Raw genomic sequence first — 72089 nt, 5'->3', positions numbered from 1 at the left:
TGTGTTGCAAACATAAGCAGGAGGGTGGAGGGAGCACTCAAGCAGACAAATTGAAAATATATTGAAAGTGAACACTGCTCCTTACTATGCTTTCACTACTTTCAAATTCCAATCCAACAAAGCTTTTGGAAGTTGAGAGCTGGGTTGTTGTTGTTGTTTTTTTTTTTTAATTTTATTTTTTATTTGAAAGTCCATATGATTTTTGAATCATTAGTTTTTCACAATATTATCCTTTTTGGCCATGAGGTTTTCATGATATTAACATCTTTTTCCCTTCTCCCATCCTGCTTGTGAGGTTGACATATTGAATGTCATCTTAAAATAGCTCTAATACTGCTATAAATATTACTAAAGCAGACCTTTTGCATGCAGTTGCCTGTATCAACCCACATAAAACATCACTGTAAAATCAGTCTTAAAGACTTTGAGGTAGCGGGAACTAAATTTTCACTGTACTTTTGTAGAGTTTGTGTGTTGGATTTGTAACAACTAGAGGTGTGACACTGACATTAAAGGAAATGTCAAATACCTTCTAAATCATAGCAATGATAATATTGAGCAGCATTTCTCATTGAGGTAGACAGAGTGGAACCTTTCCTTGGTGCCATCGATACTTTAAGCTTTCTCTTTTGAACTCGAAAACATGAATCTTATACAAATCAATACCATGGTTTCAGCTGAAATTAAAAGTTCATTTGCAATATTTTTATCTCAGAGATACAGCCTATCTTACAAAACGCTTCAGCAATAAGCACTAAAAAAATATTTGGGACAAGAAAAGCTAGATCTTAAAGAAAATTAGATAATATTTTGGATAGGAACCAATAAAAGGGGGCAATCAAGGTACAAAACAAGTACTGGTATCTAAAGGTTGATTCTGACACTTCTTCATTTTCACATACTAAAGTTAAGAGAACATTTAATGAAAACAAAACCTTAGACCGTTCTGGTCGTTCCTTTCACTTCTTGAATTTTACAGGAAGACTCTTTAGCAAGCTCAATGAAAGCTATATTAACTTTTTTCTGATGTTAGGACAATTTTTTTATTAATCTGAAACTGAAATAGTCCACAGATATAACATTTGACTCTCAAATATAAAAGCTGTTCATGTACACAGTTGGGTAAATAGGTCTTGACACTGTTTTGGGGTTTGGGAGAATTTCTTGAGTTAGATTATGTTCGCACTAAAATAGCTGGCTAAGATTTTAAATCACGGAAGATAACCCAGTATCCCACAGTACATTGTCACATGGTCATATTCACCATCAACTACCATATTGTATGGGTCTCATTGAGTCTAAGTGGGCAGACTCCCCACTGGCCCAGGAAAAACGAATTTAAGAAATGCTGGGTCAAATACCACCTGCAAGCCATACTACAAGAGCAGAGTAAATGCTCTTCTGGTCCATCTTCCAAGACCTTCCTTCACAGATTCCCAGACATCATCAGGCTTGGTGAACATATCTGTAGGTTCCTTGACAAAGTAATTTACTGCTTGTGGTGCACCTGAGGATGAACACATAGACAGCAAATGTGTGTAGGTCAGTAGGCAGCACCACAGGGGAGGACATCAAAAGACCTTGCATAATCATTTCATGATGGCCAAATGTCCCATAAAATGTACAGCTCAAAAAGATTTCTACAGTGGAAACGGAACTTTCAAAAACAAAATGCCACAAAAAGTGCTTTGCTCCCAAGATACGTCCTCCTCAGGGAAGGCAGCGTTTCACCGACAAACACGAGTTTTGCGAGTCTTGTGAGTGCTACTGGAATGTCCTTGGACTGTATGCATCTGAGGTTCCAGCACTCTGAGGTTAAATTTAAGTAGGACTAAAGGGAAAGATGGACACAAAAAAAATTGCATGTCCTTTTCGGCTGCAACAGTATTGTTACCAAAAAAAAAACCCAAACGTTTTCTCCACTCTTTTTTTGACATGGTTCTGGTAAGGCTGCAGGATAAAGCATCCAAGTGGTGGGAGATTTACAAAGTTTATCATCTTATGTCACATATACATGTTGTATTAATAACAACAAAGTACAATTACAACTTTTCAATGTTGAAAGGAAATTTTTGCCCAAGTAGTAAAAACCCATTTAGAAGCACTGAGTTTTATTCTATCACTTATAGTGGATAAATTCAGAAGATTTGGCTGGAGCACTTTTTCAGTCTTCTGAGAAAGCATTAATAATTTCCTCCTATTAATCATCATTAATTAATTGCTGCTTAATTAAAACAGCTTATATTTTCATGGAGAATATGTATCCTTAGAATTCTCCAAGGGTTGTTGAAATCTTACAAAACTTATTAAACCCAATAGTCTGAGAAGTGGGGTAAATAAGTTTAGCATTTAAAATAGACAATTAAGTTATAAAGTCATTTAATTCTTTGGCATTCAGAAAGTTTTCCTAAAAAGCACTGCTAAGTGAAAAATTAAGACTATTCTACACTAATAAAAAAGGCATAACTGACAAAATTTATAGACCTTATACAGATGGTGGCAAGGACAAGCATCCTGAAATATTATCTGATGAAAATAATTGATATTTCATCATAATGAGAATTCAGGTAATTGTCCATCTCCACATATCTATCTGTGTTTACAGTTCCATTAATAACTTGCAAAAAGGTGTTTCTTCTATGTAAGTTACTTGAACACTGAAGTTTAAAGTGAACTGCTACTGAATACAGACCATCTAAAGGGGTCTGCAATGGTAAACAAATCATAAGAGCAAGGTAAAAAATTTAAAAAGCAAAAATTTCCTATTACTTCCTTAAAATCTCTTTCTTTGAATGTACAGAATACCACCATGTCCTCCTAGCTGGGAGATAGCATCTCATTTTAAATACAGTCCAATATTTTTTTGTAACAGTTCCTTTTTTCTGAAATGTTTGAAAAGAATTCAGAAGAATTGTATTATATACGCTTCAAAACAATTACCTGCCTCAAATACAAAACAAGTGTTTTCATGTAAATTTTTAACTAGAGGGTTCTTTTCCTTTCCATAAAATAAATTTACATTTATTAATTACATTAGTAAGTAAATTGGTGACCGCTGTGTATTAAATGCCTTGCCAAAGCAAATTTCCCCACAGACCTGTCAGCAGTTATTTTTAAATCCAGGAAATGGTGTTCTAAAGCTAGGAAATACATGACACTTGAGTACATAAGGTATTTTGCAGTCCTGTGGCTCTCCAGGAACCAACTCGTCAGGGCAAATATTATCACACAGTTTTCTCAACAGATTGGTTTGCCATCCAAAAAGACAAACTTCATCTCTTCTTAGGGTCAGGAAGGTTCCTTTTGACCTGAGTTTGTCACAATACAAACAAGTACCCTTCCTTTGCCTCCTTACTTGGACAGGTACTAAGGGGTAAATATTTTAACAAGCTGGGTTTTTTTAGACTGGTAAAAATAAATTTCTAGAATAAACATTAACAGAAGAAAGAAAAAAAACAAACAGTGAATTATGCTATTTCCTAAGCTGTGGTGCTCAGTACAAAGTGTAATTTTTTTCAGAGGTAATAACAAAAATAAAGGAAACACCATACTGTGATACATACAAGATAAGCCATTGCACTTTTTATAGTACCATATCACAGCTTAAACTTCCTTCCTTGAATTTCCTTTAGCTCTGTTTTATGACATCATTTTTACAACTGTTACTGAAATTATAACTCAGTCTTCAATGCACTTTCCCATCAACAGAAATCATTACATCTGAGTTAGAGGACCATTACCGTAGTTTGAAAATTATGGTTAAAAATAGTTAAATAATATTAAAACCACTAGAACTATCTATTAGCCAGCAAAAATACTGGATAGAACTGGATGAAAACCAATAACTTCAATGAAACATGAAGATACGAGTCACCTGAGTCATTTCTTTGTTCCTATAAGACGTATTACCTTCAGGAAACAAACAACAAAACGTGGGAAGGTACAGGAAGCAGAATATCAAGATCAAAATCTTAAGGCTTTCCTTTCCTATGAAAGCATCAGAAGTTTAGCCTTGTGTTCACTACTGTTCTGCTTTTGTTCGTGTCTATGCACACCATCTGCATTTCTCTTTGCTTTCAGGATTCAGCTGAACTGCAGTCTGCTTGGTTTCATACAGTTTTAAACTAAATAACGACTCCCTGCTGAGAAGCACCATGACATGGGAGTGCCATATCGACTCTGACCCAAGCTGCAGAAACTTTGGAAAAATCTGTAAAAGAAACTGGGATGCAACTGGCAGAGTAATTGAGAGGTTTACAAGCTCAATTGCTTTTGCTTGAGGTCAGGGTGTAATCAACTAAAGACGAATTGATAACATGCACTTGAAAAGCACAGTGAGGGAGTCCAATTTATGAAAGCATGCTGCTGAAAACACATATTTCTTCCATGATCTTACTTGCAAATTAACAGTCTGAAAATTTAAAATGTCCATTTCTTTGCACCACATAGTAGTAATTCTACTCAGCAATTAAAGACCCTAACTGAGAAATTCACTCAGCGGCAGAAAGCAAAATCTCAAAGACGCAATTAAATCAGAGTAGGGCAAAAAGAAGACATTCCTGAAGGCATACCCTTTCCATTGAAAAAAAGAAACTTCTGAGGATCGTCAACACTTCATACCAAAAATACCTATTTCAAAATACTCTGTGTAATTCCTTTTTGTGAAGCAAGATTTACTCCACAACTTCATACTTACTTGAAAAATAATGCAAGAAATTCTCTCCCTAAACCTCCAAATTCCCAGCAGTTACAAAACAAACAATCTCTATTTTACTTCTAGCGTTTCCTTTGAGAAATACAGGCCCATGAAATGCATTTACACCACATTTAATGCCTGCAGTAATTCAAGAAATAATTTTAAATACTGAGTCCCAAGATATATTAGACAGTTTCAGACAATTCAAATGCCTCCTTTTGTGTTATTTCCAACCATTTCATCACTCATTGCAAAGCATTAGAAGAAATAATGACAATTTCCAAATGACAAAGACACTGCCTGAGGGCTTTTATGTGGGTTTGACTTTATTGACAATAATTTCTCCATCAGTTACAAAGAGAGTAAATAAAGGTGATAACAAAAAAAAAGGGAAAGAAACATCTTACTGTGATACATACGAGATATGCTATTGCACTTTTTATAGTGTAAACTGATTCTTTTTTAGTGATTGTAGCTGCCATAACTGCTTTGGTATGGTGAATAAACTAGACCCAACATTTATTCTTTTATTAAATATGTTTAATACCTCAACAGTACATAGAAATGTCTTCATAGAATTTACAACCAGATATGCATTTCTCATGCATAAACGCAGCTAGGAGTCAAGCTAAATGAATCAATATATTCTAGCAAGAAGAAGCTTCAAGATGTCTTCCTAAAGACACATGGCAAAAGACAACTGGCAAAAGGTCATTGAAAATTCAGTCACATCAGACAGTGAATTCTGGATATGAATAGTAAATATGGATGTGAGAGAGAGAGGGATTAACAGACTCAGGATGTTGCTGAGAATTCAGAAGGTCCTCCCAAATGCCCTCCTCAATATCCCATAGCAGCTGCAATCAGCACCAAGTTTGTTTCACTAATCTTTCCTGCTCTTCTGCTAACCAGAAAATGCAAGGGAAGCTTTTGCATATGCAGAGAAGTTATCTGTTTGTTGAAGTAGCGAATATAAGAAAGATCTTTCGGTATCTTTCAATTTTTATCCTGTGCAATTTAACGTGATGAGTGATTACATATTACATCTGCTGATGTCATTTATTTGCATGGATGGAAGTTACATGGCCTGATAATTTGTTTCATTTGTACTAAGAACACTTACATTCATTGCTCTTTCTGCTATGAAACCAAGCAGCTCATCCAAATAGATTTACATTTTATGATGTAAATAGATTTACATTTTATGATGTAAACAAAAAAACCCTACCTTACAGATCCTTTTATTCCTCTGTTCAATTCCAGCAAGTTGCAATCAGAAGGTGATAATCCAGGGCAAATTTTTACTGATCAGTAATTTCACTCTCTGCTGCAGTCAAGTGTGTCACTCTCTGCTGTGTCAAGTGTGAAATATACGGAAACACAAGAGTACAGTGGAAATGAAGAAAAGCACTGTCAACAATTAGACATTTGCACTACATCTTTTACTGTTCAAAAGAACAGTAAGTTGAAAGTGAAATTTGTAAGAATTTTTTTTTATTATAGGCAGTCCATTTAAATACAAAAAAATATATATATTTGCTGTCTTTTTCAGTTTTTAAGATTGTCAAAACTGTTTCTGTCTATGTGTTAGTGAAACACAGGTAATAGTAAAGCAGCTCAAGCTGACCTTTCCTCTCTGTAAGCCATCTTCTTATTGAATCGACAAAACAATGTTCTATGTCAAGTCTAAACGTTGTTATTACAGTTGGCTTTCTGACCTGTTGATTATAGGCTCTCACAATCTGTTACAGCATTATTTCTCTGTTCCCAGAATATTCCCAAAACAATGGAGGTTCAAGACAAAACCATACCTTAAACCAGCAATGAACGGGTTTCATTATCACGTACTTCCAGAAGCCCAAGCTGAATTTGACTGGTTTTTTTCATTCTGTTTTGAGAAAAAAGCGTTATTGCAATTCATTCTTTTCTCCCTCAAAAGACGAAACATTTAAAAAAAAAAAATAAATCAGATAAGGGAGTGAAAAAAACAGAGAAAAAGAAATCATTCAACTTGATTATATGTATTCACCTGTTCCAGCTGCTATCATCCTCCTATAAAAATATTGCATGTGTGTAAATATTGTTCTGTAGCTGCAAAAACTGTAATAACTTAGAGTTTTCTAGCTGAAACAAGAAGTTGGGGCACAATTTGTTTGTTGTTTGTTTGGAAGCATATTAATGCATGAGAAAAGATTAGTCTTCTGAGTGCTACAGACCGAAGTACACAATTAAAAAAGTTTGCCTTCTAAAAAAAGGTTTGAGGAAGAAGGAACATAAAAGAAGCTAATTGATTTGAAGAATATTGTCTGTATTCTCTTGGGTATTTTATATTGATGCCTAACACTCTTAGAATTTTAGTGAGAACTAGATATTTAAATACCCCTGAGAAACGGGGCTCAAGTGCCTTCTTCCCTCCCTGTTAACATCTTTGTTTACCCAGCAATTTACTATCTTTTTCTACTTTTCATTTTTAAATAAGAACAGTAGAGAACTGACCTACTTCTTTTAGTCTTTTTTTAGAGCAGTATCTCCAATGATTTTTAGTTCTCCACTATGGAAAGCAGCAACTGTCATTTCAATATATACAATTTATTAAGCTCAAATGGTGGTCGAATAACTTCCCTCCACAGTTAAATGCTTGGGGCACATCTCTGAAGAGATGATCTAACTATTTACCCGAGCCAGACTTCAAAGTCTACATGCTAGACACTTACCCTTGCACATTGTTTAGGACTGAATGCCATGATTGTTCATTAATAGCTCCAGCTCCTGAAAAAACTTGGGAACCCCTGAGAGCACTTGTCGGCCTATCTTTAGGCCAACTGCTCCTCCTTCCCCTAGGACAGCATGGCTGCTTGTGCCTTCCCTTTGCCCAGGAAACCTCCCAGCCACCTCCAGGACCTTGAGTAAGATGCCATCTTCCTTCTGCTCTTACTTGCTCATGACTGGAAGCAAGTTGGCAGAACTTAAACAATGAGGATGCTCAGAATGGAGAGGTGGTATTAGAGGAATACAGAAAAATTATTCTGTTTGATCTCTCCTATTCTACAGCAGGTTAAGTCAGCACCTGCCTTAAGGTGAAACAAAGATCTTTATTTAGGTAGAATGTAAAGACTTTGAGTCGACAGAAGTTTGTTGTAATTGTCTTATTTCTGAAGTTAGTTGTAACTGTCTTCTTTCCAAGTCCTACATAACTGGACCTTGGGTAAAGCCTTAATTGCGCAGTAAGGTCTTTCATGTCCTTAAGACACATGTACACAGAGTGAAGGTTTATAAAGATCTTACAGTTTTCTTAACAGCAAAGCAATATCTTTCTTCCTTCATCATATCATTAAATATGGACAGTTATTTGACGTATCTTTCTTGGTGTAAAACACGTGGCTTTGCACGCACTGATCAAAACTTAAAACACAACATCATTTAATTTACAATATCTATGGACAGATGAAAATATTTTCTGGATTACTACTTTTATTAGGAAAAAAAATCATCCTTTTGTATTACAGTCAAGGAAACATACTGCTGCACCGCATTCCAGTTTTGACACTACACCACCAATATACTACCTATGGAATATATCTCAAAGTGAAGTCTCTGAAAATAGGTAATGACAGGATAAAAATCAACATCAGTAAGGGGCATTAACTAAGATAAGACTGCTAAAGTGTGTGACTGCTTCTGTGCTTTAGATTTGTACTGTGAGGTTTCCAGCACAACACTGGAGGTTTTATTCATCCAAAGCACAACTGTTATGTACAGGTTCACGTCATTCAGAAAAGAACTGTGCCATATTTACTGGTCATATACTACATACATTTCTGACAGTTCTTTCAAACTTCCTTTTGAAGTATCAAAGGAGCATTATCTGTTGGACATGAATATACCTGAAAATTGATAAAAATCAATACACCTAGACCAAGAAATACTATCCTGTGCACCAGAAATTGAGACTTGTGCTAGTAAGATGTTTGAAATATAGTGCTATACTTTTACTTATTAATTGAAGTTTAAAGATCTGCTTAACTGCATTGCTATATGAGCATATCTTCTAATTGGAATGTAACTTTAAAAGTAAAGTTTGAGAGCTCTGGCAGAAAATTTGCTTTCTGGTGTCAAAGCAGAATGAAACTGAACAGATCTGAGTATTTCACAGCTCAGTAAGCATACTCATTTTCTAAATTTCCTGAAGTGTAAGCATACACTGATGGTGCTCTTAAAATTGCCCCTAGTGCCTGAAGAATGCTAAGTGTACTTAGTGTCACAGTTTTAACACTTTACTGATAGCAAGACAACAACAACAACAAAAAGTAATTCAGTTAAGCATCAAGCCACTTATTCTAAAAAATATACTAGAATGTATAAAAAGATCATCTACAAAGTCAGGTACAAAAAAAGTCATCTGCATCATTACACAGATGTAACTAATTTTATTCTGCAAATGAGGGATAAGACAATAAAGGATTATTTGACTTTGCCTTATAAAATGTTATTCACAAAGAAATATTGTACAAAGCAAGAATGTATAAAAGGCTGAAAATTCTGTCTTGTGAAGAAAAATATGCCAATAGAAGAAGAAAGATTTTATTTCACATGCTCAGTGAACTGCTTTAAAGATTTTTAAGGATATCAAAATCTACTGCATAGAAAAACATAAGAATATTATTTGAATAGCATGCCTGAAACTGAGTCTATTAGACTCAAACCACAATACAACCAACTTTAAGGAATTCTTTTTTAAGAAGAATGTACACTTTGGTCTGGATGATCGAATAGTGAGGTGGATTGTGAACTGGCTGAAGGATGGAAGCCAGAGAGTAGTGGTCAATGGGACAGAGTCCAGCTGAAGGCCTGTATCCAGTGGAGTCCCTCAAGGGTCGGTACTGGGACCTGTATTGTTCAACATATTCATCAATGACTTGAATGAGGGAATAGAGTGCATGGTCAGCAAGTTTGCTGATGACACTAAACTGGGAGGAGTGGCTGACACACCTGAAGGCTGTGCTGCCATTCAGAGAGACCTGGACAGGCAGGCTGGAGAGTTGGGTGGGGAGAAATTTAATGAAATACAACAAGGGCAAGTGTAGAGTCTTGCAGCTGGGTAAGAACAACCCCATGTACCAGTACAAGTTGGGCACTGAACTGTTGGGGAACAACACAGGGGAAAGGGACCTGGGGGTCCTGGTGGACAGCAGGATGACCATGAGCCAGCAATGTGTCCTTGTGGCCAAGAAGGCCAATGGCATCCTGAGGTGTATTAGAAGGGGTGTGGTTGGTAGGTCGAGAGAGGTTCTCCTCCCCTGCTACTCTGTCCTGGTGAGGCCGCATCTGGAGCATTGTGTCCAGTTCTGGGCCCCTCAGTTCAAGAAGGACAAGGAACTGCTTGAGAGAGTCCAGTGCAGGGCCACAAAGAGGATTAAGGGAGTGGAGCATCTCCCTTACGAGGAAAGGCTGAGGGAGCTGGGTCTCTTTAGCTTGGAGAAGAGGAGACTGAGAGGGGACCTCATTAATGTTTATAAATATGTAAAGGGTGACTGTTGTGAGGATGGAGCCAGGCTCTTCTCACTGGCATCCAATGATAGGACAAGGGGAAACAGATATAAGCTGGAACATAGGAGGTTCCACTTAAACATGAGGAAGAACTTCTTCCCAGGAAGGGGAACAGAACACTGGAACAGGCTGCCCAGAGAGGTTGTGGAGTCTCCTTCTCTGGAGATGTTTAAAACTGGCTGGACACGTTCTTGTGTGATCTGATCTAGGTGGTCCTGCTCAGGCAGGGGAATTGGACTAGATGATCCTTTGAGGTCCCTTCCAATCCCTAACATTCTGTGATTCTAATCTTAAATGGTGATCAAAGCTACAGAGTGAGAATATTCTAGAGAGATTTACTTTGAACAAAACCTCACAGGAACAGATTATGTTGGAAGATTTGCATATATAAAATTCAGTGAAACTAAGTAGTTTTGTTAGTTTTTTTAATGGTCTGGCACTACAATAGATGTAAAAATTAAAATCACCAGTCCCCACACTCCAAAAAGAGGCTCCACAAAAGACTTAGCTTTTAGAGTGTGGAAGAACAAAAATCTGTTCTGCTAGCTTTCCATTTTTATCAATGATGCCCACAACAGAAGAAGGCTGGCTATTGCAGCCTGATATAATGAACTGACTCTATTAGATATAGCCATTGTTGCATTTCTATTTTTCCTAAACTTTGCAACACAAAATAATACAAACATGGCATACTAATTTTAGAATGCATCTGTGGAGTACCAGTATCCACATATCCATAGCTTTAGTTTTCATATTTTGAAGGTTGTATGTTATTTTGACATTCTTCTCAAGCTTAGATGTGACCAGTTTCATTGGAACTTTAAACAAAACAAAGCTATAACATTATTCTCTCAAGTCTTTGGAGAAGTTCGGGTCTTAGTATCTCTTAAGTAGCAGTAATGAGCTACAATGCAACCCAAATGCATATCCTCACAGAACCTAATTCACAGGGTAGCAAGGAAAATCAGAAGTTGGTTTAAAGGTTTTTATCAAAGGTACCAGGAGATTCATCAATGATCCAAACACATAGGATATGAGTCTAGTGAGTAGATCCTAGATATACTACTGTTGCAATGAAATCAAAATAATTGTTACAATGAAATAAAAACAGTTAAAATTTTCTTTTTAGCCAGTGCTGCTAAATCGACCTCTGTAAAGCCCCATCCTTTAGAACAAGTTAATGATTTACCCAGAATAGAAAAGTGAATAGCAGGCAACCTGACAACGTGGTTCTTACTAAACAATGCGATTTGTTTGATAAACAAAGTTTCCCTGGGTGATAAATACCAAGAGTGGTCAGCAAACCATAAAGAACAGGCTGAAACTGCCAAGGTAAAGGAAAGGTAATTCCGGCAGGGAGAGATGGCAACCATCAACTCATTGACCACCTACGCAAATTATACCACCTACTCAAAAGAAAACAATAGAAGTAGGAAACCGAGCATGTGTTCTAATTTGTATCCTAAGTGAAGAAATTTTAACGAGTCATTTAATATGTATTAAAAGAATGAATATGTTCATGGTTTGTATATAAATAATTGTTGATTTGGAACTTCGATGTGCTTGGGACAGACACCCATATTTGCACAAATATACAATAAAATACCTCTACTTCGTGTGTGAATTGGCGTATTGCACACTGAGTCAATGAACCCCAGGTTTTGGGACAACACTAGGATTGAGATTCTTAACAAGTGAGGAGTTGAGTTCAGATAGCTGATTAATGAAAACAAATAAACTATTAGCAAGGAAAATAATTTAGCAGCAAACTGAAGAGAAACAAAAATATGGAACTTTGCAATCTATATAAGACCCCTGTTGCAATCATTTGACAAACTTGCATAAAAATTTATATCTTTATCTTTTATGTAACAACATGAAGTCTACCAAAGCAAAGATTTTTTCAATGAGTTAAAAATCGAAATCAATCTCAAGTAAACCTCTCACAAAGGGGCAATAATAATTTGGCCATAGACTGTAATCTGAACAGACGTGTATAAGAAGAGCTGAAGTAAGGAAGTTCATTCTTACGAATGATGATATGCCAAATTTCTGTAATGCTGCACACATAAATATTAGAATGAGCAAGGCACAGCACACACTTTTCTGATTAGGAATATAGAAAAAGTGAAAAGTGGATTTCCATTTATAAGCAGCATCTAGAGTAAGATTACTAGGAAAGTAAGGAAAGGTGTCTGTAAAAAAATACTAATAATTCTCCTCATTGATAGGAAAGTCTCTTAAATACATAGCTGTTTCTCTCTAATAGATTGAATCTTGGAGTTCTTGAAATCAATATTATCTCTCCACTTTTAAGGATCACTAGCACAGTGAAACGTGGTTTTTAATTACTTTAGAGCTTATAAAAAGTTTGTTTTCTGGTCACTGCTTTTTTCAACATAGCACGAGGGCAGAACTTAATTAGCTGACTGTATTTTCTGATTGCCATTGAAAAAGACATGCTCCAGTCTTCACATAATATTGAAATCCCCAAAACACTTCGTTGAAGTTTTAAATTTAATTACTTTTATTTATATCATTTTTTCCAATCCTTTTTGCCTCCTAGCCACAGAGGACTCCAATTTGGTGCGTTAGTATCAGTTCTGCAATTTTGAAGACTTTTTTTTCTTTTTTTACTAACCATTTATCAACTTGAAACATTTACATCTATTTAACTGGATTTTTCTTCGTGTAGCATTTGCATGCCATCTGTGCCATCATTAATTTAGATTAGTTTTAGGAATGTAATACAGCTTATTACCTGCTGATATGAACTTTATGTTTTAATGCTGCATATAAATTGGGGCTTAAGTGATAATTGTTTAGATTCGTCATTATTTGTTAATACATTATAGCTTTTTTTCTGCTGTAGGTTGCGCTGACAGTACCTAGTCCAAGAATGAATAGTCCAAATACATTTTATGCAGAATGAGCCAGGACATGCTTTTCTGTAAGAGTTATTACCCTACTCAAACAATTGTACTCATATGCAGCACAATCCTTCCCTTGATCTCTGCACTCTCATGAGACAAAAGTAGTACCTTAATTACAGGAAAGAAACATCAGTCGTAACACAGGATAAGAAGAGTAATAGCACCAAGTGCTAATGATTACTATTAGCCCTGGAAAGCAATTTCATGACTGAAACTAAGCACCAGCCTTGGCATGATATTCTGAACAACACAGTTGTATCAAGACAGGTTGAGAAACAGACCCTCTGGATTTTTCAGAGAAATTCTTTACTAGACAAGCTGAGGAAGCAGAGATTTAAAACTCTTAGAAAAGTCAGTGTTTCTAGAAAAAGAGTTTTCCGCTATGTTAAATAGACTAGAAAAAACATAAAATTCTTTACCTCTTGAGATAGAAGCCAGGCTTTGATGTGACACTGCATTAATTTATATATCCACCTATATTCAAGCTTTTTTGAAATAATTTCTCTTTTCAGCGGTACAATTTTTGCTTCCACCACTTGCTGAGAAAGCTCTCCTCAAAGCCAGTGCTAAAGTTTTTCTTTGAAATTGCAAGGAAGAGGTTCAGTCTGTTTCAGGTACGCACTTTTCACTACCATTTGCCTTCATTGCCTATCTGTTTCTGCTGCTGGTGAAAGAACAGGGTCAAAAATTATTATACTGAATATACAGTAGTAATGAAAATATCCCTGTTAGTTAAAAGGGTGACTGGTGCTTATCCCTGGAAACAGACACCGGAAAATAAAGTATAATAAAATTTGCACTTCAGCTATTAAAGACAAAATAAATGCTACAACTACCTAAGAGGACATTTTAAATGAAAGTAGCATGCTTGGCACAACCTTGACTCATAGCTCTCTTTTCAGAAAATGTAATTGAGTGACTGGATAGAGATTTGTGGGTTTATGTCACTTTTCAGATAAGCTTCAAAACACACCGTTAGAGGGCAACAATAGTCTCCATTGCCTTAAGAAGGAGGTTGCACAGCTCATCTGTTTCTTGTAATCACTCGTTCCTCAGAAGAAATTTAGTTCCCTTTATATTTTTAACTAACTCTCGTTACTTGCTTAACCTAACAATGACATCTTTATAAATGTATTCTCTCCTAGACGTGCCCTTTCCCCTGGAGCCATTCGTTTCAGAACATTCAGGAAAACAAAAAATCTAGTATTACAAGTCATTGCTGGAGAGCAATAATTTTAAGATTCAGTTATTCACCTGTCATACCCCTCCTAGACCAGTGCAGCTGCTGTGTGGAAAGATGTAGTTCATTACTCAAATCTTTTGAAAACGTTGTTTGAAGAAGCCTATTTAAAGAAGCCATTGCTTTTTAAGGAAGCAAGGGATTATTGATGCAAAAGCCAATTATGAAGTTCTTGCTCCAAGTAAAGCCTTACCTCTTGAGTCTCATTGATTTCATGACTGCCTACAATTTCACAAACACTTCATCCAAAGAGTGATAGAAAATAAGCAAACAGTGTGCTTTGCTGAATGCATTTATCTCAGAGAAACACACGGGACATCAACAACACTCAAATACATTATCTGCTTTTTCTAGTAAGACTCAAGAAAAAATACAAACAACAGGAAGACATCCTTTCTTAGCAAAACCAGTGTGTGCTCTAAGCAACCACCACATAATCCAATTAAGCGATCTTGGAGAATGGAGAATCAGCACTGAAGCGAAAACAAATTAAAAACAAAAACCCAACAACAAAAAAGACCTACCACACTACACTGACCATTTTCTGCTTCCTGATTGGAAGTCAAAGCCCAAGCTATCTGAACTCAGCTGCTGCTGCTCACAATTCACAAAGAATCACTCTAAAATCACAGGAAGAGGGGTACAGTTTCTCCAGTGCTGCATTCTGCTCAGGCTTCAACAGATCATACCAGTTAACAGAAGGGCTCATTGTGATTACCAGAAAAATCGAAGTTTGTCAAATTATAGCTAAATCAAAATGTTTGAGCAGAAGATTCTAGTTAACATTAATTTTAAAACTGCATTTACTTCTCTCAGTCTAGTTTCTTTCTTGCTATATTCAGGATTTGAATGCTGGCTCAGATTTTGCTAGCTCTGGAAGTACATGGATTTTATATATAGTTGTTCTTCCTCTGATAATGAGTTTTCTATGTTTAATCATCTGCACTATGCCAGAATTTATGTATGAAAACTGACAATTTGCATCTGCTCAATTTGCCCAAATCTTCCTTCAGCTGTTGCCATCCTGATACACAATATTTCTGTAAATACATTGAAATATGGTAGATATTCAAACAAAATTACTCAGTGATCATAGAAATATTCTTTGTGAAAATGTGATATTTTAGTGATGTACCTATGATACTTCTGCCTATATCTAAGTCTGACACAGAAGATATTTTAGTAAACTGTATATCAGCAATGGGAAACTGAATTGTTTCTCAAGCTTCAAATTATTTGGGTCAAGATTTTATTTTACAGCATGTTCAACAATAACAGTTTGTCATACTATCGTAGGTGAGCCCAGATTCAGTCAATCTCCAGGATGCTGAAGTTTTTTACCAGTAGGTCAGCCTGAAATGCTCCTTTTTCCCAGCATTTTCTGATGTGAGAAATTCTAGTCAGTATCATTCATCTAATGAAATTCAGCAGTTTATTTTCACCCCCTTGGTTTCCTTACCACTTGCTACAGGTTGGGTGAAGGCTATATCCAAACTGCCTTGCGGAGAAAGAAATCTAGGCTACAGACCCGCTGTCTACAATGTTCCCACCGCTCAGAATTAGTAACCTATGGAGGTGATTGATGTAAAACAAATGCATAACAGTTTGCCTACTCTCCTCAAGGTTTTGCATAATGCCATTACAGCCCCAAGACAAAACAAGAGGATTTTTTCCTCAAAAGTATCTAAAATAATATCCAGACAGCACTGCATTTGCTAGCACAGTTCTGAGGAAACATTGCTTGGGAGGACACTAGAGGAAATCACTATGTTGCATGGCAAGTAGGAAGCTTTTCTGGTCCCAGGAAACCATATTGTGCACTGTCTGTCTGGGACAGACCTCACAGCAAACTATCCTGTCAAGACAAGTTACCGCAGCTTCATGTCAAACAAAGTATTTGGTTCATTCCAGAAGAAACGAGGTAGCATGAATGCAATGCAGATCAGGGACCTGACATAAAAGAGAACACTAGATGTCTCGGTAGTAGAGTTCAATCTCAGATCAGTCCTCTAAGTTTATCCTGACGTTTACCCAGGTGACTTGAGAAGATTGTCACTGGCAAGACCAAGTCCTGGGTGAATCTCCAAGAGCTGTGATGGCTGCCACTTCAGCTTTGCCTCTAACTTCATCGGCACTGTAGGTTATCAGGTACTCCCTTCTCCACCTTCTTCCTCCCAGGCTTTTCATCTGCAAATTTTTGCAATTGAAAACATGACTTCCTAACAAAATTACACATCTAGACTACCAGGTTTGTGTTGCAGTGGTATACTTCTGGGGAATTTTTACAAAACTGTTATAGCTTGTTCATACCAAGACATTTGAACTAAGGGGAAATGAATTAAGCAGTTTTCCTATCTTCTTCCAACTATTTCCAACTACGAGCACTTACTTCCATTTTATGACAGCTCAAATGCACTTTTCATTTAACATCATCAAGAACATCACAGGCAGTACCTTATTTAAAAAAAAAAAAAAGAAAAAAGAGAGAATCTTACAGCCCTTCTGCATTTTCCAGAGAAAAATTTTAAGACACATTCTCATACTTTCTGACTTCAAGTGCTCTTTCACCTCATAAACAAATCATGGCCAGAGCTACCTCTTTAGGTAGGCTGGAGACGTTATGGCCCACTGGTACTTCTTCTTCCCATAGCAATAGCTTAATTTGTTACTTCTTTCTTGAGATTGCCACTAACCTATGTGGATTCAGATGCACTTTCTACTACCTCTTTTAAGCCCTACACACTCAGAGAGAATTGCATGTACCTGGCTTTGCCAAGCAGCCATCTCAGGAAAAAAGTGCTAAAGGACTATTTAGTTGGACCCTGGCCAGCATAACAGCATAATAGTAGCAGGAGGTCACATCTGCCTGAGGGACAGAGTTAGAGAAACTCCCCTTGAGATCAGAGAAGTGCAGGGACAGTCCTTACTTCGCAGTTTGGAGGAAAACCTGCAGAATTTTCTGGCATTGTCTGTGAGGCTTTCCCATCCTTCTCACCTCTCCTCTCATATTTAGTTAGCTGAAACCCCCACAAGATGTAATTTGGATGCCTTAAAACAACACATTTTCTTTCTCTTTCTTTAAAATCAGGATCTAGATCATTTCCCTCAATTTGTTATTCAAATGCTCCTCATTGCTCTGCCTCCTCCTGAAAAGACTTCTATTTTGAAATTAAATCTAGTGATAAATTAAAATACACTGAAAGAAACTTAACTTTTTAAAGATAACTTCAATAAATTACAGTTTCCTCTTCTTTATATGAAATAACATGAGCCATGTATTTTTTATTTGTGTCCATATCTATCTCCATGGGGAAAAAATTACTATTAGATCTTCAAAGGTAGTGTTCCTCAGGTTTAGGTCATATGACTTACATCTCTGAAAATGCAGAGTCTACAGTTTTGAGGGAAAAAAAAAAAAAAAAAGAGGTGTTCTTTTAAGCCATCACAAAACCTGTATATCCCATGTGCCTATAAACCCATTCTATTTGTTTTATGTTTAGAGTTTGGACAAAGGGGAGGAAGAGAATGGGTAAAACTGGGGTTTTGTGGGGTTGAGTGCTTTTTAAACAGATCTTATTAAAATGTTGATATATTATTTATCCTTATTATCAATGTTATTGAAAAAATAATTCTATGGTTATAGAATTCAAAGAGATATTAAGAAACACTGCAAGCAAATAAAAAATGCATTATCCCCGAAAAAGTGTAGTTCACGCAGTACTTTTGATGTACTGTGATGTTTTCTGGTTCCACAGACCTCAATTACATCTACAGCCACCATCACTAAATAAGAAACTCCTTGAACATTACTGCTGCTAAACTTGAACTACATGAACTCTCCAACTGGAAAACTTACTGTAGCAAGGCAAGATACAAAGGTTCTGTATGTACCAGTATTCAGATAAATAGAACAGAGACTTATTAGGGAAAAATGAAAGCCTTGCAAATTTGCTGAAATATTTCTGGACACGTTAGACTATTTCACTTATTTTGCAACTATGTTGTCCAATTTATTATTTATTTCCTGGAAATGCTTTGCTATAACCCAACCGTTATTCAAAAAACACCCTCAAAAAAACCCCACCAATCCATACCATTATTATCCATTTAAACTTTTAAGGTTTAGATGGGCTAATCAATACATTTATCTTGCCATGGTAACAAAACAGTTACACTGCTTGAGCTGTGTTGCAGAGCAGGAAATCTGTATGTCTATAAAGTTTTTAGCTAGTTAACTCACTACTCCATGCGGTACAGTAAAAAATATTTAGCATGCATGATGCATTTCAGATTTTTAGTTTTCCTGCAATCACTCAAATATCTGATTCATTCTCCAGGCTCTTGAAACATATCTTATCTACACAATAACAACACTACTTCAAGGACTAATATGCAACCCTTGCCACACCCCAGTGGAAGAGTATTGAACATAAGTACTTGCCTCTGCTGTTCCAGTAGTTGAAGTACACTCTCCAAAACTGGAAGTGCAACATGAGAACCTTTCTGAATAACACTGACTGGAATCCTGCAATTTCCTTCATCTATTCATGGTAAACTGTAAAAAAGTTTGAAAGCCATGAGAAAAATATAAGTCAAGTGTTGCTTTAGGCTGTAATTAATAAGACCTCATGGACTAAACTATATAAGCTGTGATATAGATGCATATCCATAGTTGGCTGCAATGATAAACATTCGTTTTCAGTCTTCATCCAAGACTCAAATAAGCAGGTATTTATGGTATTGAAAAAACATAATACATACAGTCTCCCAAGACTATTTCAGTTCTACAAGGAAAATTCTAACAAAACAGGTCATGCATCTACTTCTTTAAAAGTAGAAGTGTAGAGGCTTAAGCAGACTCTAATTATCTGAGCTATCAAGTGCTGCCATTCTACAATATTTCAATTTTACCAGCCTGATATTTTAACAGTAGCTTGACAAGAAAAAAAAAAATAAAAAAAATTACTAAGATGACAGGTCAATTGTTCAGAAAAAGTAAGTCATATTATATAAAGACACCCAATGAAGAATCTCTTTTCATCACTGAGTTTTTTCTTTTGTAATCTTAACATATGGTTTCCCTTGATGCCAAGAAACAGTCAATAAAAAGAAGCTTTTGTTCTTGAACAGCACCTTTGTTCTTCCTAAGCCTTAGTTTAATTCATCAGTTCATGGATGCAGTAACAGCAGAATAAGAGGAAAGGTTTAATATGGAAGAACTCTTTAATGCTTACCTGGGTCCATCTTTAGTCTCATATCTGACAGTAACTCATAGTGCTAAAACTGCTAAACACTACCGTTAATGACAAAACCATTAAGAACAGGAAAAAGCATCTCCTTTTTTCCCCTCTTTATTTCAGACCATGTCCTTTGAGCTAAGCAATCCCATGTGACCATTTGCTGCAATGTAAAAGATGCACATTTTTTAGCTGAATTTATTGTGGCGAGCAAGCTCTGTGAAGTAGCCAGATTAGATACGGAATATGTAACTTCCTCACCAGATTTTACTGAGCACAAAGAGTACTATACTTAAGAAATTCAGAATCAGACCATAAGACTGTACTGCAACAGCTACAAGCACAGCTGAGGAGGCAACCTGATAACATCTCAATTCACGGGTCCAGGTCTTCTTGTTGCCAAGTTTGAACAGCATATCAGGACAAAACATGAAAAAATAAATTCTCCCATGCACAATAGGTTCTTCGTGTGGGAAGCCTGGACCCGGAGTCATAGGGTACTTCAGCAGGTCCCTAGGGCTGGGCAATGAGAGGATGGGGAAAGTGGGGGCTTCAGCTGAAGGGAACATCTACCACAGAGCGCATTCCTTGTGCATCAGAGCATTTTCCATTTTTCTCACTATACTTTGACATGAAAGCTTGGGATTGTGTTTCACAGAAACCTGCGTTATGATTTTTTTACATCATTATTTTTCTTAAAAAAAAAATACACCTGTTTTTGGCAAAATCTGCTGACCAAAAAAAACCACCAAAAAAATAATTTGGATTGCAATGAGGAAGCACATCTTTAAATTATAGTAATTTGACACTGAAACAAGTGTTGATGGTAGCTAATTCTTCATTACTTGACATTTTTGCATCAAAACCAGATACTTTTTAATGGCTACATCATAGTTTATAGCCATTTTAAGTCTATGTAGAAATTCTTTAAAAAATTGTTCTGCTCTTTGAGGTAGCATAAATCATAGCAGAAACTAAGAACAGACATTTCAGGTTTTAAAGCATCTTGATTTAATCATGAAATCTACAATCTTAATTAGCTCTTGATAAAATAAATACTTCATGATTTACGTTATTCCTCACCAAAAAAAAAAAAAATCGGCTTTGTCACTGCATATATCTCAGATATCTTTTTTCTCTCTCTCTTTTTTTTTTAAATAATCGAAAGGATTCCAAATTAAGTAACCTATGGTCCCAAGTAATTACTCTGCTTCTTTCCTATAGATAAATTATTTCTGTGTCTCTCACTTCGTGATAGCATAGTGATTTTCTTCTATGGGTACAATTTGAGTAATAACAGACTTGTCCTACTTAGGATGACTAGGAACATTAATTTCAAATTTATTAACAATCCACTCAGCTTGCTATAATAAACTCCTTGATTACCAGAAATATTGAGCGTGTCTGATATCTTTTCAGTTTATTTAAAAGAGCTAGTGAATACTAAAATAATACTGGTTTAGATTACTTAGGATTTCAGATTACATTTTGTATGATCCGGGCTATGGGGTGGTCGATGCCTGAAAGCTTCAGACTCAGTTTTGATGTATCAAACAGAAAAAGTTATTTCAAATTACACCAAGAAGATTAAGAAGCCAATTTAAAGCCTTCAAAGTGAAAAAGCTGCTTACATTGATCTTAAATACCTTTAGATCAGGCCCGTAGTTTAGGTATGTGCTGAGGCTCCAAAGAGTGTGTCCTTTTTAAGAAGCTTCTCATTTTAGTTCCATGAGGACCAAAGGGATATAACATGCATGACATTATGAATCACTTCAGTTTCAGTCAACCTTTTTAGATAACCATGATTTTTTTCTTTCAAGATACAGGCTAAAGATACGGCTGTGCCCATCACTGATCCTAACTACAAGTTCCAAAAAGACTTACAACGGAATCTCCAGCTGCTGAAATTATTTCACTATGAATTTAGCTTTAGGAAATTATATTTTTTTTAATGTGAAGTCATGATTCTTCCTTATATTTTCAAGCAAACAATTTCTGTTCAGACTATGGTTCAGAAAAGTCTTGTAAAGAATAAGGAGGTGTCAGCTGAGCACTGTGCAGAGTATTAAAGGGAACAGCAGGAAAGACATCTCAGGATGGACTCGGTGTCTCGTCAATCCTTTATTTTAACAATAAAACATTTTTCAAGCACAGAGACACATGATAATTCTGCACCTTTCCTGGTTACACTGCCAGGGTAGCTGCCAATATGCGCTGCAGAGGATTTTGAAAACCTGGATGGTAACAGAAGATATTGTCCTCCTATGTCAAACACCTGGCTTGCATGCAATCATATAACTTCTGTTCTGTTTCAAGGCTCTGGACTACAAAAAAAAAAAAAAACATAAAAAAATCAAACTTGCTTAGATTGTGTTTCATAACAACTTCTGTATGCATATAAGCAAGTCACTCAACCACATCATAGCTAACTGCAAGGGCTGTACAATCAAACCTCTCCCTTACATACAGTGCCACTCCTCCACCTCACCTGCCCAGCCCATAGCTCTCCATCCCAGCACTCCAATCGTGGGACTCATTCCACCAAGTGTCACTAATTCCAATGATGTCACAGCTCTGAGAGCTGGCCAACACTCTGTTTATTTCTCATACTGCATGCGTTGGTGTATAAGCATTTCAGATGTGCTCCTGAACCTTCCATGCTCCCAGGATGTTCTCATGCTGAGGGCATTCAGGTCTGCTTTATGAAAAAAAAAAAAAAAAAGAAAAAAAAAGGAAAAATAAAAAGAAAATAATAAGTTTTTCTGGCATTTAAGCCTCTCGGTGATCATCTTCAATCTTGCTGCTTATTTGTAGACACCTCAGAACACAAAATGGATCCTTAGGAAAGGCTATGACCTTAGGCATCGACCACACCATAGCCCGGATCGTACAAAAATTCACAAACTGAAGAAACACTGATTTAAATACTAATTTTTATTGTTATGTGTAGAAGAGTATTAGCATGTCTTTAACATGTAATCTGAAATTCTAAGTAATCTAAACAGTATTATTTTAGTATAATGGAATAACCTACGAGAATAAAATTTCTCACATCTTTCCCTATGGAAATCATTTTATCTTCTATACAATTGCTCTTAAATTATAAACGGTTTAACTGTTAACTATTTTAATAGTGTTGGACTACCCTCTACAGCTGAATCAGAAGTAAAACGTATAGGAAAAATTTTATATCATGATTCATGACCTATTTCTAACTGCTCATGAAATCATGTTCATTCTTGCTAGATCTCAAGCTGTCCAAAATAACCCAGTGGGAGTTTTATGAGCAGCAAGTTTAGAACATTGAAGCAATGTCTACAGAAAGATTGAAATTTCTTTTGAAAAATTTGCAAGCATTAGGCTTCTCCATTTCAGAAATAAAAGGGAAACTGCTTGGAGATCAAAAAATGTTTGGTTTTCATTTACTTTTTGGTCCTGTGAGATGATAGAGTTAAGAAAACATCCAGAGCAACCTTTACAAACACGTTCACCTGCAAAAATAAGAACATCAAAACAGAAGTCTAGCTGACACTTTCAAAGAGCAAGTTCTTGTCCAAGAACTGAGTGTCTGCACCCATTGGAGTTAGAATTATTTATGCTGTACATAAGAGATCAAGTGTCTCAAACTGAAACAGCTTTTTTCCTTCTGGCTCAACATAAGACAGAAGACAGTATATTAAAATTATTGTTCCTACTCGCTTGGATTTAGTGCCATTCATAATATTACGTAAACTGTGATCTGCTGTTCTACATACTGAATAAATACCAAATAAATGCTAGTTCCCATGAAGAAGATGATACAATTTACAAGTTGAGTAGTAAAAGTTATATGGCATTGAGCAGGGCACGAGAACTAAATTGCACTAAGACAATCTCAACTGCTTTGATCAGTATGAACGACTAGTTGAAAAAAAAAAATCACACATTCTTTCATGAAAAAAGAGCAAATTTTAATAACATACACTTCAAACAAAACACTGCCATATTTGCCAGAGATTAATAAAGGGTAATGAATGATGCATCTGCAAAGCCAGAAAGTTCCATTTTCTGCCCCTAAGAAAGTGCTTGTAAAAACTGAGCAAACTTTTCAGAAAAAAAAATAATCCCAATCCTATCTTGAATGTATGGGTTTGTGCTATATCTTTCAAACGCTTATCTCTAACTGTGCTGAATCAACACCTGCACAGCAACAGCAGGAGGGGAAATACTGGCACTTGAGGCTTCAGTCAGCAAGTGCAGAGGAGTCAGGTAGCTTGGCAACAGTGATACAAGTAATTTTTAAAATTTCATCTGTTTAATTCCTCAGGGAGAGGACTCTTAGTGAGCTGAGGTTGCTGTTAAAAGTGATTGTACAGCACCTACAGTCACTGATCAGTTAGAAAACATAATTAAAAAAAGATTCAGAATGATTGAAAGTAGTACAAAGTAGTACAGAACTTCAAAAAAAAAAACCAGTTGGTTTGTTGGTTGTTTTTTTTTTTTTTTTTCAAGATTACACAGATTTGCAAGTTAGCACAGAATACCTGTTTCCTAGCAGGCCCCAGGAGGGATTACTTACTATAGTATTGCTGAAGTATAGTCGTAGTTCAGGGTAGGCTTCAATTTCTTATTTCCTTGAAACATTGGCACCTCAGTAGAATTATAAAAATAAAAAATAATAATAATAAAAAAGAAACACAAAAATCACACAGTGGTTCTCAAAGAATCTGTGAGAAAACAGTTTGATTTCTAAAGTTAATTTCCAAGCCCATTTACTTATACTGTCCCCAGAACATTAAAAGAAAGCAGAAGGCTGACTGATTACAGTTAAAAATTTGATACAATCTATGAATAGGATGGTTTATAGACAATTTAACACTTATAAATACAGTCAACTGTATCAACAGTTCTTGTCTGGTCTCATTAATGAGCTCTTCCAAGTGGTTAGGAAAATGCAGGTAGTCTAGAGATCACACTTATCGGAAAAATGTTAAAAATAACATTGTGCAATGAATTTTATTGTTGAATTTTGAATGACACTAATACTACCTTGCAACATGCAATTATAAACTTACATGCACAGAGATGCCATGTTCAGAAGTCCTTACATTTAACTTTAACATTGTGACTACCACTTGTACTTGCTTTCATTACACCTATTTTAACAACAATATTTTTTCAGTCTATAGATTCCCAACAAGACCGTTTTGCATACTTTTGCAGAACTGCAAGTGCTGAGCTAAAAGGTGTCTGACAGAACCTTTATCTGTATGTTTAAAGCAGAGTTCCTTTCTGCCCTCTCCAGACCTGGTAGCCCTGAGAGAGAATGGGAATATAGAAGAGCAAAGAGAGAGAAGAACCATTCCGACCTTTTGCTGTACTCTTCTTCTCCATCAACTCACACAAAACCCTCTTCAGTTCATGAGCAGACACTTCTGCTTTTTCTCTACATCTACCCTCCCAAGGATAAAGACGATGGAAGGAAGCACTCTTTCTTGGAAAGGGCTGAGATATCTGACAGAGCTGTTGCTTCTGGTGTCATAGTGAGAAAACCACCAGCTCCAGTCAGAGTAATTCAACTCACAACTACTTTGAAAGTTGGTAACTGCAACTCTTGCCAGTACCACTTAAAGAGTCCTTTGTGAATTTAGAACTTACAAACAAGTAGAGTATGAGTAATGTCATTGCCACAGCTAGCAAAGATCAAATCCCGGTGAATCAACTACATGGGAACCAAAATATCAGTGACAGCCACTTCAGAACTACATCATAAAGCCTCTTTTGTAAATACGATGGGTTAAATCTTAGTCCTATTGAAGTGAAAGCTCACTCAACATCAAAGAACAGAGTAGCATGCCTCTAGGGAAATAAAGCATTCAAAGGCTTATCTTCCTAGCAGTATCAGGTTGCTTCTCACACCTTGCTCTGGTCTTGCTCTGCCTCTGACCTGCTGTGACCCAGAATAATTCACTTCCCCCTCATCTTTGTGCTGAGAACCTCTCTCTTAGACTGAAGCTCTGCTTTAACAGGAGTTAGGTTGCTTCTTGCAACATAACACAAGTCAGATGCTGCTACGTACCCAAATGCTGCTGCTGCATTACATCTAACAACAACTTGAAGTGTACTGTTTCTGTTCTATCTTTAGAGAGCTTGGGATTTTTGCTGTTCTTGTTGTTGCAGTCCTGTAAGTCTTATAACCATCCTCTTTCTACTTAGGCAATTTTTCTTTTATATCCTGCGAATTCCTAGCAAAATAGAGGCCATGAAAGGACTCACAAATATAACCACCACAAACAAGACCCTTTGCTGTAAAACAGGATAACAGCATGTTCCAAATGAGGTAGTGCATTCTGAATTACATAAGAAAAGCAGAAAATTAAAGAAAAAATAATCATTGAAGATTGCCAATAAAAGCTATTTGGAATCCTCTCAGCGTCCAAACAGGTAATAAGTTTATCTCTATAAACCAGGCAAAGGCCATCCAAAGTTGACTGTTTCACTGAACACACAATTTAGGTGCTCTTAGAACAATGCTAAATTCATATAAGTGACCAAGCAATAGCATCTTAACAAATACACAGGCTATCGACCAAGCACAGAAGGCAGAAGTCTCAGGAACATGATAAAAGTTATGGCAGTAGCACCACATGGAAAAGAGCAGACATATTTCAAATGCATTTAGCTAACTGACCCTCTACCACTACAACTACCTCTTCAGGCCCATCAAGGCTGGGGAAGAATTCAGCTCAAACAGGTACAGGATAGAGTTGTATTCCTGCATTATCATCCTCATGAAGCCACAGTCTGCTCCTGAAGAGAAAGGACACACTACCATTCCACAGATTTTTCTTCACAGTCATCTGCGAGAAACTAATCTTGTAGAAGATCCTTCTTTTGCCAGATTTTCTTCATGGTCTACACAGCAGTCATTATGGAATGTTTCTCATGCCTAAATCTGATGTCTTCTATGGTAAAGATATTCAGAAAAGAAAATCGAGCTACTTATTTTGAAAAATAAGCACAACGTACTACATGGTAGTTAAAGTCCAAAGGAGCAGAAAAGCGGCTGTATGTTTGGCTTAAATTAGATGACTGGTGATTCTCTTGGCACAGGCTATAGCGAGAATAACGTTTTGGAATAATTCACATCTATGGATGTCTGCATCTGTCTCTTCACATGCACTTCATTTCCTCCCTGTTTTGTTTTCACAGCAGTGAAGTAGTCATCCTGTGTCCTCTCCATGCCTCAATGCTTAGAATTTCTTATTGACCATAGTAAGAGTTATTGCACTCAGTTACTCAGCTTGCCAGCATAAAATAGTTTTCGGGGGGGAAAAAGACGGTGTATTTCACTCACTTTTAAATGAACTAGTAGCTATTACATACTTCTACAGCTATAACATTAAAAAGCAAATAAATCTTCACATCTTTCTTAAAATCATCCATCAGAATAGAAGGATGACTATTCTCAGCAACAGATCATCAGTCTAATAACTGCTGATCTTTCTACAACAGTCCTTCCAAACATATGGCAATGACCATAATTTAGGCCCTTGGAGGTAGCAGAGTAAAGCTGATATACACAAAGATTCAGTTCATAACCTTACAGATGAGCTTGCATAGCAGGGTGTTATTTGCATAGCAAAAATGATTAAAAAAAAAGACACAGAAGTCATGGATTAAGAAGCTGAGAGAACAAAAACTCACATCATCGCATTGGGGCTAGTAAAGGGTAGGGGGAGAAGTATTACCTCAGTAGGATTAAAAACTTTTCTTGGAAAAACGTATCTATATTATTAACTTTTTTCCAGCCCTTTATGGTTTAAACTTCTTATTAAAAAAAAAATAGTATTTTTTTTTTTAAATCATCTCATCAGGAAGCCATCTGCTCAGGTAAAGTCCCAAGACTTGATCACTGTAATGAGAGTAATTTTACAGGTATCCTAAACCATAAGAATCTACAATATTTATAATCAGTCTTTAAAATTATTTCTCTAATAAGTTCTCAAGGTATCATTGTCCTCTGGAAAGCAGCTGAGATTTTTATGCACAGGATTATGTTTAGTTGTTAGCTGTACAGCTTCATCGAATATTTACATGGTGTGTAGCTCCTCTTCTGCAAATGCCCAGGAGCAACTTTCTGAATGTCCACTAGCTTATCTTTATTTTTTGAAATTATTCTAACTCTTTGCACCTGTGCAAAGTGTCGAATTATTTTTTCTTACCTTTCACTGTTCTTCTGTTAACTACAGCACATTACAGTAATTCCCTGCTTTTCAGATATATCCCTGTCTTCTCAAGTAAGGCCTCTACCTCTTTTTTTTTTTTCTTTAAGAGCTTTCTTCAGAAGCCTTCTGCTGTGCTTCATCCCTTTGATTTCTTGCTTGTTTTACATCTACAGATGTCTTCCCTGGACAGGAGGGGTTTTCCTCAAGTTTGGTTTATCTTCAGCCAACAAAGATCTCTGAGATCACCAATGTATGCATCTCACTGCTGTAAATGACACTATTTCCATACTGATTAAGCAAGATATTATTCTTTTACTTTCATTTCATTTACAAAATTGGATAAGTCTAAAATACACTAAATTTTCAAATAAATTTTGCTTTGACTAAGCATAAAGTCTTAATACATTTTTCAAAACCATCAGAGTACTGACCATTCTTGACAAAACCCAAACCGAAAAGTTATGTCTTGCACTCATGCTAGGGAAGTGTGGACTGTGCTCATTGTTAACTACCATTTGCCTTCACCAAAGAATAAGTAAAAGCAGGGGAAATAAAGGAGGAGAAGTGCTTTTTTATGAACAGGCAACTGACACACAGCACATATTGCATCATCTTAGAGCATTATGATAAGATAATAATGTAACAGCTATAAGTCTTCAATAGTGCATGAAAACTCAGAAGGTATTTAAGCTAGCTAGGAGGGGTAGCTTATTTTCTTTGTTTTCTTCCAAACACCAATATCAACCTCCTGGTCTGACGATTAGGTTCTCCTTCAAAGATACTTGGTTTTGTATTTAATCACTGAATACAATAGGAATTAATATATATATTGAAAAATTTATTTTTCTTTAATCCAGTTTTTCTTTTCTTCCTATCACTTGAAGTTACATAGTTCCCAGTCTTTTCTGTATGGACCAGTAAAATTAACACTTTTTCTACTACACCTAGTACATTTTCTTCTATACTTCTCCCTGTAGTTCACGCAGAGAACTACTATGAAAATCCAGTTCCTTGCAGGAGAAAGCAAAATTACATATTGAATCAGGCATATTACTTAGTAGAATCTTATTTCTAAGCAAGATAATAATAAAAATAACAACATAATATTTCTTCCACACAGAGGAATAATAATAATAACAAACACATTCAACCTTATTTCCCTGAAGGCCATATCTACAATTAAAGGTGTAATTTCTATGTTTAGAAATCCCCAAAGCTGTCACTTCAGAGAACCATATGTCAAGATGAAAAATCTGGTCTGTTTTCATTACTTCTTACTGCTACACCTGACTCTCATGGTGCTTTGTGATTCTCCAGCTCTAATCCTACATGCATTAATGCTTTCCTGCTTTACTCCTTGCTCTATGCTAGGCCAGCAAAAGCATTCATACACTTGTGCATGAGTCAGGCTGGGGCACTACTAAAGTTCAAAAAAAAACACCATCTAGCAGAAGAAAATAGTTAACCTGCTTATGTTGGTATTGCCCCTAAGAAGCTATGGCCCAGAATTTCATTCTAGAAGAGTGCTCAGTTCTTTTTTGTTTGGTTGGTTTTGTTTTGGGTGTTGTTTGTGGTTTTTTTTTTTTTTTTTTTTTTTTTTTTTTTTGTACAGTTTTGTGTTTTTAACTAGGTCTATGTCTTTATTTAGATCAGAATCTTGTCTATGGGCATTTTCAGGCTTACCTATAGTTGCACAGAGCCTGCTTCAGCTGTTAATATTGTAACTCTCCTTCTCTGAGTTACTTCATTCAGCAACTTCTACCAGGTGCCAAGAGACTCCACAAAGCAAGATACACAAAGTTAAGAAGTACACAGCAATTATTCACTTGTGAATACACACAAGAGATACCTAGGTGTAATGAGCAGTATCTAGACACAGCTCACCACTCTTGTGGTGGTCATCACTCAGTGGGAAAAAACTGAACTCTATTGCTCCTCACAATGGGATAATCCTCGAACATACTGAGTTATCAACTTTTAATCCTCTGCTTTTTTTTTTTTTTAACAATTTAATACAATTTTTTATCAGTGTTCTTCCTCTTGAATCCTTCAGGAATAAAATAACTCACACTTTAATAATTTTCAGAATAAAGCTAAAACAGCATCACCTGGCTGTGCAGCAAGAAATTAGACCTTTAACCACAAATTATTGGAGCCCCAGTCAAGAGCTGGGATACCTGTTGTTCACGTGATCCCATGCCCTTACACATTCCACTTCTTCCACCCAGAATGAAACAGTTATTTGTTACAAAGTTAATCTAAGTAATTTTCATCCACTTCTGCGCATCCAACTTAATTTAATACGGGCACAAGCAGACAGCACATACCACCTGCAAATTAGTCTGGCCTCAGTGATGCTGCTGCTGCCTTTTGCTGTATGGAAGAACTCTTCTTTCCATGTACCTGGGTACCAGCGCAGGCGAGAAAGAGGGCAGCAGCCACACATAAGGAAAACCTTGCACAAATCCAACACCAAGTATGTCAAACTAATAGGCAGAACTTTTCCAACTAATAAACACTGAAAATCTTTGCATAAACTTCCAGGTGACGTCCAGTGGAGGCAGGCACCTTTGTCACACAGCTGCCTTAGGGCTTGCCCCCTCCTCTGTCCCATCCTTGGCCTCACAATGAACTCAGAGGAGTAAACATTGTTTCCAGAGCTTCCAAGCTCCCTTTCAGAATATTGCCCCAGGAACTTCACTAATTGATACTTTTTCAAGAGATGTTTCCATTTTGACAGATTGATACTTTTCAGATAAACAACAGCAACCTCCAGTTTTAAATATCCTCTTTAAATGTAACGTTTTATACCTTTCTTTTAAAATAAATAAAATCAAAATAAACTCCACCGATGTTTCCTTTAGCTAAAAACAAACTTTGGCATCTCTGCAGTCACGGTTTAGCCCAGCCAGCAGCTAAGCTACCACGAAGCTGCTTGCTCTAAGGGTTTTTCCCTTTCGACCGTGAAACAAAAGGCATGTCATCCTAATTATTCTGCCCACTAAAAAGCAAATAGCGGACACAAGGCAAACATAAATGAGAGGGTTTGCTAGCCATGCAAGTCCTGTAACATATGAAAAAATGGAAAGGTACTTTTTAAAATAATAAACCATGTGACCAATTCTCTATGCATCATTTTTCAGCTCAAGTGTATTCTGAAGCACTTATTCATAATGATCATATAATGATGATGCTTCCAAGTTTCACCCTGGAGAGATGAAGGTGATCTGTAGCCACTATATCTAAAGGCTATAAATGATATTTGTCATTATGCTCTAACATACCACTTTGCTTTCTGTTTAGACACATACCAGCATTGCTCAGGATTAAGCCTTAAAAGCTAGATCCCATTATATCCTTGGACAATTTGTGAGTATACATACAAACTTTAAAACCTCAGGGTTGACTGATGGTTATTGTGTTTATGGCTGCCTAACCAGCTCTCTTATGTACTCTATTCAAAGCCCATTTCCATTTTCCTGGCTTCTGTACAAGACATTTGCACACAGAATATTTGTAACATGGCACAAATTAGTAACCTATACAAAGAATAATTTAGGAGGTACTACTAAATAAAGATTACTCAGATATGTTTTGTGAATTGTTTTTCTTTATTATATTTAAAGCAGTACAAGTATCTGATCTCTGAGATATAGTCAAATTCCTTAGGCCTTGTTCAGAAAACCTGTATACAAATTCTGTTAATTCTTTTGTATAAGATGCAAATAAAGACCTCTCTTTTGTGTTGGTACCTCATATACTATTGTTTCAGAAAATTACTTCCATACGAGAGGAGTGAGGGAAGAAGGACTTCTTTAAAGAAAAAAAAAAATCAAGTTTGAGTCTGTTTCTTCTGCATACAAAGCAAATTCTGATAAATATTAAGAGATGTAAAATTTCATCCTAAGTAATGAATAACATCAAGAAAAAAGTTTCTTTGTTTGGTGATAAAAATAGTTCTCTTTCCATGTCAAAATTTTTAAGAGCATCTACTTACATGTTAGAAAGTATCTGTTTTACTTGCTGTCTTTGGCTTCTGCATGATGTTGTAAGTGCAAATAAGAAAATACTTGTCGAGTGGTGTGTTTAATCATCAAGATTACTTGATCATCAAGAGGTACTGTAATTACATCTAGAAGTTATCAAATGACTTCTTGAGTTTAAAAAGCCTACCCTCTTTCATAATCATAACCTAAATGGAATTTGAAATCTGATAATACCTGCCAACAGAATTGAATATAGGAAACAAGTTGTGCTAAGAAAATTAAATTAATAATTTTAAAGGCATAGCAGTAAAGTTAAAGCTCCATATTATTTTCTTCGTCATTAACAGTTTAAAAGTGTTAATAAACTGAAAAAAAAAACAACCACAAAACAGAACAAAAACTATCAACCTACTATCGTGAAGCTGTAGTTTCATTATAAAGACATATGTATGTTGAAAACTTCTAAAACAATATTGAAGACTGTCCACTTTCATAGAATCATAGAATGGTTTGGGTTGGAAGAGACCTTTAAAGGTCATCTAGTCCAATAGCCCTGCAATGAGCAAGGACATTTTCAGCTAGATCGAGTTGTTCAAAGCCTCGTCCAGCCTGACCTTGAAGGTCTCCAGGGACAGTGCATCTACCACCTCTCTGGGAAGTTCCAGTGTGTCTACCACCTCATCATAAAAACTTTCTTCCATATATTTAGTCTGAATGTACCTTCTTTTAGTTTAAAACCATTACCCCTTGTCCTATTCCAACAGGCTCTGCTAAAATGTCTGTCCCCACCTTTCATATATGCCCCCTTTAAGTACTGAAAAGCTGCAATAAGGTCTCCCCGGAGCCTTCTCTTCTCCAGGCTGAACAACCCCAAATCTCTCAGCCTTTCCTCATAGGAGAGATGTTCCAGCCCCCAGATCATCTTTGTGGCCCTCTGAATACTATTTAGTCATACTATACTATATTATTTTTAGTCTGAATACTAAAAAAATAAAATTAGAAGGCAGCCAGGCAGAGCTCCCATATGACAGCAAGTTGCTGATCTGCTGACATACCACATGGAACAGAACAGTGAACCACCACAAAAACTGACCTGAGAGGAGTGTGGATCCCTCTATTCAGTCATTTGCACAAGGAGAACACAGGGCACAGCCACTCCAGCCAACATGGGTAAAGTGAGAAAAACGTCAACAGATTCTCCCCAAAAAGAAGTGCTTTGTCTGAAGGCATAATTTCAATTAACATTTTACTTGACACAATGTAATGGAATAAGAGCATTAACGTGCTGTCACTTGGATTCAGTATCCTTGCAGTAACTGGTTAAGCAGCACTAAGTCAGTAATTTGCAATTTTCTATTTGCTGCTGAAACTTAGCATGAGACAGGCTAAGCTACATTAATTCGGAATAACTAACAAATATTTATTTACATATATATACACTCACATATACAACTATTAATAATAACATTTATATTTTAAACTGTATATATTGTTATATATACACGCACACTTTTCTTTTAGACCAACCCTATAAAAAAAAATTCTTCCTTAATAAAAAGGGGATTTGCTTCTGAGAATCAAAATCTAAGCAAGACATAAAACATAGCTTCAAAGATTTTCTATGTCTCCTCTTTTATTATATTATAAGCTAGTTCAGAGCCAGTCATTATTTTTTGTTTACTCACTTATGTTCTCTATTCTGAGGCTGAAGCAGAACATCACAAACTAACTGGGTTAGTGATTGACCACCTGTAGGAACTGAGACACTTGTGAAAGTTTTTGGCCCTAAAGAAAAAAGGCTCAAGATTAAAAAAAGTGTGGATAGGCAATAGAAATTTGACAGAAAAATAAACATTGCTTTCTGATTGTGGCTGCAAAGTTGGGAAAACGTTTGAAAGTAAGACATCTGCATCTCTACAAATAAGCATCTAACACTGATGTTTCCAAAACTGTCTGTTTCCGAGGTTTAAAATCTCGAATTAGCACTAAAATATTCCACTCAAAATTCCTTAAATGCCTATTGAAAGAGCTTGCTTAAACTTTTTCCTCCAAAACCAGGGTAGAATTCTTATTTTCAAGTCCCTCTGTGCCTTTTTAGATGCATTTACAATAGCTTTTATCTTTAGGTTTACTTGGTTTTAATCACACAAATTATGAAAAAAAAATCAGCTTTAAAGAATATCATCCTCATTGGACAGTGAAACATTCAAAATTCAGGAATGTAAAGATTAAGCATATTTTTACAGATACACACTTCTTCATCCACAGATAGAAAAAAAAGATAAATAAATGGGCTTTAAATAGCTTCTGGATTAAAACCTCAGAAGTCTTGCTCATAAGATCTTTAAAAGCAACACCATGCAGTGGCAACACAGGATCTACACATAAAATACATCATGCAAAGACTTGAGTTGTCAACAAAATGTCCAGTACCTGAATCCTGACAAAAAGGCAAATCAGATTAGTCTGTAATTTTCAAAAAGGAATTAATTCCCTGAAAAGTCAAATCAGTATTCTGTATGCCAACAAATGCTATCTGTTGAGGTCTCGTTTGCATCAGTATTCAACGCAAATAAAATTATTTCACTCATATTATAAAAATAAGCAGGAAAACACCACAGTCTTCTAGCATTTAAAATTATTTTTTAGGCTAATCTCTCTCAAAGCAACTTAGATTAACATTTCCACAGAGGACTACAGGAAAAGAAAGTCTGGGATTTTGACATATTTCCCATTAACCTTTCAGGAAGATAAAAATCTACATCCCTTATACTTTAAAAATGCTGAGCTAATTTGCTTTTCTCATTTGCTTTTCTTGACACTCACTGTATCAGCAGTAGCTCAAATTCTACCTTCTAGTCCTTTGCCTCACACACCTCATGTTCAACAGTTTTCTTAACACTACAGAATAAATGATAAATAATGTCAGAGAACGCCCAAATCAGAACTATGAATTAGCTTAGTTAAACTAAAGCAGAGTCTAAAAAAATATTAAAGACACTTAATTGTAAAAACACTGAACTCAAACTGAAGAGAGATTACTTGGGTTTTGTTTAGCTTCTTCATAGAACCCACGAGGATGTTGCTATTCTCAGTATCTAGAACAAGTATGTTATAGTACCCAACAATGTCATATTAATCTGCTGCAAAATGTCTTTGTCCGTCTTCCTATTTGTCTGTAGCTGCTTGAAATGACACAAAATATATCTTCTTATTGACACTGTACAGTTCTAATTTGTATGTATCCTGCTGTAAATTAAATTCAGCAGGAATTTATGGAATTAAATTCAAAGTGAATCTTCTTCAAGATTACGCTTTACCAACCAAATGTGCAAAATAATAACAAAAAAAAAATCACTAAGCAAAAGCATTTTACATTTGTTTCTATTCTACACTTTTGTCACACAAATGCATAAAATGGGTCTTTAAACTGGTTTAGATTCATGAGCATGAGACAAGAGAGACCTACTCTCTGACCCTGAATTCTGTCTGAAATGCAAATTGAATTCTTCAAGATCCAAAGTTTAATGTTTTCCCGACATCCATACTAGCCCGATTGATTCTGTCTGAAATTGCATTTTAAATTGAATCTCCAAATCGGTTACAGGGCACAGGAGATGCTGACCTAACTTGTGACAAACTAGAATCATCTCTTCTCTAAAAGGACACTTTCTCTACGGTTAGTTGTAATAAACTCATCTTCCGACATGTTATATATTCCACCAAAAGGAGTTTGAACTTAATAGGAAATATTTTGCCTCAGAATCCAAAACTTGATAAATACCACAGCTTTTTGCTGTTTATCCCCTCCTGCGTCTCCAGTGGAAGAAATGGTTGATTTGCTTAAGAGATTGAGGGCAACAAAATAATGATCTCAGTGTCCTACGCTGTCACGCCCAGACATGCTTCAATTTTGAGGGGTATGATAATCCCCTTCCTGCCAAGGTCACCATGACTTTCTTCTTTCACTACACTGGAATAGTAAAACGAATAGCAAACAGGATTCTCTACTCACAGACAAAAGAGCATCATGACCTACATAACTTACCCAAGGCTGTATTTTCCTCTATAGTACAGTAATATTTTTTTCCGTCTCAAACTCTGCTATCATCATTTCATCACCTCTTGGAGGGATGGAAATCTTTAATGCCTGAGCAATTTCAGGGTCAGAATTGTACTGAGAGCAAAAATCAGGTATACCATAAATCGAAAGTGAACATAAGGGGGAATACACTGCATACACTGCAAGGGAAAACCCAAACAGCCAATCACCAGAAGCAGAACATTATTGCAAGTGGTATTGCATCTGCTTTTGGTATAAAAAATGAAGAGATGAGTGTTGTGTCCTGAGTAAGAGGACACCTAGGAATGGTGGAATTAAGTATGCAAAGATTCAACAGAAAGGTTAAACAGGTCTTTCAAGTCTAAGTATACTTCTCAGTTGTAAACTGAATACTGTAGAAAGTCTACTTTGGGCCAAACATTCAACTGAAAGCCCACAAAACGTACTCTTTTCTTTGGTTCGAGGTGGAAGAAAATATTTTGTTATTTCAGACCTCTTGTGCAAGCAATCCTCACAAAACGGGTTTAAGATTATCTAATTTAAATATTAAAATTAAGTTAAGATTATTAAACAAATATAGGTAATGACATTTTTCTTCTCTTTAAAGAAAAATCTTACCTGTTATCAGTTCTTCCAAAAAGACAGACTAGCATGACAACTTAGTCTGAGATTAAGTAGCGGTTTATTCTTGATGATTAAGAAATTCCTAGATTTTTGTTACCTACTTTCCACAGCAGGAAACTTAAGAGTGCAACCTTCCCATTTAGAACACAATGCAAACAACAGTCTTTGAGACTTAACACAAACAAACTTAGATATTTCATAACCATCATCACTCCCACATTAGTTTCAGCACTTGGTGGAGCAAGTTAGCTCATGCCAGTGTACTCCCATTACTCAGGTGGGAATGGAAGAGCCAGAGAGAAAATTCTCTTTCCAAGTTCAAAGGTAGAGCAGGTGACAGTTCCCCACTGCTCTCTCTGTGTATGGGTGGCTGGCTTTGTGCTAATAATATGCATTATGCATCATTTCCATCTGTTTTAGACCTCAGAAGTCATCCAGAAAATTCTAATAAAGTATTTTCACAAATCATTATCTAAAAAATTAAGAGCGTCAGATTCACATGAAGACCAACAATATCCTCCTTAGTTACCACAGGTTTCATTTACAGCAAATGAAGGCCACTCCATGTCGAACAACGCCAAGTAAACTTTCAAGTGATTGAGATAAAGAAAGAACATTACTCACGCTTTCTAAAATTATATATGTGCCCTGAAATGTAAGCTGTTCTGTAAAAGCCTGGAGCTATGGCTACCGCGATACTTTTATTTTCCTTGGCTGTGTTTGCCATATTTTCACCAGTCACCAGAGCAAATTCTATTAACAACTGTTCTGTGCAGACTCAGCAATCCTTTATGTCAGACTACATGCATCACTGAAGTCACTAGACAAGAATAACTGACTATACCTTTGTCTTGAAAAGAAATAGCAAACAGAACCTGGAAATAGTTAAATAGAACCTACAAAAAAAACCTGCTTACTTCTTGTTTTCATCTGTGAGGCACTAAAATACATCTTTAGCATGAGTGCTCAGTATGATCCAAAAGGACTCCACTCAGGCAAAAATCCCTTCTTTACAGAACATTTGTTTAAAATAACTCTCAAGGTTTTTTTGCTTTGTTTTGTTGGGTTTTAAAAAAACTTTTTTGGGTACTGTTATTTAATACATGATACTCAAAATAAATTGTACAATACAAAATGATTTACCCCCAAGGGAAAATGACAGCAACTGAGACTTTCATTAGCGTTAGTTCCCAAACAACTAATAAAGGAACAATTCTTTGAATCAGCTTACATCCAGTGAAATGGAAGCAGTCATTATCTTCCACAGCAAGTCCAACTTTTAGCACAGCATGGATGTTTTAGATACAAAAATCTGTAGGATAATGAAAGATCACAATAGCACAAAGGAAAAGCTGGGCTTCCTGAACACCAGCAATCCAGGCTAGGCTGTTCATGCCTTTTTGTATCTAGAGCCAAAAAGTCTCTGCTGAGAAGACAGAACTCTAGAACAAGAACAGTTTACGCTGGGATGGCTCTTGTGAGACCCTCTGGTCCACCTCTCCATTTCAAAGTGAGGACATTATATCACATAGGCCTTGTCCAAATTCAATTTCTGAGTCCCTCCAAGACCATAAGGTTCCACTATCTCTCAGAGTAACCTGTGGCAGTGTGAGCTTCCACCTCTCCCCACTGCACTCGTCAGAATTTTCCTTTGAGAAACTTGTTTGTTCTCTTTTGCTATTCACCTCCAGGAAAAGTTCATCCCCTTATCACTGCTGACTCTTGTTCAAACTGGAGTTATAAGCCAGGAAAAGTACCAATGTTGTTTATTTACAAATTTAAGAGGAATGTTGTCAAGTACATGAATACAATTTTCATTTTCCCATGTTACCATAGCTACAGTCATTTATACAGCACAATAGTTTACTGCATCCGCACTTCTATTTATAAACCTCAGCATTTTGAGAAACCATAGTCTGTTTTCCCTCTAAGCCTCCACTTTTCCTCGAGTCTCTCCCCTCTCTCACTTTTAGCTCATCTCATACCTTAAGCTTTCTCTGGAAAGCAGCCTGTGAAGAAACGTTAAATCCCACAGGGGAATAACTAAAAACGTTACAGAAGTGACGGGACTTTACTTCAGCTCTCCAGGCTGAATCTGAAAATAGACATCATATGAGTCAGAGAGAAATACCAGCCTACTAGAAAATATTACTTTACTGAACACTTGCACCTGACCCATCACAGCCCCAGGGCCCAGCAAACCCTGCTACTTTTGGAACAGACAGAGGGCTGGTGGGAGTCCCCTCTGAAAATTCTGACCTGCACTCAAAACTTTTCCACTTTTGACATTGCTTTATTCACCTTTTGAGAGGAAGAATAACTACCAAACTAAGAAACACTCTCTTCTTTGGAGGTTTTTACAGATCCCGACTATATCTCATGGATTGAAAGCAAACTATTATAAAGTTCAAACCTCCCAACAATTTAGTAAACTCTAAATCCTAAAAAATTCAGTAAAAAAAAAAAGAAAGTTAAATACTGTATAAACACGTCAACATAGTATTCCTACGCCAAATACAATTTTTTATTTGGAAAAACAGTATTTCGGATGTAAGTAGTGGATTAGGTTGGTTAGCTGAACATAAATGAATTCACAGCTGGTTACCCCACAGAGAAGACAAGACGTGACAACATTTTTCCTCCAGCCGATTCATCTTCGATCACTCTATAGTGTAATTTTAAATTTCTTATTCAAAACAGGGTGACTCCCCAGCAGAGTTACAGAAAGATATCTGTACATATGGAAGGTCAAATTCTGGAATTAAGTTTTTTTTTTTAAATGGAGACTAATATAAAGCACATTCAGTAAGGGTTGCAAAAGCTGGGATGCACCTCTTCTTCCCTCACAGCTGAGTATCTCATCACACAAATCTGCTTCACAAATTTACCACAGGATTTGTTGTTGCTCTTTTTCTTTGGCTTTTTTTGGAGGTGGGGTAAGAGGGGAAAGTTGGATGTTTTTGTTTGGTTTTTAAACGCAACATATCAGATATATTCCAGTGATTTTGTGCAACAAAACATTGGCTTCATCATCTTTTCTGATATCTGTGTACTAATCCAGCAACTTGCCAACTGCTGAGACATAAATCATAGTGACATTCCTAGCAAATAGGTGTTTGCTGGTATATTCAACTGACATCAGAATTGGATGCTATTGATAGCCAGAAAGAAGCCAGAGATTAAGTCCTTCTTTGTGTGCCTGTATTAGAAACATTAACTCCAGTAATGCCTAAGTAGTACCTATGAAAAGTAAGGTTTTTTGCAATACACACTGGATGTTAGTTACATCTATGTTAGCAAGTAGTGTGAACCAGCTGGAGCAGATCTGTAGAGAAAGTGCTAGTGCTGAGGACCTGACCTCTGCAAAACTCACATTTCATGACTTTTTTGTTTTTGCCTGGTTGGCTTTTTTAATTTGGAGTATCTTTAGAGGGTGTATTACACACCAAATTAGTTCAGATTAAAAAGCTCAGCCTGCTCCTAAGTAGCGCTGCTCAAGAATTGAGCTGGTGTGTATTACTATTCAATTTCCAGCAGCAGAGAAAAAAAGGAAGATGTCTCAAAAGCTTCATTTGCCAAGGATCTGTCCCTGTTCTGACTGAACTGATGTCCCAGACACAAGAGTGCAGTTCAGCAGATGAGTTACTGTAATCTACTCTACTCATACTGCTCTAAAACTTTAACGTAATAACATGCTTAATGTAACACAGTAACGCAGTAACACAGATTTCTTTAAAACAGCCTGACATAAAAACAGCTGAGGCCAAACAAAACTAGCTACTCTTGCCGCTGCAATTGTCAGGACAGTGTTCCCAGGCTTTATAGTTAAGGCTTTAAAGGCCTATGGACACAGACAGGGGACAGGGACATTTTTCAAAGAGTTAAAGACATAAAAAAAGTATTTCCATGGCACTCATTTTTCTATCAGGTGTACTCAGTTTTATTTTCCTTCCCCAAAGAGCTGAACTTGCAAACACACTTGAGGGTCTTAACTGCCCAAATCACCGCAAGTTTACACCACTTTCTCAACAGCAAGCGTCCCACACACCGAACCAGGGGCTGACAGTATTTGTGCAACACTATGGACTACAAACAGCTATACAAGGAAACTTAATAATCAATGATGATTGCATTCAAGATTTTTTCTTAAAAAAAAAGACAGTTACAGTAGCTCTATTTTCAAATTAATCTATTAGTAGCAATCTACTGCAATGCTTGTCCTTCAGTGTAAGTATGCTGCGCGTAACACACTATTTTGGGGCAAGGAAATAAATCCTTCAAGTATTTCAAACTCAGTAATCATACCTAGCTCTCAAGTAATCTTATAATGAAGAACTAAAGTCGACTCCAAGCAAAGTTCTGCAAATGTGACCTGTACTTGCTAAATGCAGAACACCTGCAAAATCTGTTTCGCCATAAAAACAAGCCACTGCACACAAAACCAGTATTGCAGTTAACTACCAAGCATTAATAAAACAGTTTAGACCATAATAAATTTATGTCAAATTACATTCCGTAACCTAATTTTATATTGGGTTTTGTTACACGCAAAATGTTGTTACAAGAAAAGCGGATACACCTTAGTACAACTGAAATCTTAACAGACTATCAAAGAACTATTAGTCTTGATCCAATTATTGTAGAAAAAAGTGAACATTACTACACATTAAAAAAAAGTCTCAACAGTAGTAATAGCTAAAACTGCTATACATAAACTTCCTGTTACCTCACTCATTTTCCTGGTGCTACGCTTACCTTCCAACTGCTCCTTTGGAACTCGAGGCTGATGGTGTCCGTTTGTACCTGGGACATACAGCAAGTCAGCAGCAACCCAAGTCTGAGTGTGACGCTGACAGCTTCTTCCTCTTCATCTGTAGTCACCTTGGGATCACTTTTATGTTTGCCAACACACTTCTAACACCTTGCTCTTTCTTCCTCTGTCTGCATGTTCACAATTAGATCTGACTTTACTGCATACAGTGCATTTTACACTTGTTATGTACTTTTTCTCTCTGTCATACACATTTTTCTCAAAACAGCCTTTGTCTAGAGCCAGGATTGCATTTCAACTGATCACTGGGGAGTAGTTTGCAGCCCAGGTTTCCAGTGCCAACCGTGCCCCATGTCTGTACATCCCAGGTACTCTACACTCTATCTTGCACTGCCACTTGAGGCTTCTGTTATCATGTTAGATGTCTACCCCCCTACACTATCTTATTCCATTGAACTCATAAATACTCCCATTCTACACAGGTAACTACTTGCTGCTGCCATCTATGTAAAAACCTATGTGTATACCACAGAACAAAACACTCACAAATTGCTGCTATAGCTAAACCAAGTACAAAGAAAGTTCCAGGTGAGTCAAGGGAAGCTCAGGCAACACAAACATGCTGAGCCTCAGTCGTGAGCCGTAATGAGTTCCCTCACACTTGCGACCTATCACTAGCAATGGTAATAGCTGGGCTACAGATTAGATAGTCAGAAATTCACCCTCTTCTCCTTTCCCAAAAAACATAAGCATTTGTAACAGACTAGAATTGGACATTCTTTTTACTACAAAAAAAAAAAAGCAAGAACTGAGTTAAACATTAATGACTGGAATGCTATTGTTCTGAAATAGTTTGTTACCACTGTACAGTACCTGTTTGCCATCAAATTTGAGATCTACACAACCTTCTCAGTTGCACACCTACGTAATAGTACTTTTAGATATATTAGAAAATAGAATTATTACCTAAGTATATTACAGGAAACATAAAAGTCTGAAATTAAGTTCTAATTCACAGTAGCAGCATCCCGACAAGACCGTCCCTCCCTTCATGCATTAAATTTCTGCTTCATTCTTCAGTTATGTGGAAATAGAGTAAAAGTGTAAACAACACCTGCAGAGCTTCATTAGCCTTTAAACATATATCCAAAGTAATGAGGCCAAACTGAGTTCAAGACTAGAAATACATACTGCACACTTTGTCAGTTCTGTTAAATGGTTCGGAGTGACTGTATTGTTGATTAATGATTCAAAAATCATTACAACTAGTAATGATTTTTTCAGTGGAAAAAGTAATCTTTAAGATGTTTCTGTCCCACTACTTTTTTTTCCTCATTTTAAAATCTTCACAGTGTAAGGGTTTCCGTTCTAGTTATGCTGGTTTTTAATTTCCTCATACCATGCCGTCTTACATTCTAAACTTAACTGCAAAACATCTCATGGATAAGTTGATCTTTTACAGCTATTATAGGACCCTAAATATGATAGTCATTCAGCTGCTGGTCCAAATTTTCATCCAGCTACTTTAAAAAAGACCATTCAGCTCTAGTCTTTCAGTTAATATGAAAGTAATGAAATATTAAAAGTTGGGTAACAGGAGTTTATATAAACAGAGGAAAACTTACGTTAAAAATTAGGTGTCAGGTTCTTAGTTTCTATGCAAGTAGATTTCAAAATTTGCAAAAATTCAGAAAAATGGTTTAGCATAGCAATATACAACCACTCTAAAAATAATATCATCTGTGTGACATATCCTCATCACTATTAGACATAAACTCTTAAATATTACAAAATAGATTTCCACCATTACATACCAGTCTCCAAAAGGTTTTTATTTATCATCCCAAACTAGTAGATATTATAAAAATAAACCATTATTTAATATTCAGGGTTTTTTTTTTTAACAGAAAACATATACAGAAAAAAAATAAGTTTTCTATGGATGTCCCACGAAGCATCAAACTCTGCGTTTGTTCTATTGTTGCAGAAAAATGAAGCATTTGCAAAATAAGGGAATACAGTCTTGGCAACCTGTTCTTCCTCCCTTTAAACTGCAATGCTCTGTATGCACATTTATGGAAACTTAGTAAGGCCTGAACTGAGAAGGATGGCTATCCGGAGGAGGTGGAGGAGGTGGTGGTGGCGGAGGCGGCAAAAACTGGTAGGATGAGTTGTACATGTTTGGGTCTGTCCAAATCATATTCGGTTTTGAAGGTGGAAGGTGGAATTGATGCATCTCATTAACAGAACCAAAAACTAGAGGAGGAAAGGGATACTGTTGCATCATTGGATTTTCTTTTCTATGAGGTTGTGGAAACACTAGAGATTCCTGATGCATTCTGTTGTCTGAAGAGTATAGCTGTGGTGGTCTTACTTGTGGTCTCAAAAAACCTGGAGGGCCTGACGGAGGAGGAAACGGATCCCTGGAGAACCCTCTGCCACGGTATCCCCTTGAATAACTTGAAGCAGGCTGTTGCATTGACTGATGAAGTCCTTTATTCTCACCTTTTAAAATAACACCAAAAAACCACACAGTTTTAGTATTAGTTTGGAAGGATTAAGTTCAGTCCTCACAAATCTTTCAAGTTGAAGTCAAGGAAATTTGAAAACTAAGATTATCAACAAATAATACTGGCAAATAATACATAAACAAAATAATACTGGCAACTCTATTGTTTAGTAACTTATCTTGATTTATTACAGTAATATAGAAAGAACGATCCTGAGGGCTGCAAATTCAGTCATTAAAAAAGAAATTTCACTTTCTTCCCCTCCAGACATTTTCATTTGTATTAATGAATCACAGGAACACTCAAACTGTGAGTATTTTGGAAGCTTTGGTTTAAAACAAGATTTAAAAGCAACACGTTTTAAAACTGAAGATAAATCAACACTGCATTACACTGAAGTGGTATACAGCTTTCAGATCTGAGTTGGTATTACAGCACAGACACAGGACACAAGAAATTATTCAAACTCGAATTAATAAAATTAACTTAAGTCTATCAGAAAAAAAGCAGCCTGTATCTTTAGCCAATTAGCTTTCGGCATTCATCTTTCAAAGATGAATTTTTCCCTGTACAGGTCACTATAAGCCTATATTTAAGGTTCATAACAAATGTGCTGCCACTTGATATAAATATCATAAGAGTATTAACGGGATAAGTGCTATAAAATTAAGAGCATCAAAATATTAAAAATATTACAAAGAGCTGCTAAGATATTCAAAAGGCTGTAGAATTTAAAGCGAAACATGATCTCTAAAGGATTTTAGGGCTAGAAGCAAAAATGTATTTAGGGACATAACACCGCATGAAATCACTGAATTTTAAGAACCTACGTGTACCTAGTCTTTGGCACTACACGACACAAACGTTTTCACATTTGAAAAGCTAAGTCTGGAAAGGTAGCTGGATACCAAAATTCCTACTCATTTGCATAGAGGATTAGGACTTAGACTCCTTTCGTGCGCGCAGTCCTCTCAGAAGTACTGAAATGAAAGTACTCGAGTGAATATTTTTCTTCTTTCTTCTCCTACCAGACTATAACAATGAGCCAATTTTAATAAGAGTTTTATGAAGATGCATCCAAGCAAAACTCCAGCTGAGTCTGAGTTTGAGCCTCAATTTGCCAGATATCCTTGTTGTTGAACTCCACAGCCAAACTAAATTGCACACAAGGTCAATTTATACCATGTTATTTACAGAAGAACACAGCAAATCATAACCCATACTCCCTTGACAGACTGAGTATGTCTCCCTTTGTGGGAGACGCAAACTCCTCCCTTTGTGTTCTCAGTTATGGAACATAGTTCAGTAACAGCCTCAGCACGCCCCAGGCAAAGACAGGTCTGCAATCAGCTGGCAGAATAAGGATATGGCGGAAAACATGCCGTATGCTAGATAAGAAAAAACCAGGAGAGAAAATAACCATCAGCAATGAAGGGAAAGCATAGCATGATTCAGATCCTTCCCTTAAGGGAGAACTGTCAAAACCATATGGCAAAAGCCAGTCTAAAAGATTGCAGCTTCATCTAAAGGGTAGAAGTGAGGGAGGTACTGTACATAGAGTAAAACAGTTGACAGGACAGTTACTGACTTCCCAGATCAAGAGATAAGGGGTTCACTGGGGTGCAATGTCTAGCAGCTTTACAAAGGAAGAGCAGTAAACTCACAGAAGGAGTCAGTTCAAGAAAATCAATGGGGGGGAGCACTGTGCTGTAGACAGGTGAAGCAACCTGATATGTAATCAGTAGAAAAGGAAGAGAGGAGTGGATGAGAGTCACTAGTATTTAAAGGGAGTGGTACAAAAAGCATGCAACAGAAGCAGACCAGTGAGAACAGAAAGAGTGATGAGATTTAAACTATTCAACCAAAATGGCAACCAAAAAGTAAAAAGTTTTGTCAGTAGAGAAGCATGAGAGTAGATAGGAAAATTTGGTTATTGCAAACGGAGTACAGCTGCAAGCACACACCTGGAACAGATCTCTCAACAGCAGGAGAAAGGAAGGTGAAGGCAGCTATGTATACTACGAGAAACTACACAACGTTTATTAAAACTACTATAGGTTTGTTCATCTAACATCTGTGTTAGGTAAACAGAGAGGTTCTCAATAACAGTTCTTTTAAAGGAGTATTTATATGCCATGGGTGAGGAAGAGTTTCCTTTTCAGATAGAGGAATAAATTCCCCATCTAAGATTTGTGCCTTCTCCTCGATTGTAAAAAAAATAGGTTTCTAAAAATTACACATAGGCTTCCTATATCTTCTCCCTGCACTCAAAGGCTTGAGCTGAACTTGGGCACCAGTAACTCCTGCAATAAGCAAGCTTTAAACACCAAAAGGTGGCACCTGTTCTGTATACTCACTGTGTGTCAGCTGACACTGTCCTAAGTGCCTTTGCATCTCCTCTGACAACTGTCCCACTCCTATACTACACCTTTCATTTTCTTTTTTAAAAAATTCAGGAACGTAGCCACAAATTCACGAACGCAACACCGAATAGCACAGAAATACCGGCATTATAAATGCTCAGTCATTAAGATAAATATGATGCATTTCAAACTCAGTTTAACAGATAAAAGCATTCTTCCATAGCAGTCACTCACTTGATATGTTTGTTTCTGATCTGAGTTTCTTCCTTCCTTGACTTTGAGGTTTCTTTTTCTTCTGTTTTGCCTCTCTCTCTTTTTCATCATCACTGAAATCCAAGGCCTGGTTTGAAAAAAAAAAACAACACGGGAGAACAAAGCCATATGAAGACTGCACAGAGAAGTTCAGTTCTAGCAGTAAATTGTTACTTAGAAAACAACCCGTCCTGCAGTCAGCTTAGAAGAATATTATAGCTGCACTTTCCTATTTTGCATTCGAAGAGCCATTGTGTGTTCAGCTGGCTTCTCAACACTATCAAAAACTTAACACTCCACAAATTTCTCATAAGACAATTATTCAATACTCAGTTATTCCATCTATTTTTTCCAAGAACAGCAACACTGAAGTACTGAACAAAAATTTTTGATTGCCTAGATGTTAGTACAACAAAAATCAGAAATCTCTGAGGGAGCTGGCTAGTTATTACCAAGGAAAAGCTTTTGAAGGGAAAACAGCAGACTAGGTAAATTAAACTACGAATTTTTAAAATAAACTAAAATTAACTTGGTGATCAATACTTAACTCAGTACAGTTATATTACATTTAAAAAGTACCTCTAGTCTAAAATTGTCACTAAACTGGAATTTTCTGTAGTATATTTAATAACACTGTTCCTGTTAAACTTGCAATAGCAATGTTATTCCAAAGGAATTTTTAGTTTTGGAGAAGGTTGTCATTTACAGTAGATTCAATGTCACTGCAACATCTTGTTCCTGTTACACAAGGTTTTGCTACCTTTCAAATCCTAGCTTATATATAGAATGTGGAAAAGTTATTAGTGGCAGGAAAGAAATCTGTCAGCACAATCAGTTCCTTGAAAAACAGCTCACTCATATGACTTAAAAGGGCACGGTTTGTTCCTGTTCTCCCCTTCCCAAACCTTGACAAAAGGGGTTTGCTGCTTACTCATGTATGCCTATAACATACACAGAGCATGGATCTCAAAAGCACTGCACCAAAACAGTGCTAGAAGAGCCATGTAAAAGTTAATTCTGAATACAAGTAGTTCCTCTTCTACATAACTGCAGTATGTTCTCACTCAAAAAAAGCCACAAGGAATACAAGATGATATATACCATGAAGTAAAATCTTTCACTAACTTCTGATTTTTCTAAGGACTTCCACACCATCCTCCAGTAGAGCAGAAATAACAAACAACGGGTATCTTCTGTTGCTAGCTAATTTCCATGTAACATTCCACAAAAGCAACCTCAAAGAAATCGCAGTTATCTGCTCCTGCTATCCTTGCAGCACACAGATCACACTTTGTCATCCTATGACCCCAAAGACAAGGGCAAGAGAGATTGTGTTACTGAGTCTACAGTCAAGCTGGGCTAATTACCAGCCTGTCAGAAAAGGCACGCTTACCATATACCTTAAAGTAGCAAGCATAAAAGGCCTGACATGGATTAATTTAACATTCATACAAAAATAAAGCTTCACAGTATCACAAAAAACGGACTCGAGCAATTGCACACAGTTTACCATGGGAGCTGGCCAGAAAAGTTACCAAACCAGTTGCCAGCTGAGGGCTTTATAAGAGTCTGACTGCAAGAGACAATTTCAAGCATCAGTAGCACAGAATTTAATCTGCATCCTTGTCAACAGCTGTTACCTTCAGAGCAAAAGCTACCTTCTATCAGCTCATCAGCTGTCATAGTTTGGATCTCTTAGTGTAAACTCTAACTGCTAAAACTATCCAAACATTATTCTAATTAAGGATTACAAGGTAGTTGAACCAGTGTTTTCTCCAAAACAGAGCATACAGACATATCACAAAGTCAGAACAGCCACGGAAACAAGCGTGTCATAAAAATCAATTGAGTTTGGGCATCCTTGCCATCACTGATTTTGTTCAAGCTTCCTTCCTTCCTATAGTGAAGTACAGTAAACCTTAAGTTCCCCCTGTACTTTCAGATTCTGACTTGAAGGTAACAGTATCATAATTAAAATTAATAAAAATCATTTAAAAAAAGCAACTTTGGAAAAAGCAGTGAATCTATATCTGTAAAAGTCTTGACTGCTTGACTGTATTTAGCTGAATTTAGAAGTTACTTAGGTTCCTACAAATTTAAATTACACATTTACAAGCTTATCTCCTGACCAGCTTTAAAATATACGATTAAGAAACAAGAAGAGCTCACCATTAGCCAATAAGCACATTTTGTATCATCACTAGAAAATTGTTTGATAAAAGAAAGCTAAGACTAGCCAAAACTATCTAAGTGTACACAGTCTTTCAAAGCTCTATTGATCATATACCTACAGTCCAATTGTATGCAACACTTCTAACTCTCAAACAATGATTCTCTGTGAGATGATATCTCCCCGAGAAAGGAAGACAATTTACAGGCAGAACTGACAGACAAGCATTCTGTGAGAAAAGGTAACGCTGCTCAGCTTAGTTCCATTTGTGGGAAGTAAAAAGGTATTTCAAAATGCATCATCCTCACCATAGCGGAAAAAGTAGCATTCTGGGTTGACAGACTAATACATCATTATTACAGGACCTATCTCCAAGCATAGAAAAGCCTATGTCACAACATCTCTCCTTCGAGCCAGGACAACTGGCCTGGGATAAGAACTGTGAATGCAAAAATTGATGCTGTCCCTCACAGCACCCTTCTGGCTAAGTTGTCCAACTGTGAGATGAGTGGGTTTACAGTATGCTGGGCAACGAACTGGCTGAAGGGTAGAGCTCAAAGAGTTGTAGTGAATGAGGCTACATCTGGTTGGTGACTGGTCACCAGCGGTGTTCCTCAGGGTTCAATTCTAGGGCCAGTTCTATTCAATGTACTTATCAACGATCTGGATGCAGGATTTGAACGCACCGTTAGCCAGTTTGCTGATGATACCAAACTGGGAGGTGCTGTTGACTTTCTTGAGGGTCAAGGGGCCTTGCAGAGGGATCTAGAGAGACTGGAGCACTGGGCTATGATTAGTTGATGAAATGCTGGATTCTGCACCTAGGACAGAGTAACACGAGGCACAAGCATAAATCAGGAGAGAAATGGCTGGAGAGCAGCCCTGCAGTAAAGGATCTGGGGGTGCTGGTTAACTGCAGGCTCAACAGAAGTCAGCAGTGTGCCCTGGGAGCCAAGAGGGCAACTCACATCCTGGGGGGGGCATCAAACACAGCATAACCAGACGGTCAAAAAAGGCAATTATTCTGCTGTATTCAGCATTGGTGCGGCCTCACCATTTAAGAAGGAAGTGAAGGTCCTTGAATGTGTCCAGAGGAGGGCAACAAAGCTGGTGCAAGGGCTGGAAGGAATGTCCTAAGAGGGGCAGCTGAGGACTTCAGGTTTGTCTAATTTGGAGAAAAGGAAGTTGAGGGGTGACATTATTGCTCTCTACGGCTTCCTAAAGAGGGGAAGCAGAGGGAAGTGCTGATCTCTCCCTGGGATCCAGTGACTGGATGAGGGGGAACGGTCCAAAGCTGTGCCAGGGGAGGCCTAGACTGGGCATCAGGAAGCATTTCTTTACTGAGAGGGTGGTCAAACACTGGAACAGGGTTTCTAGAGAGGTGGTCGATGCCCTAAGCCTGTCATTGTTTAACAGGCATTTGGACAATGCCCTTAATACCACGCTTTAGCTTTTTGTCAGCATTGGTCAGGCAGTTGGACTAAATAATTGTTGTAGGTGCCTTTCAACTGAAACAGTCTAGTCTATTCTATTTTAAAAATTGGTTAGAACACTAAAAACCAAACCAACCTGAAAAAAAACCTTGCCTATTTTATAGGGTAAGAAGCACATACTGTGTAGCTTAGAACTATGCTAACTATGCAAGCTTTTGGAAGATTCAAAACAAGCAGACAGATCTCATTAGGATACTATGGTAGACATAAGGCTTCCAGGAATTTCAGCTATTTCGGATAAGACAGGCTTAAGCAGAAATTGCAATGAACAGTGACTCAAGTGTTGAGCTAGAAATCAAATTGCACGAAAACACCTCAATAAAACTATCAGCCTTGCAATTCTTATTGAAGAAGAGAATAGTCACTAAAAGTACAGTTAGAGTAGAGTTAAGGAGCACTGGACAGGAAGCCTGGATGTCACTGAAGAAATCTTTAAAGATCCTACAGTAAACTACATCAAAGGTCATGAGGAGCCCTCACTTCTACACAATCCTTGTATGGAAGAAGTTCATCTCCTCTCATGAAATTAGTGTTTTATAATAGCAAACAGTAGGGAAATCTTACTAAGAAAATATTCAAAGAAAGTAACAGAGTAGGTGTCAAGTTAACCTAACAAAGAAGACAGCTTAAACACGCAAGTAATACAGTTTGCAGAGCATTAGCAGGCCTTTAAAGACAATTATTTGTGGCAAGGTAAAAGACAAAGCTGCAGTGAAAGAAGAGCACGGACAAAAATTCCCTAGCTGAAGCAAAACTATTAGGCAAGGTAAAAGCACTGCTACTCAAAGTTGAACATTCAGGTTGCCAAACATGTTCTTGAAGGACTAGAGGAACTGAAGATATAAACTTTCCCAACTGCAAAAAGCAAGTAGAAAAAGACGGCTAGTATTCTCTACACTGACTGTAAGTCCTCTCCAAGAAAAGCATGATTTTGTTTTCAATGAAAAAGAGGTACATCTAACTCTTGTCTGCATAAAAAAAAAATAAGCTTGCTAATTATTTACTCTGCATAGAAATTTTCCTACATGTATCTTGTGTAATCAAAAATAATAAAACTAAAAAAACACTATAGTTACTTCAGGTGGTGGTTCTTGATCATTCTTCCAAGAGGCATCTGAACCTTTTTCCCTAAAAGAAAAAAAAAAACCACAAATAAACCACAAATTAAGACAATCAAGATGAAGAAAGATGGTATATGGAAGCTATGAAACGTCTCGTTTGAGTCACATAGTAGCAACATATGCCAGGTTAAAAACCATAGAATGGTTAGGGTTGGAAGGGACTTCAAAGATCATCTAGTTAGAACCCCCCTGCCATGGGCAGGGAAATCCTCCACTACATCAGGTTGCCCAAAGCCTCATCCAACCCGGCCATGAACACCTCCAGGGATGGGGCATCCACAACTTCTCTGGGCAACCTGTTCCACTGCCTCACCACCCTCAATGTAAAGAATTTCTTTCTTATATCTAACCTAAATCTGCCCTCTTTCAGTTTAAATCCATTGCCCCTTGTCCTATCACTACACACCTTTGTAAAAGGTCCCTCTCCAGCTTTCCTGTAGGCCCCCTTTAGGTACTGGAAAGCTGCTATAAGATCACCCCGGAGCCTTCTCTTCTCCAGGCTGAACAACCCCAACTCTCTCAGCCTGTCTTCATAGCAGAGGTGCTCCAGCCCTCTGATCATCTTCGTGACCCTCCTCTGGACTCGTTCCAGTAGCTCCATGTCCTTCTTGTGTTGGGGACTGCAGAGCTGAACACGGTATTTCCAGGCGGGGTCTCACGAGAGCTGAGTAGAGGGGCAGAATCACTTCCCTCGACCTGCTGGCCATGCTCCTTTTGATACAGCCCAGGATACAGTTGGCCTTCTGGGCTGCCAGTGCGCATTGCCGGCTCATGTTGAGCTTCTCATCAAACAACACTCCCAAGTCCTTTTCCTCAGGGCTGCTCTCAATCCATTCTCCGCCCAGCCTGTACTTGTGCATGGGATTGCCACGACCCATGTGCAGGACCTTGCACTTGGCCTTGTTGAACTTCATGAGGTTCTCACAGGCCCATCTCTCCAGCCTGTCAAGGTCCCTCTGGATGGCATCCCTTCCCTCCAGCATGTCCACAACACCACACAACTTGGTGTCATCTGCAAACTTGCTGAGGGTGCACTCAATCTCACTGTCCATGTCTCCAACAAAGATGTTAAATAGCACTGGTCCCAGTACCGATCCCTGAGGAACACCACTCGTCACTGGCCTCCACATGGACATTGAACCATTGACCACATCTGCAAGAATCATCTGTAAAAACTGTACTGTAGCTAATAGGGTAACATTTTCGTCAAGGTATCAGATCTCCTACACCAGGAGCTGCCTGTTCTAAGAGGTATTTGGTTTTTAATGTCGTTTCTAAGTGAATAGTAATGTATGTGCTGACTTAGAACTTCACTACGTGTCACTTGAAAGATATTCCTACTTTGACTGAAGACTGAATATTTCACACAGCTAATATCAAGCTTTGATCAATATACGCTTAACATATCCTTTTGAACCTAAATTACTTTGAAACTGAATCGAGGAAGCTCACTGCAACTTTCTTATGCTGACTACAGTCCTAAGCTTTCTTATTCTTCTCGTTTCAGAACGCGTATTTGCAGTTAAAAAGGACAATAAACTAGCCTAGTAGGACACGGGCTTTAAGTACATCTATGGCAAAGTGAACTAAAGACAAAAGAAACACACCTCTAAGCTTGGCTATCAACTCAGTGTTAGGTAGATAATTACGTTTCATCTTCTAATTTGTTATAAATACAAAATTAACAAGCAAGGTAAAAGGCATTTAAGGAAGCAAAAACTCAATTGTCTTGCCCAACAAGCATCAAAATAATTTTGAAGTGGTATTACTTATTTTACCCACCACTTTAAAAGCTTCACTAAAAATAAGTCATTTATTTGATTAGCAACAAATTTGTGGAACAAATTTAAATTACACTGTTAAAAGTCTGTGAAAGGTTTTTCCATACTGCTCACAATTTTAATATATTTTGGTCTGAAATGTCAAAACACAATCCTTATCTATGCAAACTACATAAAATAGGGCCACATTGAAAATTCTTACTTGCAAAAGGGAACCATATAGTTAACAACACTGACGTGTTCAGTGTGAAAAGTCTTCAATCAGTGCTCTAATAAGTAAGGTGGTTTCTTTTCACGTATTCACCAAGTCAGCGACAATCAAGCAGCAATAGCTACGTCAACATACATAAACATTGGCTCTAGGCAGCCTGGACTTAAGAGGCCCTTAGTCAAAGGCTGCCCATGAGAACACTTGCAAGTCATCTGGTGGTACTTTGTGCCTCAACCTCTAACCACGAAACTGAAGCTCACACTCTGCGTATCACTAGAAAACCATAAAGACACACCACGTTTGTGATTATGAGCAAGTCATATTAGCATGCAAGCCATTTTAAAGTTCAATTAGAATAAAGTGTTACCAGGAGGAACAGAAGATAAGGGCTTTATACAAGCAATTTCTCAGCTGCAGAAAACTCTACCTATGCAATAATGGAAAGTAACATCTGTACAGATGAACAAACTTCTTTGCTTCTCCCTCTCATCTTGTTATTTTTGGGCAACACATGCCTGTCAGAAACACAAGAGCACGCAAGAAACTCCCAAGACCTGTGGTCTTTACACAGTATGTTGCAGTACGGCTGACTGCAACATCTAAACCTTTAAGTTCTTCAAGCAGCTTATCTCGCTCTCCCAAGGTAGCCTTCCCCATTTCAGCAAAACACAGAACACTTTTCATGCTCCAAGATACCTAATAATTTTCTGCCAAGAACAAGATAGTAATTCTTTGATTTCTGAACTCAGATACTCTAGGCTCTGGAAGTCTAACAAAAGGTGACTCAAAGGAATCACGAAAATACATGAGCTTCTTTAGAATTACTTGTGTTTCAGGTAATACAACATGAATCTATTTTTAGCAACAAATTATTTTGCATTCAAGAAGTTTTACACTACACTCATTTATTTTGCTATAAAGTGTAAGGCTTATTCATAGCACTGCAACTTTGCACAATGCAAGCAGATTGCATGCCAGATTTCAGAAGAAGCTTCAAACTCAATGTTTCTTTCAGATCATAATCCTGATTCCTTTCCTTTTCAAAGTACCATCAGTTCTGAGTAGCCATTCTAAAACTTAAGCTTATAATACTCCACAAGCTGGACTGCACACAAACTAACAAAAAAGCAGAAATTAAAAACATTGGTCATAAAATTTGCAATCTGCTAAGGTCCAAAAGCCTTCTTGTGAAGCACTAACCAAAGTTCAACTTTTCCATTATCTATGTCACCTTGGTTTCTCTATATAGACATTACAGCACAGATCAGAAATCAAAATTCTTTATCCCTTTTCAATGACATCTAGTTTGTGAAAAGGCTGCTTCAAGAAATAGTACCTATTGCCTTACAAAAGCTTAAGAACCTTTACTGACAAAATTCAGAAATAAAATATTGTTTCAGTAAAACGTAACTTAAATCATATTATTCAGAAATTGTGGTTTATGTGAGATTACACAGGTGTTCACACTGCTCATTTTGATGCAGGGCAAGAAACAACATCTGATGCACTCACTGTTGAGCTGCTCCAATAGGTCACGAAAGCATGAAACATCTTACCTAGTGTTTAATTTTGTACCATATATGATAGTCAAGTACTACCAAAAGACAAATAGTTCCCAAAACTAGTGGCAAAGCATGTAACAAACTGAAACAAGAGTCTTGCATCTCAGATGCTGAGTATGGCACACAGTTATTGATGTAGTAAGCAGATGATTAAAGTCTGTGCAGTTACTGTACTAAGCAACAAAGTTTAATGGCACAAATCAAAGACCAGCTGGCATCAAAATGTTGCATAAAAACATATAAGCGGAAGAGTGAGAAAGTGATCTATTTTGGCCTCCACTGAAAGAAAAGTATGCTTGTTGCTTCCACAGAAATGGGAAGGAATAATAAAAAAAAAAAGACAAGACTCTTGCAGGTCTGGTCACACACAGGACTAAAGAAAAAAAAAATCAGTATAAATACTGGCAGAGTTGCAATTAATGCAGAAACCAATATTATCAGCTGTAGTCAGAAAAAAATTTGCAAATACATGAGAACTAACCCTAATAAACAGAGACTAAGTTGTTTGTATGACAAAGGACTTTTTTAACCTATAATTATTTCAGACAATTATTCATCAATAATTAGAACACTAATGTCTAGCAGTCATTTATTATGCTTTACTTCTTATTCTGAATCTTTGAGTACACTTTCTTTTAAATGGCTACTAGTCCTATTCATACATGCTACGTTCCTCGGGCAGACTGGGATACACAAGTGCTATTCAGAAGCTTCTGAATATCATGCTACATTGCCACTCAAATCCCTCCCCTCTCTCAACTTTACAAGCAGGTAATTTTCATATGAAATCGTTATTGTCCAACTGCATAATAGATTGATCATTAAATTTCAGTTCTGGCCTTGTGACATGAAGTAAAAATAGTAACACAAACTTGTTCAGAATTCAAACAAGTTTATTGTAAGTTATGAAGCTAAACAAGAATCTGCAGAACAACAAAATCCAGAAAGTTCAGCTTGCAAAACTCATGCATGTGTATGTGTGTGAGATGGTGTGGGGGAGGGAAGTATCAATGAATTTTTTCTGGTTATGATATTTTAAGTAACACAGCGGCATGAAAAGAAAGGAAGCTCACTATATTAAGTTGAATAAGAAGCTACTAAACGTTAGTAGTTATAACACTTAAGAAGCTTGTAGTTTACAGCTACTCTGTACTGTTCTGAAAAGCAAAATAGTACAACCTTGTTGTTACAACACAGTTGAGAATACCTAAAAAAAAAGTTTTAATGTCAAGCTTAGTCCTACTATTTCTTATTCAAGGCTAAACTTTAACCCAGGATTTTTAGCTGTGTTAAAAAATACATTATAACCACATTAGAAAAGAAGTTGGACTCACTGTTTTAGTTTCTCTGCAAACACATACTGGGTGAAGTCCTCCACCGATGGAGCAAAATACATGCTATCTTGCACATTAATACCTTTTGCTTTGATATGCTCAGAGCTGTTGAATCTTAATACATAAAAGGGATGTAAAACAGGACCAAATATCTCAAATATCTGAAAAACAAACAAAATTAAAATGTTTAGCTATCTGCTCTTGGTAGTTTCTTTAATTTCACTGTAGACAACCATGAAGTTTTAAGATGCTTTGTATTTAAGAAGTTTGCCATTCTCAAAAAGCAGCATGAAATAAAAGTTACTTTCATGCTTTAGTTTTATTACCACGTTTTGTTTGACAGTGTATTTCTCCAGCTCCTGTTTAAGTCATGTGGAAAAGTAAGCTACCGTATGTTGATGTTGCCCTCGCCCACCCAACCACACTGCTTTCAATGCCTGCTTCTTCTACTTTACTATTCTTCTCTCTCCCTTATGCTTTCAAATCTCTTACACCTGGAACAATCTCTTGACCGTTTATTCCTCAAAGTTCATCTTTACAAGACGCCTTTAAGCCAGCTCCCCAGTTCCATGGAGAGCAGAGAATTCTGAGATGCCGTACAGAAGAGCTGCAATTTCAAGCTCTGCTTTTTTGTTTCAGTCACATGTAGCGTTCAAAGATACAGTAGTAACTGTTTCATCTCCAGAAAACATAAAATGGAATGCAACACCCCTCTCAGCAAACATTCTTCATCATACTTGCATAAAGCACACATTGGCCTTAAACTGGAACAGTTTCCTGAAACTTGACTCTAATTAGTCTACAATCTTTGCCCCCAAACTCCTTGTAATAAAAAAAACATAGCCTATTTATTCAAGACATCATCATGTATCTGAAAGCAACCTCTCCCTCTCTACAAGCACTCCCATAAAATAGCAGAAACTCATCACACACTAATTCTATAAGGATACAATAAATTCCAGGTTAGGAATTCTTGAGATTAAAAAAACAGATTACTATAGCAAGAGTCAAAAGCACGAAGAAAAACTACATATCAAGGAAACATTATCTTTCATTTAGTTGACTTCAATACTACCTGTTGGAACATAAAAGAATACTCTGGATTTTAGATTAAAGTAACAGGCTTTTATGCTTTACACACACCTTTCCTGCTGCTTGCCGATCTTCTTTAAAAATTATGCTTTCCTCATTCACCGGAGGTAGGCCTCTCAGTGATTCAATTATTACTAAAACAGAAAAAAAAAAATCAATTAGAACTTTTATGTTTCAACAGCAGTATGTAGTTGATTAAGAGAAACTTAACAAACCACTCATTATTTGTCTACTCAAGTTCAAAGAGCTTCACCTGCAAATTCTTGCGCGCACACAAAACTACTTACAATGGTACATCTCTTCTTCAGTGACCCATAAGTGGTAAGATTTACACTTGTTTACAGAATTATTGATCTCTGGGTGATGAAAGAAAGGAGACCACACGACAGGTACAGAAGAGAAGGCTCATATATCTGTGAGAGACACTTGTATTTAATGAGATGCTTCTTAATTAAGTGCATAGCAGTAATAACCTGTTTTTTGAGTGCAGATATATTCTGCCTTCTTTGCATTCCAAATGAAATTCTCCTCAGAAAAGAGAACGGAGATAGCTATTCATTAGAGCTTCCCCTAGTAACTCATTGAGAATCAGACCAGAACACAAAAGGTATCTGGCAGTCCAGTCACAGTAGCAACTGGTGGTGTCACTTATGTATCCAGATACACAATTTGAAATACATTCCTGGAATTAAATGTCATACAATAGTGTCATTCTACATTTGAGTCTAATCCATGATTAATGACGGTATGAGTGGTCAGAGAGAGCAAATGGCTCAAAATACAAAATCTTAACATTTAGTAGACTTAGTTCCTTATAAATGGGCACAGAAGCATTTTCTTCCTCCATTAAACACATAATTTGATACACAGGCTACTCCATTTTTAGGTTTTCCAGATTCAGAGACATAAAGAGTTTACTCTTTACTGAAATCTTTACAGTAGTTGAGTCTCCTCTTTAGTTGTAGTTCACATTTGTTGCTTTAGTCTACAGAAATAGCGAGTCTTTACATTCAGCAGGAATTGTGTAAAGCTGTCAATACAGGCCTAGCAGCACTGCACTCAAAAAATTCTGATTCTGAAGGTAATCTTTTCTACCTCTAAAACAACAGAATGCTCGATTAAGCATTCTCAACGCCTCTCCATCATTAAATAAAGTCATTCAAGCACTTAGTGTCACTCAGACTCCAACAAAAACTAACAAGATTATCACTGCTAAACTTACATAACAGGACTCTAAGCAATAAACATCTCATCAAGCTAAAACTCCAGCTTTGCTATTTCAATCTGCAAACACCTTGTGATGTGCCAAGCAAGTCTGTGACAACGCTACAGGCTTAACAGCTCACTGAATTTCAACAGAAGTTGGGAAATCCGTTTATTTTTTGCCTACCTATAAGATAAAACATACAGTGAAAGAACGCAATGTGTTGCTTATAAGAAATATACCTTAGCCAAAAAAAACACCAATAACAAAAAATTCAAACCAAAACACAACAAAAACAAAACATTAAAAACTCTCAGAGAATGTTCTCAACTTGATTGACGATGTGTAGCCCCCAGTCTTTCAGTAGGCTAAGGAAGGTATTCAGTAAACATAAGTCATGTTTCATAAGAAACATTATCACCTGCAGCCTATTTGACTTACAGCTCCTCCTCCATCAACCCATCCAAAATCCTCAGCTTCCACTCTTCCAGGGCCCAAACTGCAGTCCCAGGGCAGGTTTCTCATGTATACCAAAGCTGGTTATTTTCCAGGCTCAACCCACACAGTGAATTTTTCTTTGCTCTTCAACTACCAACAAAAGTTCTGTTAAATTCTGATACGCTGAGCACAAGTTAAAGTTCACAGCAAGTATTGCCATCTTTCTTTAGCTAGCATGAAAAATGCATGAACCTATACTGTTCTAGCCTTAAATTCACCTCATATGAAACAGTCAGCTTAACAGGTACCACACACTGCACACTGATGAACTTGGAAGCTTGCTACAGAGAACAGAAGAGATTTCTATTACATCAAAGCGACAGAAAGAATTCAGGACACTGATCGTTGTGCCAAAACAATATTTGCGATTTCCAAATGAGACCTCAACTTCCCTCATACTAGATTCAAACCTAGTAGGCACAGGTATCAATTTAGTTCCAAAATAAAAAACTAACCCACGATTAGCTGGCAGAGTCCCTAACGTGGTGATAAATCAATTGAAATTTAAGCCACTTAGACACCTGTTGCCAGAAGAACTGAAAAGAAAGGAAAACAGGTAGAAAGAAGTAGTCACAAAGCAAGGTAGTAAAAGCTGAAAAATAACAGATATCTTGGGGTTTTATTCCATTCTTATGGCTTTATTTCATGTATGATTATTAGTCTGTTTTCTAACTTTCACCAAACAATCTAAATTCAACAATTCATATATTTCAGTTACATAAAGTAGAATATAGACTCAAGAATTCACCTATCAGTAAATGGACAGGATCTGAAAAAGTTATAAGCACCAAGGAGGATTAAACATTTAGGACAGTTTTCAAAACTAAAGTCTTTAAAAACAGCTTTGTATAAATACATACTAGATTAAAAATAAGAATAATCACAAACTATGATTCAACTGTTTCTCTTTTAGCTCATTTTTGAACTGTTATTTTAGCTGCAAACAGCTTTCTTGAGGTCCTCATTATTATCAATAAGTAAGAAAGGGTAAAGTAGGACAAGAGGTCTATGACCAGATTACTACCTTCCACAATCTCAAAATAGCTTCCTGTACATAAACAAAATTAAATCTAACTCTGAACCAACACCACCAACAAAAATACTGTAAAGGAATTGCCTCTATTGCCTCGAGTCTTTTATAATAAAAGAAAATTTACTAGCAAAGGCTATTTGCTTTAATTCTTTTGTATTTCATTCAACATAAATACTTTAACTTCAAAATTGAACTTAATTTCTAGTTTTCATAAGCAAATTGCCTTGAAGGTAGTTCAAGCAGAATAGAACACTTGAAATAAGCTTAAATACAAACAAACCAATGGATATTTTAACATCAGCTTCAGCAAAACTTTGATTCCACGTATCAAAAACTGAGGTCCCAGGTAGATCTGAGAAGATCCCTAAATGCTTATCACATGCCGTTAAGCTTACATCCGTTGTACGTCTCAATCCCATTAAGCTTACCCTCTAGCATCTGTATATCATGTTAGTCATGCTGTCCTATGACTGCTGACACTGGCAGTTTGTATTTGGTCAAGGTGCCAGAAGTAGGAAAAAAATAAGAAGAATATACGCAATATATCAATTACTCAAGTACTGCTACACTGGCTAAAGAAGTAAGTCTTTTTCCTGTCCTCATATATTAACACGCAACCACTTGGGACTGCATTGTACTGCATCTGTGCTTTCAGTTACACACCTCCCGCATCTTTAGGGACAATTCAAACATAGCATGTACAGCCAGAGATTTCTTAAAATACTGCAAACGTTCAATCTTATTGTTGCCAGAGTTTATATATGAAAATCATAGTATATGGTGGAATAAAAGGCTTTTTAAAGAAAAAATTAGAACATGAAAGTCACACAGAAACAAACGTGTAACAGTCATTATATCTTACATCTTTAGAAGATGTAAGCCACCTAAAGGGGAATTCAGCACAAGTGTCATGTGGTAGTCTGAGTTCTCATTAAGCAACCCACTACCCCCTGAAGTAGAATGCTGCAGTAGTGATGTTTTGAGGGAACAGTTAAACATACAATTAATGCAGACACATACGGAAATTATTTTAATTAAAACCAAAGCAAACATATCTTGCCTACCTAGCTGCTCAATGATGCTGGAAACTGTCCCAAAGAGCTTCAGTTCAACATCATCAGGCAGAATTATTGATAAGTCTTCAACAGGAGGCAGTTCCTGAAAATACGAAGTCAATATTCAGAATACAATCTCATCACACTAAGACATTCATCACTTTATTGCTGCTTAAATTTGACAATCAGAAAATTCTCCTAGCATTTTGAAGATTTAATAAAAACGTCTAGTTTGATTTGTCTCTTTCAGAATAATGCTAAAAAAACTCATCTTGGGGGAATGTCACTTACAAAGACACCTTTTCTATTGAGACACTACATATTTCCATTGCAACTAAAGTAGAAGCCAATCCTATTCAACTGAAGAAAGCCAACAACTGATATTTTTGCCTCTGAATTTGGAGGCAGAGTCCAAATCCTAGCACTGAACTGCACTTTTAAAGGGCATCGTCAGAAATAAAATCTCTCTCCAATAGAAGAATCTTATCCCATTTTATCAAAACCTCACCTGATAATCATCACTCTTAACAGAAGTGCTTGACAAAGGCTTCTAGAGCAACTGAAAGACCAGAGGCCAAGATTTCCAGATCATACAATACAGCATTAAAGACAAGAGATGAATTCAGATAGAAACACCATATACTTCTACAGGACAGTACGCTTTCCAACATTAAACCAACTTCACTGCTGAGACTTAACTGAGTCATGGATGCCAGAGTAAGTCAAAGGCAAAGACCAGAAGGAAGAAAGCTAAGATTTTGATCATAAATCTCAAATTGGTAAGCTATACTATCTGTCATGCTATATACAATATCTGCCAATCCTACACTTCAAAGCAGAAGGTTTCTAAAACAGTTCCACTATCACTCTTTAATACGTGCATATTTTTTCCCCTAAGCATATATTCCAGTTAAATACTTTTTAAATCTTTTATTTTACCTTTGACTCATGCTTCAGCAACTTCGCTATTATTGGGGAGTTTTGGGTAAAAGACTAATCATCATCATGTTTCATTTTTAACAGATACATTTTAATTTTTCAAATTGTATTCTCTCAAACTTACATAAACAATCTACCACCTCTTTACATAGACTAGCTGCTAGAACTTCAGTTCTTATTAACTATCACCAGCAAAAAGCTATAGCTTTGCTGAATCGATGAAATAATCGGGCCAGTACTTAACAGGAAGACAACATTTTGTAAATACTTGGACTTGAAGCTAGTAAGCTAACGAGACAAAAGAGCAAATCAACAAAACATTTTCAGGCTAACATGGATTTTATTTAAATAAATAATTGAGATAAAAGGTAAACAAAATCTGATAAGCACATCTATTTGAGCAAGGATTTTTGTTCAAAGGACCAGTGCTGTAAAAAAAAAAAAAGTTGTCATAGAATCACTTATAATGGTTCTACTGCTAATCATACTTCAAAATGAAGTTCATGTAAGCAGGAATTGCTCTGATGTTTTACTCCTTCAGAACACAATGTTATGTGTGTTTCTCAGTCTTCGATTAATTTCAGGGATAAAAGAATATCCTAAGAGCTTCTCTTTACTCCAAGATTCTCCAGAGCAACAGTTTAATAATTAACAACATAATTCTATCTCCTGTTGTTGCTACTACTAATGTGTGTTAATGCCTCTGCCTTTCCAGACAGTCACCTAGCAATCGATTACAAAATCTTACAGAGCACTGGAACAAATGTAAATGTATCCAAATGCATCTGCTCTTCAGAGATTTTTTTCCCTCTACCTTTCTAATAATTTCTTATACCCTTCACCAGACTTGTTTCTCATTCCAGAAAGCATTTCATTTATGAAGGGAAAAGATCTACAGAACAAACATATACTGTTAATGTAAATTGACATTACAGCGTTATATTATCTTTCATTTGTAATCCATTACAAATGATGCATAGCTAATCACCCATTAGCAGATTATTACTAAAACTCATTCCTTTAAACCTCTTAATTTTGAAATAACAAGGAATAATGGCAGCAATACTTAACGAGTATGTTATTTATGAGAACCAAAGCCAAAAAACAGTATCTCATGCAAATTAAGGTTCTGATCTGCAAAACATAAAACGGTGCTATAACAAAAACTGGAGAATAAACCAAATACAAACCACTTCTATGACCACTCTAATAATTTTGCTTAAGTGAGTAGAGGTAATGCAGTCTGAACCTCTAGAAGGCTTAATACAACATTTCAAATTTTTACCTCAAGGCTAAACATACTTAAGATATGTCTGCAAGACATAAGAGAACTTGCAGTCTCTCACAGAGAGAAAAGATGATGAAAGCCTGCAATACACAAACAACAAAACATGTACTAAAATATTCAGAAATTTGTTTCCAATAGTTACAACTGATTTTATACAAATACAAACCTAAAATGAGCTGTGAACCTCACTTCAGAGCGGTCTTAATGTAATGAAAAACAAGGCATTTCAAGTTATTAGCCGTGCTATACCTGAACTAGTGTAAAAACCTATGTTCCATCACTAGGTACTGCAATGACTTAAAAACATACTAAGTCAAAATATTTTAAGTGGGGTTACTAGAAAACAGTTTAAAAGACAACACATTGCACTTACATCAATAGGCAACTCATCTTTTGCTTTAACACAGTAAGATCTGTTACCCTTCTCACTTGGATGATCATCTTCATCAGATACTGTTGAAGGAGAACACGAAGAGGAGGATGTAGTTGATGAACTATCTGAATCCGCATCACTGAATAAAACAAACACAGGAGTCAGAACACAGACATCTACATTACAGATAAAAAGAGTGGCTAGATTATGCATTACTCAAACACCTTTGGTTAACAGGTCTATATTTCTCACATGTATACATTTGTATACAGAAGAGTAGCAATCTTTTCTGAACCTATAAGCTTATAAAAAAACCCACACCTCAGAGAAGCGGCAGCTTCGGCAGTTCAGAGCAAACACTAACAACTACAATGGCTCATTTGGGTCCCCTCTGTTTCACTGTGGAATGGCACATGTGGCATGAAAGCAAACATCTCCAACTTCACCTAGCCCAGTTTCTCCCACTGGCTACCCCAGGCAAACGTCTGGCACCAGCAAAACTCCCTCTGTCAGACACAGCCAACAGTCACAGTTTGGGACCTACACTTCATTCGTTTGCAAGTGAAATGAGACCTTAGAGTGACAGGATGATCACTTCAGTATAGTACCTAAATCAATACAGCCAAATTAGGACTATAATGTCTATGCACTATCAGCTAATTTCCATTTTATGCACTACTTAAACTCTTAGTATTGAATATCACTTGACATAACTGAGCACCAAAAAAAATTTCTAAGATAGTACATTAAACTACCTTCTACAGCTCCCAGTCACTCCTCCTCTTGCACAATCCCAACAGTAGTACAAAGCTAAGTGAAAGTCAAGAAAATACTTATTCCAAGCAATGCATCTTGCACGACAAAAAAAAAACAAAACTAATTTTTGCAGATAAAAGGGATTAGTTTCATAATCCATGGCCTGTCTGAATTCCCCTAGTACATATTCACAGATTAGTAATTTAATATGAGATGTTTATTATCTTAGACTCCTAATATTTCAAGTGAAGAACAAAGTGAAGAGCACAGCAAGAAACCAGTCCTTATTCATGTCAACATGTTCCTTTTAGCAAAAGTCTAAGTTCTTCCAAGAGTTGGTGAAAGAGATAAACGTGTGACATAATTGAGCCTGATTAAAAAACATGTCACAAACCTCACATAAAAATACAGCAAAACAAGCAAACTTTTGTAAAACTACATCTATCCTTTCTTACCTGATCTGGCCATTAACAAAGCAGCATTTAGAAACAAAATGATAAATAAAATACCAAAAATACTTCCTTCTGGAGTCTTTGGTATTACATTGTCTCCTTGACAAACAAATGGATGGCTTTCCATTATTTGTTGCTGTGTTTATTTTTTTTTTTTCCCAACAAATGCTGATAGGAAAGACAATGAATAAGAGCACCTCTCCAAATAAATCTTTTGAAAAAGCCAAATATGGACTTCTTGGAACAAAATCAGCACAGCAGAAAGACAAAAATCTGTCAGACTACCAGAAATCAATCAGCGGAGAGAGGGGGGGGGAAAAAAGAAAAGATACATATAGACAGCTAAATAAGCTAAAGCTATCAAAATTTTGTCTGGACTATTTACCTGAACATCAGTGTAATAGATTTTGGAAAAAAGACTACAGGTAAAGCCTCTGCCACAGGTCAGGAATTTTGTTCTCCACCACTTCCTAATGTTCTACAAAACCTTTGAACAGAGCAAACAAAGTATTTCCAAAGCCAAGCTTTAGCTCATTAACTGTTAACGAAGCTCAGTATCTTAAGAGGGGATCCTTAGACTTCATTTGAGCCTCCACTAGTTAGGAGCAAACGCCTGTCTTGCTGCAATGGCCCAGAAAGAAATCACATAACTCACAGAAACAGACAAAGCGTGCAGGCTTCGAAGACTGAAACAGAGCCCACATCTAACCACAGTTACTTTTCACCAACTATACTACACACCAAAGTACAGATGCAAGTAGGAGATGGAACCTTCTACAAAAAACATACAGGTTGATAAAGAGCTTTTCCACTGAGATGCCAACATTAGAGCACGAGTTAAGATCTGCAGGCTCTGTACCTTGAATCCTATATTCCATTTTTTCTCAGCAATAACGCTGCAGACGTCTTGTCAGGAGTGATATCAGAACACCCTGTGAAGACCATGTCAAACAAGACATTCAAATGGTCACGGTGGCCCAACCAACCATAACGCTCTACGGGCCAACACCATCAAACTCATGTTTTCATTAAACCCTTACAGTCATTGTTTTGGAGGCTCGTTAATTCAACAAGAAATCTCCTAGTCAAACATAACCGAGAACGTCACCTTTAAAAGTAAGTAGAAAACGACCGAAGCTGAAACACCGGGGAGGGCCCAGGGGCGGGCTCGGACACCCCTGCCGCGGGGCCGGCGGCCCGAGCCGCCCGACAGCCCGCCAAGGGGAAAGACCGACCCGCGGAGAGCGACGCGCCCCGCCCGGCCCCGGAGCTAAACCCACCTGTCCGAGTCCGACGAAGGGCCGGCGGCAGGAGGCTCGCTGGGACCCGCGGGCGGCGGCGAGCAGCGCGCTCCCTCGGCTGCGGGCGGCGGGGCCTGGTTCTCCCCTCCGCCCTCCCGGCGGCTTGGAGAGCTCGGGGCCCCCTCCATGTCTGCCGCCTGCTCCTCGCCCGGCGCCCCCTCCGCGCTCGCCGCCTGCTCCTCGCCCGGCGCCCCCTCCGCGCTCGCCGCCTGCTCCTCGCCCGGCGCCCCCTCCGCGCTCGCCGCCTGCTCCTCGCCCGGCGCCCCCTCTGCCTGCTCCCGGCCCGGCACCCCCTCCATGTTTGCCGCCTGCTCCTCGCCCGGCGCCCCCTCCGCGCTCGCCGCCTGCTCCTCGCCCGGCGCCCCCTCCGCGCTCGCCGCCTGCTCCTCGCCCGGCGCCCCCTCCGCCTGCTCCCGGCCCGGCGCCGGGCCGGCGGTGCCGGGCCCAACCGTCAGGCTCTCCATCTGCGCCACCACCTCCATTTCGCTACCGGCCGCACGCGCCTCAGCCGCCCCACGCGGACCACGGCCACGCCCCCGGCCACACGCTGCTTCCGGCTGTCCCCAGCGCCGACGCACCGAGGCTGCCCGGGCCCGGCGAGGGGCAGCGGCGCATGCGCGGTTGTGGCGCTGCGCCCCGGGGGCGGGGACGGAGGGCTGGTTCTGCTGTGACGCGGCGCGCAGCCGTGGGAAGTGGCGGTGCTGAGTTTTGTCATCCCTTTTAGAGTCTCGTTTACTTTAGTCTTAACGCGAAGGAGGTTTCGTGGTTAATTTAAATCAAACGCCAAAGTTTTGTTTTTAGGAGGCGTGCCTGAAGGACAAAGCTGGAGGTCGTTGCTGCTTTTGCTAGGGACCGAGTGGGGTGGATGCGTTTTGATATTTTGTAAATACGCTGGCAACACACAGAGGATTCGTGTAATTGAAACATAAAATTGAGAAGTTTTTTTCTGTTTTCTATATTCTATGATTTTTTTTCTATGAAAAGCTCTGTATTACCCAATTACTACAGTAATACCTAACCCTACTGTAGAATCCCCATAATAAAACAAAACCTAACCGCATCCTTAAGGTCACCAAACCAGTCACCACAGCATAAATGTCCATTTGTACTCTAGGTTCACCACAGATACGCACTGTTTCAGAGCTTGTGGGTTTTTTGGTGTCTGTCCAATGCCTCGCTCAACTCTCTGGGGGAGCCTGTTGGTGTCTTAGTCTTTTCTCTTGTCATCCTCAGATCTGGCCATCCATAGTGCCCTCTCCTGTAGGAGAGAAAAGGAATTCCCTCAGCCCTCCCCCAAGCTCTGTATGTTTGGAGACTTAAAGCTCTTCCCCCGAGGCAATAACTCAGGAGGTAAGAGATGTGTCTTCTGTTGAATACAGTTTATCCATGGCACAGCCCAAAAGATGTTTCAAAGACAAGCCTCACCAGGAGGTTACTGTGACTGTGAGCTTACTGACAAGCCTCTTCAACCCAGACTCCAAACTGCAACCTGACAACTGTGCTCCTGTGCCAATGCTGTGTGTTCCTGACCATCGCAGAGCTTCATCACGCTGTCCTTCGGACTGGCTTCCAAATCAAGAGCTAAGGCTGTCTTTGCTCCTAGTCAACAGGGCGAGCATAGAGCAATATAGGTCTGAGGAGGGAACCCATAAATAAATACATGAAAAAGTAATGTGTGATAATGCTGGGAGTGCCGAAGAGGACTGGGACTTGAATACCTGGTGAAAGCAGGGGAGAGAATGACACATTCTCCATGTAATAAACTTCCCCTCCAGCTCTGAAAGAACTGTGTGCCTACAGCTCAAAGGGCACCCAAAACAGTCCATTCTTCTCCAGAATGTCCAGGCTATGTTGAAAAAACCATCACAAGAGTGCTTCACAAGTACTCCATGCAGGATGAAGGGAGTATCTGACTGGCAGAAGATGTCTTTCTCTGGTAGTTCCACTCTTTATTTACTACATGGCACAGCAGATACAATCAGCAGAATTTATTTAGTAGGAAAATTAAACGTATACAGATATGCATATAGCGTATTTCATCAGGTTGGTGGTTTTTTTTACATTTATGTAAAATGTTGAGTAGGTCAAACAGAATAGGCACATTACGGGCATTTGGTATTTTTTGCACTGTATAGTGTGAAATGTATAGACTCTATGTATAAACAGCAGAAATAAACTGTCTCATGGCGCAGTTACTCAGAACACCAAGATTAGGGATCATCTTCTCTCTAGTGACAACCTTGGGATCCTAAAGTGAAGGTTCACAGGGCATGTGGTCTGAGTATTGCTGCCCTGTACTGCAAGGTCTTCAACAAAGGGAATCTTTAGAAATTCATGCAATTAAATGTCAACAACAATTAGATGTCAATTGCACAGTTTAAATACTGAACAATCATAAAAATGGTTTATATTGAGTCTCACTGGAAAATAGGTTTTCATCTTTAATGACATGACCAAAATGAGATCTATATCCAATGAAACAGTAAGCAGAGGCAAAATCCTGCTAAAATCCAATCCTGCAAAACCAGATCCTGCAAAACCAGGTCTCATTTCAAAACTAAGTGTCATGGTTTAGCCCAGCCTGCAGCTCAGCCACCACGAGGTCGCTCACTCACTCCTCTCCTCAGTGAGGTGGAGAGGAGAAAAATGTCACAAAAGGCCTGAGGGTCAAGACAAGAATAGGGAGGGAGCACTCACCAACCGTGGCCCCAGGGAAAAAAGACTCGGGTTGGGGACAAATACATTTAATTCATTAGGGGTTCATTCAGAGAGGATAACAAGAAACAAAGCCAGATCTCAAAAACACCTTCACCCCACCCCTCCCTTCTTCCCGGCTCTGTCTCCTCCCCCAGCGGCACAGGGAGACAGGGAATGGGGGTGTTGCAGGTCAGTTTGTCACACATTCCTTCTGATGCTCCTTTCTTAAAGGCGGAGGACTCCTTACACTTTTTTCTCCTGCTCCAATGGATCCCATCCTCACGAGACAGTCCACAGACTTCTCCAACATGAGTCTTTCCTGTGGGATGCAATCCTTACCCAACAGATTGCTCCAGCACAGGTTTCTTCCTCACAGAGTCACGGCTTCTTCAGGAGCTGCCACTCGCTTCAGTGTGGGATTCTCCACAGGCTTCAGATGCCTCTCCACCTCGTCATCAGCCTCCAGCAGCTCATGGAGACCATTCTCTATGCCCTCCTCCAGGCACAGGCATCTCTGCTCCAGCGTGGGATTTTCCATGGGCTATGGGTGGGTCTCTGCTCCATCATTAATCTCCATGAGTGACAGGGGGGCCGTCTGTTGTCTCACCACCAGGGGAATCCCCTCTCTGGCACACCTCCTCCTGCTCCATCTTCACTGACCATGGTGTCTGCATGGCTGTTTCTCTCAGATCTTGAGAAGAAAGACCTGCTGTGCCGGGCCCGACCGACATCCGCAGCAGCGGCTCAGCGCAGGCAGCCTTCCACCCAGGGGCAGCCCCCACCTCTTCTCCCTCTTCGGTGTAGCTCCAGCCTCAGTTTGGGCTTCTTTGTCCCCATCTTAAATAGATCACTTGCAGAGACGCTGCTCGACTCAGCCCTGGCCTGAGGGGATGGGGAGTCTGACCTGGCCAAGAGACCACTCCAATCGGTTTTGGAGGCAGGGAAGCTTCTCACAGCTACTTACAGGGTCCATTTCCGCAGCCCTGTGCTACCAAACTCCCTCACATAAATCCAGCACACTAAGCAAGGAGACTTTACTATTACTTTGAGGGTTTTTTCATTGATTTGTTTGGTTTTCAGAACTGAGACTTCAGATGTACCTGGAATGGATCATGGTACAAGATCTGTGAGTTTGTGTGAGAAAGTCGATTGGTGTGACTGAGAGGGAATAATTTCTCCAAAGCAGACAAAGCCTGTATATTGGTCAATTCCTTTCCTAACAAAAGGTAAAATAATTGATGCCCTAATGTAGGACTGAATGAGTTGAATGAGGAGGACATGAAAATTAATTTTATTTTCTAAATATAAAACTCTTATAAATGTAAAAGCATATTTAAGTCTCTACCTTGCACTTATGTAAGTAAAATTCTTCAACTGTCTCATGAGTCAGGTCTTTCCTGCTTTTTAGAGCATTTTAGTGTTTTGTAGCTGTACTATGGCACCTAGATTGTGTTTTGACAGTTTCCTCTGTATTTGTGCAGAACTGGCAGCATCTTTCAAACAAGAAGATGCTTTATTTCGTCTAAACACTGCAGCTTAGCCTTTAACATGTAAGATAGCATTTCTCTTAGAATGAGGGTAGTGAAAGGCGTGATGCGTAGTAAACATCATCACCCATCCAGCCAGGGCATTTTTAAGGAATCTGCAAAGTCGCAGCACAAGCATGAAGATGTTCTAGGAAAAGAGTTATTTCATAGATAGACACTTGAATCACAGTAAGACACTTGAATCACAGTAGTTCTAACGCATGTTTTGAAGGTGTGAGCAGTTAAGAAATGTCACTGCTGGCACTGGAATCCAGCGTCATCTGTCAAGGCAGGGCTGGAAGTGATTGCAGGCCTGTTTTCTGCCTGCAATTTCTTTGATGAAGCTCTCTGGAGGTGTTTTCTACATTTATTTTATCTATTCCTGCAGCTAAGGCAGGTGTGTGTAATTGTTCCTATCATATTTTTAAAGCTAAAATGACACCATTCAAACTATTATTACAATGTTTTATTGAATTTCTTTGGATGCAATTGAGGAATCTGTTAAAAAACGTAGTTTCATCCTAATATCTCTCCTGAACTCGAAGGCAGAGAATCACTTGGAGATTTCAGTATGCTGCTTTTTACATCTTAAGAGAAAAAGGCATGAATAAGAAAGGAAGTCATGTTTCCTAATAAATTTGAAATACGAAAACAAATACTACTGTGACATTGATAATTTATACATTTTATACTTTCATATTCTAGTGAGCTATATAAAGTGATATCAAAGATTATAGGTAGTAGAAGAACAGTGTACTTAGTTAATAGAAGGAACACAGTAGATTTGAAAAATGTACTTCTGAAAACATTTTTTCTTAAATTTCAGGTTGGTTTATTTAGGTAATTTGACAGCATTTTGTGTGTAACCAATTTCAGTGTTTCATCAGTATAATCAGCTACTTAGATCTTCACTGAGATTCTTGTGTCAGTTAAGAATTATTTTTAATACAAAATAATAAGTAAGAAAAAGAACACCTAGGAAATATTGTTGTATAAAGATATATAAAAATAGAATCTGAAAGGGAGTTGTTACAGTGTCCTGGTAGTTTCAATTGCCATATCCCCTTCCATAGCTTATTACTGTGCAATTTACTTTTCATCCAACTGTAGCATTACTAACTGAAGCCGCAGACAGTTCATAGTGACAAATTCCTCCTCGCGGCTCTAAATGTGGCCTCTGGGTAGCATGAGGTGACAAAACTTCTGGGAAATCTGTTTACATATTCAGAGGTATAGTGTAATTGGATTAACAAAAATGCTTTTTCTCTTAGACTCATAGAATACCAAGTTGGAAGGGATCTCAAGGATCATCTGGTGCAACCTTTCTTGGCAAAAGTACGGTCTAGACAAGATGGCCTAGCACCTTGTCCAGCTGAATCTGTCCAATGTTGGGAATCCACCACTTCCCTGGGAAGATTATTCCAACAGCTGATTGTTCTCATGAAAAATTTTACTCTCATGTCCAGTTGGATTTCCCCCAGGAAGATTCTTCTTATCTCATATTCTGTGGTGAGGTCAGAGAAACCATTCAGAAGATCATTTCTTCTCTTGAAGACACTTTTCCCTGCCTTGGGCCAAGAGGTGATGGGAATTCCGTTAGTGTTGATTTAGACTTTTCATTAGCACTGGTCAAAACAGCATTTAATACTCCTTTGTGTGATGCGGGTACAGTTATACAGCTAGTCAACTCTCCAACTCAGGTCTGCATCAGTCCTTCTCCTATAAATAGAGAGAGAGAAGAAAGAGAGAGAGAATGTATGAATTTGATGAGTAC

The 72089-nt window shown here is 37.7% G+C and overlaps 1 protein-coding gene across 1 annotated transcript; it reads right to left on the bottom strand.

The window, feature by feature from the left end:
* Positions 1-43005: 43005 nt before the first annotated feature.
* NAF1 (nuclear assembly factor 1 ribonucleoprotein) lies at positions 43006-67625 on the bottom strand. Its single transcript, XM_086612494.1, has 9 exons — positions 67546-67625; positions 66072-66809; positions 63584-63722; positions 60993-61086; positions 57245-57327; positions 56102-56262; positions 51169-51220; positions 46412-46517; positions 43006-43809 (listed from the first exon to the last, which is right to left on the bottom strand). The coding sequence occupies exons 1-9, from the start codon at positions 67623-67625 to the stop codon at positions 43388-43390; spliced, it is 1875 nt and encodes a 624-aa protein (XP_086468620.1). The 3' UTR covers positions 43006-43387.
* Positions 67626-72089: the final 4464 nt, after the last annotated feature.

This window comes from Tauraco erythrolophus, chromosome 5, assembly GCF_009769465.1.
Source record: "Tauraco erythrolophus isolate bTauEry1 chromosome 5, bTauEry1.pri, whole genome shotgun sequence".
Taxonomy (NCBI): Eukaryota; Metazoa; Chordata; class Aves; order Musophagiformes; family Musophagidae; genus Tauraco; species Tauraco erythrolophus.
The sequence above is the reverse complement of the archived record's forward strand: the minus strand, read 5'-3'. Positions and strand labels throughout refer to the sequence as shown.

Bases quoted from the DNA above. Each gene is read 5' to 3' on its own strand.
- NAF1 (XM_086612494.1), bottom strand. From the start codon at position 67,625: ATGGTCAGGAACACACAGCATTGGCACAGGAGCACAGTTGTCAGGTTG. The intron at 46,518-51,168 runs GTAACTATAGTG...TTTTCAAACCAG, and splicing joins ATCAAGAACCACCACCTGAA to GCCTTGGATTTCAGTGATGA. The intron at 43,810-46,411 runs GTGAGTGACTGC...TTATTTTAAAAG, and splicing joins ATCAGAAACAAACATATCAA to GTGAGAATAAAGGACTTCAT.